General features: G+C 48.8%; 3 protein-coding genes and 2 long non-coding RNA genes across 5 annotated transcripts; 2 read left to right on the forward strand and 3 right to left on the reverse strand.

Annotated features, from left to right (window-relative positions):
* The first annotated feature begins 2,416 nt into the window (after nucleotides 1–2,416).
* LOC103627631 (formate dehydrogenase 2, mitochondrial) lies at nucleotides 2,417–4,602 on the forward strand. The gene is made up of 6 exons (XM_008647924.4): nucleotides 2,417–2,637; nucleotides 2,756–2,927; nucleotides 3,033–3,573; nucleotides 3,688–3,812; nucleotides 3,993–4,105; nucleotides 4,212–4,602. The coding sequence occupies exons 1-6, from the start codon at nucleotides 2,545–2,547 to the stop codon at nucleotides 4,323–4,325; spliced, it is 1,158 nt and encodes a 385-aa protein (XP_008646146.1). The 5' UTR covers nucleotides 2,417–2,544; the 3' UTR covers nucleotides 4,326–4,602.
* LOC100191987 (histidinol-phosphate aminotransferase) lies at nucleotides 4,477–7,532 on the reverse strand. The gene is made up of 9 exons (NM_001137411.1): nucleotides 7,289–7,532; nucleotides 7,065–7,148; nucleotides 6,652–6,806; nucleotides 6,462–6,559; nucleotides 6,202–6,310; nucleotides 5,949–6,106; nucleotides 5,465–5,607; nucleotides 5,231–5,371; nucleotides 4,477–5,056 (listed from the first exon to the last, which is right to left on the reverse strand). The coding sequence occupies exons 1-9, from the start codon at nucleotides 7,517–7,519 to the stop codon at nucleotides 4,922–4,924; spliced, it is 1,254 nt and encodes a 417-aa protein (NP_001130883.1). The 5' UTR covers nucleotides 7,520–7,532; the 3' UTR covers nucleotides 4,477–4,921.
* A 1,025-nt stretch (nucleotides 7,533–8,557) lies between these two features.
* On the forward strand, nucleotides 8,558–9,538 carry LOC103627632 (uncharacterized). Its single transcript, XR_553744.4, has 2 exons — nucleotides 8,558–8,829; nucleotides 9,166–9,538. It is a non-coding gene; the product is annotated as an uncharacterized lncRNA (long non-coding RNA).
* An 18,392-nt stretch (nucleotides 9,539–27,930) lies between these two features.
* Nucleotides 27,931–28,602, reverse strand: LOC109939875 (uncharacterized). The gene has a single exon (XM_020538248.2). The coding sequence runs from the start codon at nucleotides 28,535–28,537 to the stop codon at nucleotides 28,034–28,036; it is 504 nt and encodes a 167-aa protein (XP_020393837.1). The 5' UTR covers nucleotides 28,538–28,602; the 3' UTR covers nucleotides 27,931–28,033.
* Nucleotides 28,603–45,110: 16,508 nt separating this feature from the next.
* LOC118472101 (uncharacterized) lies at nucleotides 45,111–55,489 on the reverse strand. The gene is made up of 3 exons (XR_004849694.1): nucleotides 54,304–55,489; nucleotides 47,076–53,377; nucleotides 45,111–46,150 (listed from the first exon to the last, which is right to left on the reverse strand). It is a non-coding gene; the product is annotated as an uncharacterized lncRNA (long non-coding RNA).
* Nucleotides 55,490–71,378: the final 15,889 nt, after the last annotated feature.

The following is a 71,378-nucleotide window of genomic DNA, read 5'->3' on the forward strand; positions in this document are numbered from 1 at the left end:
CGTCCGACTGGGTAGTTTGGGTTCTGTGCCGTGTGTGGTGGCTCAGGCGCATATCTAGGTAACTCATTAAAAATAGGCCCGACTGTTGCTGGCCCGGACAGTCCGCGCTCACGTGCGGACGGTCCGGGCATGTGCAGATCGGCTGGTTTGCTGCCGATTTGCGGTTGCTTAGGGTATGTGTCCATCGGCATCCCATAAAGGGGTTGTGACTGGTCGTGACAACCTGTAGCCGATGTGTTACACGCGTTATCTCCTAACTCAACCTCGTGCGAAGGAAAATTTGCGGTACTAGATTTATCAAATGCACGTACTAGTCTCTTAAGATCGCTTTGCATAACCCCTATGATGTTCTGCATTTGTTCACGCTGATCTTCTACATAATTTCTAAGAGATTGCAGATCGTTGGTATTACTTACATTGGGGATATCTGGCGTGGGTTGGAGCGAAGCCGGATCCGTCGCCCGATGTCGGACGACCTTGTTGTTCCTGTCCACTTTGAAGTTGGCCAAGAACTTTGCTTTCGCCTCCTGGATCATCCGCTCCTTATGCTCCTCAAACTGGAGCTGCTCGTCAGCCGGCAAGGTCTCCCAAGTCGGCTCTATGATGTTGCTTGGAGAAATATCAGAGCTATCCCTTGAACCGGCCATTGAGGACAGATTTGATAAGCTTAGATATGTCTTCCCCAGCGGAGTCGCCAAAAAGTATGTTGACGCCTTTTCGGAGCGCCAAATACTCAAGAAGAACCGGCGGCGGTGCTCTCTGCACAGGGGCGGACGGTCCGCGCGCGGGGCCGGACGGTCCGCGGCCTGGTGCGCGGCTAGGGCTTCTCTGCCTGACGGCCGGACGGTCCGCGCCCTGGGGCCGGACGGTCCGCGCGTACGCAGAGGCGGCGGAAGATCGCCGACGGCGCCTGGATCTCGCTCCCGGGAGGGACCCCGTCAGGGAGGAGAGATCCTAGGTGGTGTCTAGGCTCGGGCCGGCCGACCTAGACTCCTCTAATCGACGTAGAGCCGAAGAGAGACGAAGAATTTGGGGATTGGGAGGCTAAACCTAAACTAGACTAGAACTACTCCTAGGATAAAATGCGAATAAAAGTTGTATTGATTCGATTATTGATGATTACAAATCGGCCGTAGACCTCTCTATTTATAGAGGAGGGGGGCTGGACCCTTTACACAACTGATTCCGAGCTAATCCCGCGAATATAGTTAACAACCGTAGCACAAAACTCGGAACCCTAATCTGTTCTGCGCACGCGCGGACCGTCCGGCCCACAGGCGCGGACCGTCCGGACCGCGGACCGTCCGGCCTCAGGGCCGGACCGTCCGCTTGCTCACTTTTTGGTTCGAACAAGTCCGCAGCAGCTTTTGGTGGCCAGAAGCTGTCAGAAGCCGAAACAAACAGACGCAATTCAGCTTTTTTCTGACCAGCTTTTCTGAGAATCTGGCTGTGGGGAGAATCTGAGTATCATTACGATTACGTGTGGAGGAAGATAAAGTTGTTCATAGGGCTCAGTATCTAGAAAGTGACGGATTCCTACTATTACAACGACTCAACCGATTATGTGTTTATGTTGATTTTGGATGGTTTTTGCCCCCAACAAATTTTATAGAAGCTAGCTGAAAAGCTGAGCGTTTGGCAGTCCGCAGCATCTTTTGGTGGCTAGAAGCTGCCAGAAGCCAAAACAAACAGACCTAAATATTTTTTTATTTGTTATATTTTTTTAATATATCTATTTAATATTATAAATATTTGTAGATGTGTCCGTATATATGTTTTGACTTTTTAACATGGTTAGAATAACTTATAATTTAAAATAAAAGTAGTAATAACTCAAGTCTTGATTTTTTTTTCAATCACGGGCATTAGACTTATGGAAAAAGACCGTGTATAACGTACTCTTGTAGTCTGCAGTAGGAGTATAAATTGTACTCTATAATTTACTCCTACCATTGATCAGTTGGGTTTATGGAGATAAGGGATTGATGTCTGTCCAACGGCTAAGGCACAAAGTTTATCGATTCAAAGTTTCTGTAACTACTGAAACCTCTGTAATTATCTCCAGAGGCGAATTTCTACAAACATTTGGAGCTTGTTCCATAATTCGTGATCCTTTAGAAAATACTGAAGTGACATAAAGCTGGTAAACGAAGAGCGCTGGCCGGCTGCCCGGCTGCGCCGCCGAGCTCGAGCACGCGGCTCCACAGAGACGTGACGTGACACCAGCACGAGAGGCGAGAGCTGCCTCTCCCAGTCTCCCCTCTCGTGCATCTATGCTGGACACGGTTCACCTTCCCCCAGTCTCTCTTTTCGCAGCCCAGATACACCTGTGACCTGCCGGCTGCGGCCTGCCACGCCGTGCGTGGTTAAGAAGGGTCGCTACGTCTCCTGCGCTATAAAATGCGAACCGGTTCAAAAGCTTTGCTCCCCAACAAGCACTCGCTGTCGCTGGCTGCAACACCGATCCAGAGGCCAGACCGCCAGAGCACACCAGCTGAGCTCGAGCGACCTCTAGTCGTTTTAGCACCGGCTCCGGTGTCACCCATGGCCATGAGGAGAGCGGCGCAGCAGGCGGCACGGTTCGCCATGGGACCACACGTCCCTCACGTTATTGCGCCCGCTGAGAGGAGCCTTCATGTGCGCCACGTTTGTTATTGTTACCCCATTTTACTGTTCGTAATAACATCTGGTCTGAGACTCTGAGTCAGGATGCCAAGCCACTTACCCCCTCCCCTTGTGTCGTTCTGTTTCGTAGGCGTCCGCCGCGAGCAAGAAGATCGTGGGCGTGTTATACAAGGGCGGCGAGTACGCCGACAGGAACCCCAGCTTCGTCGGCTGCGCCGAGCACGCCCTCGGCATCCGCGGCTGGCTCGAGTCGCAGGGCCACCAGTACGTCGTCACCGACGACAAGGACGGCCCCAACTGCGGTAAGCGTGCTGTACGTGCTCGTGCGCACGTCACTATCACTACCGAGCAGCAAGCAGTATGTAGAGTGGTGCTAACTCGCTGTCGCGCTGGCAACCCGCGCGCAGAGCTGGAGAAGCACATCGCGGACGCGCACGTGCTCATCACCACGCCGTTCCACCCGGCGTACGTGACCGCGGACCGCATCGCGCGGGCCAAGAACCTGGAGCTGCTCCTCACGGCGGGGATCGGCTCCGACCACGTGGACCTGGCCGCCGCCGCCGCCGCGGGGCTCACGGTCGCCGAGGTCACGGGCAGCAACACGGTGTCGGTGGCGGAGGACCAGCTCATGCGCGTCCTCGTCCTCACGCGCAACTTCCTGCCGGGCCACCGCCAGGCCGTCGGCGGGGGGTGGGACGTGGCCGCCGTCGCGCACCGGGCGTACGACCTGGAGGGGAAGACGGTGGGCACCGCCGGCGCCGGCCGGATCGGCCGCCTGCTGCTGCAGCGCCTCAAGCCCTTCAACTGCAGGCTGCTCTACCACGACAGGCTCCGCATCGACCCGGCGCTGGAGGCGGAGATCGGCGCCCAGTTCGAGGCGGACCTCGACGCCATGCTGCCCAAGTGCGACGTCGTCGTGATCAACATGCCGCTCACCGAGAAAACAAGGTGGTGAGACAGACAGACCTACGAGAACCGAACAATCAAACGCGCACGCGGCGTCAATGGCCACTGCCACCGTCTCTGTTTGCTTCTCATTAACCGCTTGCTGCCTTTGACCAGAGGCATGTTCGACAAGGAGAGGATCGCGAGGATGAAGAAAGGCGTGATCATCGTGAACAACGCTCGAGGCGCGATCATGGACACGCAAGCCGTGGCGGACGCTTGCGCCACCGGACACATCGCGGGTATGTACTGGCTGCTGCTGTGTCCTCCTCATTTTCAGCGGGTTAGCATCTGTTAGCACCATGGCGCCAAAACAGAAGCTTGAAGAGGCGGGTCGTGCAGAGGAAGAAGTGGCGAGATATAGAAAAACGCCATGCTCGCCAGACTCATACGTCTCAAACTGTTGTATGCGTGATGATCAGGATACGGCGGCGATGTGTGGCACCCTCAGCCTGCGCCCAAGGACCACCCGTGGCGCTACATGCCCAACAACGCCATGACCCCTCACATCTCCGGCACCACCATTGATGGCCAGGTCAGTGGACATCAGGGTATCATTCTTAGTAGTTAGTAGTGCAGGGCTGAGGACGACGACTATGACGCAGATGTACTAAGCATGTTTATGGCATGGGTTGGTGCAGTTGAGGTATGCGGCCGGGGTGAAGGACATGCTAGAGAGGTACTTCAAGGGCCAGGATTTCCCAGTGCAGAATTACATCGTCAAGGAAGGCAAGCTCGCGGGCCAGTACCAGTGAGCATTCATGAAGATGCAGCTGCATTGAGCGAAGCTTGCTGCATATGTCAATCACCTTTACTTCAAAAACAATGTCCCAATCACCATAAATAAAAGTCGCGACGTTTACACATTGTCGTCACGGCGGTTATGGATGAGAATCTGTTCCGTTTCCAAGCTTTCATTTCATCCCTTTATTTGGTCGAAATTTGCAACGACTGAATGACCTTTGATACAAGTACTAAGACAACAGCATTGCTATGTTGGCCTTTATTTATACCTACACAATGTTCAGTTCTCTCAAGTCTCAACCCAACATCAGAAACCACCTACCAGGAATTCAACTGCTACACTTGTTCTGAACAAGATAATCTTGTGAATAGCTGTTATGCCACTGAATAACAAAAACAGACTTCAACTTGCTAAACAAAAGGATAGTGAAACCCACATGACCCTTGTCTGTTTGGGCTTCACATGCGTTGGAGTGATGCAATCTCCTCTTATAGACTGCATCCAGCCTGACGGATATATATCCGCAAAGGAATACACTGTTTACATTGATGTGATGGTGTGCAAAAGCTTGATAGTGTGCAAAAGCTTGATCGTGTGCAAAAGCTCTCACAATCGAAGTGCATTCAGGCCCTTCATTAGTGCATCAGTGTGCTCGGGTTTCCCAACCGAGATACGAATATAGCCTTTCAGTTCCTTCTTGTCATAGTGGCGGATCATCACTCCCATCTTCGCAAGGTCTTCCTGAAATTTTTGTCAATAAAACATGTGAGTAATGCTGCAAATTGCATACTCTTCCAAACATTCCTGCATAAAAACAAGCACTAATATTTTCTGACCTTAAATCACAATAAAAGTGACTGATACCTCAAAGGAATAAGATGGAAATGCAAACATGCAGCAATAAATAAAACAAACCTTTATTTTCTTTGCATCCTTTCCTGACGTGACCTCGCAGAGAATGAAGTTAGAATGACTGGGAAATGGCTTCAGGAATGGTATTCCCTTGAGAAGATTAAACAACCTCTCCCTTTCTTTTACCAGTAAATTTTTCACATTCTTCCATTGTCCAGGTCCAAGGTTCAACAAAATCAAGTTAGGCAAAGCCAAACTGTGGAAAGAACTATTACAGTGATTTCATAAAAGTGATACCTCCAGATAAGTTGGATTCTGTAAAGCTGCACATGCTGAAACTTCTGCGGCCACAGAAACATTATAGGGCTGCTTGGCCCGCCACAAATACTCGATAATGCTCAGAGGAAATGCACCATAACCCACACGAAGACCAGCTAAACCTGCATTGTTAATAACTTTTAAGCTTGACCTTTCAGTTTGTAATTTTGTAGAAAATGTCTTTGATTTTTTTCAAGGCAAGTGATTTGAACAATAGATGATTGGCATATAGCAACTTACACGAGCTAACAAATAAATTACAATCAACAACTGGATCAACAGTTTCTTTATCATAGTCTAAAACCAACCAGGTGTCCAGGTGTTTACAAGGCAAGGCAGTGTCACGAGGAAATAATAACATTAAATTTGGGGTCTTCAAATACTAGTGAAGTGGTCAGTTTGTTTGGAATACATGTAGAGTTGCATGTTATCTATATAGAAATAGGACAGGAAAATGACAAACCTGCCCGTTTGCTAAATGTTCGGAGAACAATCAAATTATCATGCTTCTTAACCCATGCCATTCTTGACTGAAGGCTTGAAAACTCAATATAAGCTTCATCCAGCACTACAAGTATTGGGAGATCAAGTATCTTTAAAAGATCCTCATCATTGATTACACTGAACAAATAGAATCAAAGTAATTCAGTAAAATATGGTAATCTGGACAGCAGCGAATAGAATAGTTCCTGCACTTATGAATGACAGAGATATACCTGCCATCTGGATTATTTGGGGATGTCAGAAATATGCATTTTGGCATTTCCTGTTCAACCACTTCGACAATGAGATCAACATCTAGGGAAAAATCGGGCAGTCTTGGAACTACATAATAGAATGGTGAATGAAATATCATGCTGGGAAGACGCATACAGTGAAGAGAAAAATCAATTTGAGTGATGAGCTAAAATTAACCAAAGAATCATTAAAAGTTCAAGAAATATAAGCAAAATACAAGGAGGGACTAGCTACACACCCTTGATAACAAGTGCACCATTGACTGAAGCGTCGAACTCATACATTGTGAATGTTGGAGGGCAATCAACAATTTTGTCGCCTGGTTCAAGCACACATCTGCAATTCCGCCATTTATGAAATAGACGATAACTCAGCCTTTGGATGAAGATATCAGCAAAAAGTTGGAGTCTTGAGATACAGACACTAACCTCATAATTAAATCAATTAGTTCATCTGCGCCACATCCAGCAAGTATGTAATCAGATTCAAGTCCAGAATCTTCAGCAAGGGCAGCACGCAATTGGCGGCTTTCAGGATCAGGGTACACATAGGGGAACTTGAGACTACCTAGTGCTGCAGCGACCTGTAGATGGAATGGTATGCTTAATCTAAATAAGCACTGAAAAAGAAGGTATTATTTGTGTACCTGAATCAACAGTTAACTGCACGATTATAGAAATACCAGCATGGCTATGTGTACTATTGTTTGAATTAAATTTGTGAATCCTTATTAGAATTTGTCCATGCTCCCGTTGTCTAACTTCTGATTGTTAAGAATATATGCTTTCGAGTACTGGATTACAGGTGCAAACCGATCTTTATGTTGTAGACTAGAGCTCACCTCCGGGGGTGGACCATATGGATTCTCATTTGCATCCAACTTGATTATGTCCTCTGGTCTACGCCCAAGGCGAGCAGATAACACCTGTTAAGGGGTACCGTTTTCAGCGAGACAGCGAATGTTACCACTGGGGCATTTCGGCGAGCACCTCGCGTGCATAGCAAAAGTCGGTGTGCCTTTTCCCCATACAAGAGAATCTTAGCGGCGGGGCTCGTATTGTGTACCTCAAAGGGCAGGATGGGCTGATACGGGGCGAGGGTCCTGAGGTGGCGCCGGATGAAGGAGTCACCGGTCAGCCGCCCCTTCGCCTCGGCCGCCGCCGTCGGCTCCTCCACCGGGGCCGCCGACGCCATGGTCCGGAGAAATACCCTATCCGCTTGACTCCGCCTGTGGCCGGCAAAGTGGGACGCGGCCGGCGACGGGTTTCGGATGCGGAACCGGGTGGACCAATCCATCAACGAAGCGGCGCCGCCGAGCCGGGAGCTTTGGCCGGTTGGCGTCGCAAAGGGTCGGTAAAGTGAGCGTGAGGCTGCCACTCGTACTCCAAAGCCAGCTACAGTCACATTTTGCAGTTGGAAATTCTGTTTTTAAAAACCACATTTTAATGTATAACTATAATATATTTTACATCACCATCATCCAACGCATGTTTGAAGACAAAATATTTCAGCTAAAATGTAGGGAAAAGAAAGGTTGTAGCTGCGAGCTAAAAACTTTGGTTCGAACCAAAGTTTTTTTAACCCAAAAATATTATGGTATTGGTAAAACCATGGTTTAAAATACATAGCTTTTAGATGTGCTCCTAAACGTCTTTTGGTCTAAAATACTATGATAATCAAATATAATGGTATTATCTTAGAACTAAGAAAATATTGTGTTTCCAAACATGCCCTAAATATTGGTGCACTGGTATACTATGGAGGTGTTTGGTTTGATGAATGAGATAGTACATCATTTTCTCACTCTTTATTTTTTTATTTGGTTTGTGGAATGTTATGAATTGATCAATCATCGTTTCATTTCTCATAAGCTAGAAAATAGTAATAATATGAGGGAGTTCATTCCACCAAATTTATGGAATAAACTCATAATACACTATCTTATATAGAATAGATTGATTCTTCAAACCAAACACACATATATATCTGCTACGACATCCTCCAATAGGCCCTCCTATAACCTAAATGTGGAGTCCATGTTGTTTGACGCTATCACACACACTCTCTTCCACGGTGCCTCATCCGAGACAAAGCAAAGCAGGTGGATGGTGCGTCTCGCAGTGGATGTGTTTGATATATATTAATAAAAAATGTGATAGTTTGTATAGAGTTGAGATATAGAGTAGTTGTGGATGCGATACATTTTAAAATATTAATTACTAGAACGAAATATTTTTAGAGTAAAAATTTAGAGTAGCATAAGTGTGAATAGACTGACTACTGAAACGAGAGGGGCCAAAGAGCCAGGGCGGTAGAGCCCAGGGGCACCTTGCTCTTGTCACTCTTGCGCACGTGACTATGTGCTGCCCCGCTTGTTGGACCCGATTATTCAGTCCATTGCGTGGGGAGGAGAGTAGAGGATGGGAGGTAGGCAGGTGGGGCACAGGGCCAGATGGGCGCATCCGCCGAGTCACCGTTGCCAACCGCTCGACGCGGAGGTGGAGGCGAGGCGCAACCTCTGCTCTCCAACTAGCGCTGGCGGCTAGGAGCTAGGAAGGGAGGGAAGTGCGAGTGCCGGGTCGCCTGGCTGCTGCTGAAACTCTAAGGTTCGTTTTCCTTTGGTTAGTCTCTCAGAATAAAATTCTTAAGATAACCTTACCAAACGCAGAGAGCTAGGGAATGTCTCTTGTCTGTTTTGTTCTGAAGAAGAGTCGGTTCATCATCTTCTTTTTTATTGTGCATTAGCTAATCAGATTTGGGAGTATGTGTCGGATAGTTTGCATATTCAGCAGAACCATAGTTTTCTTTCAATAGGAAATATGTGGTTAAGTAATAAAAATTCCTAGTGCATAACATGGTGTGTCCTGCTCCTGCAACCTTGTGAGAGTTGTGGAAGTTGAGAAATGCACTTTGTTTTCATAATTCAATCCGGAGGAATCTAGGGTTGCTGCTATGGAAAGTGGCGAGTACTGCAGAGAACTGGAAAATTCTCTGCCCATCTGGAGCACGAGCGAATCTGGAGAATGATGTGAAGATGTTAAAGTCTTCGGCAAGGGCACCAAACAGATTGCGCTGGAAATGATCTTTTGTTTGGAAGAGAGTTGGGGAATGGCTGGAGTAACAATGTTTTTGCTGCCCGGTTTTATTTTCTGTTGGTCTTGGAAGCGCTGCTAGGATATTAGCTGGCTGGGGGGTCTAAATTTTGATGTAATAAAAGGATTTATGTAACTTGGATGCTATCTGCCTTGCCACTGGTATCAGGCTTGTTGGCCTTGATGCTTGGGAATGAAAGCCCTTAGAGCATTTACAACCCAATTAATTGAGGGGTCTCTTCATAGGTCTCTAATTAAATGTAAAAAAAATCAAAAGACTGATTCTTCACAAAGAGTACGTCTCTTCATGACTTTCTATACATAATGTATCTTAGCTATATTAATGTGCTAGGAGCTAAGGCATATACGATGTAGTTCTATAGCCGTCTCTTATACTTGTAAAACTGAACAAGGAGCTTTAGTTTGTACATGCCCTTAAACTCTAAAAAAATCTAGGGTTTGTTTCCGAGTGGGCTGGCTAGGCCTTACTTATCAACTATATGGGTGTTTGTCTGTTTGAAACTGCTCCAGTTCTATAAAATTTAGTAGAGTCGGTGAAGCATATCATTAGATATTTTAGAAAATCGTGAAGCTAGAGTCATTTATCTTTAAAAGACGTTTAAACAAATCATTTTATTTATTATTTAGATTAAAAATAATTTTTAAAACTAACTAAATTTAAATTATAAACTACAACTCTATAAACTCGACTGCGGGGGTTAAGACCAACTCATGACATTATAACAAGAAGAAGACCTTCTCATAGGTCGAGAAAACTTCCGAACCCGTGACACACTCATAAACATCGACACCGTAGCCCATGTGAGAACGACCGTGACCGGGCCTTAGACATATGCTTTGGCATGGGACAGACGGAGCGTTTTTTTAACCACAGCCTGAAAATTCGCTACCACAGAGAGTCGAATCCAAGACCTGAGAAATGCTAATCAGAGCACCTAACTAACTCGGCTAGAGACCCTTTCGTTATAGCTCTATAAACTATAACAGGTGCTTAGGTGCTTCAGAAACTTGTGGAGCTAACACGGACAATCCCGCACACCAGTTTTCCGCGCGCAGAAAAAAAATCAAACCGTGGCTGCCTAGGGATCGAACCTTGGATCTATTGTGCAGAATGCCTAGCCTTCCACCCTCTAGCCAACATGACTCATGTTGAATTGTGTACAACTTCAACTAAAACGTCTTTTGTGTTTAATCCACCGTCCACTCTGTATGCTCACTGAGTCTAGAAAAATATTTATAGCTTGGCCCCTGATCTTTCTGGAATTTGAGACGCAGTCCAGGAAATAAAGAAAATAGGGAAAAGGAGTTTAGAAATTGATTTTTAGTTCAAAAATAATTGCAGAAACCCATTTAATTCATGGAAATTTCATATTAAATCCAAATGAGTTCATTCCAATTTCTATAATTCTATAATATTATTTTTATCACATAATACCTCTGTTTTGTCATGAAAACAACAATAAAATTGATTTCCTAATTAATCCTATATCAAATACATAGAAACTTTGGAAATTCGTAACTTCCTCATTTTAATTCCAAATTGAATTGTTCCAGTTGTGTTAGTCTCGTATGAATATTTACTACGCAGTAACAACATTGATTATACCATGTTTCATACTTTTATAATTAGATATTTATTTATCCTATGTTAATTGGGTTAATCTATGTCTATTGGATTAATTTATTTAATATATTAATATAGTATTCTAACTTTGTGGTTATACGATGTTTGACCATTAGTCTTGCAAACACACACTTACCTTTTTGTTTAAGCAAAAGCGTATGGTGGTACGTGTCCAATGACTAACGATGTACGAGAGAATTTCTTCCGGTATGTGTGAAACGTGCTCTCCAATAATGAGACCATACAAATCGTGATATATATCAAAGTTTGCATGATACTGATGGTTGCAATGTAGTGGTGAAACAGATAGATTATAAATAACAAAATTTATGTATGGCCAGAATCACAAATTGATTATGAAACATTTTCTCATAACGGTATAACACATATTTTGTATATAAGTTATCGTAGTATACTGGTATTATTTATTCTCGTTGCAACGCACGAGCATTCAGCTATCATGTATAGAAGTCTGCCCGGTACTGTTGGTTGCAATGTAGTAATGAAATAGTTAGATTGAAATAACAAAATTTATGTATGGCTAGGATCACAAATTAATTACGAAACATTTTCACATAATAGTATAACACACATTTGTTCATAAGTTATCATGATATTAAATGTTTCTGTTGCAACGCACGGGCACTCACCTATATGTGTTTATGTCTACATCTATGACAGGAAACACATCTACTACATCTCTGTCGGGGACCATAATTAGGGGTACCCTCAAGACGCCTAATTCTCAGCTGGTAACCCCCATTAGCATAAAGCTGCAAAGGCCTGATGGGTACGATTAAGTCAGGGATCAGTCCACACGAGTGACTCGATCACGCTTCACCCGAGCCTAGCCTCGGCCAAGGGCAGCCGACCTCGAGAGACTTCTGTCTCGCCCGAGGCCCCCTTTTTATGGCGGACACATCACCGGCTCGCCCGAGGCCTTGGCTTCGCTCAGAAGCAACCTTGACTAAATCGCCACACCGACTGACCAAATTGCAGGGGCATTTAACGCAAAGGTGGCCTGACACCTTCATCCTGACACGCGCCCCCGGCAGAGCCGAAGTGACCGTCGTCACTCCGCCGCTCCACTGGCCAGTCTGACAGAAGGACAGCGCCGCCTACGCCACTCCGACTGCAGTGCCACTCGACAGAGTGAGTCCGACAGGCAGTCAGGCCTTGCCAAAGGCACCACGGCGAACTCCGCCCCGCCCGACCCCAGGGCTCGGACTCGGGCTAAGACCCGGAAGACGGCGAACTCCGCTCCGCCCGACCCCAGGGCTCAGACTCGGGCTAAGACCCGGAAGACGGCGAACTCCGCTCCGCCCGACCCCAGGGCTCGGACTCGGGCTAAGACCCGGAAGACGGCGAACTCCGCTCTGCCCGACCCCGGGGCTCGGACTCGGGCTAAGACCCGGAAGACGGCGAACTCCGCTCCGCCCGACCCCAGGGCTCGGACTCGGGCTAAGACCCGGAAGACGGCGAACTTCGCTCCGCCCGACCCCAGGGCTCGGACTCGGGCTAAGACCCGGAAGACGACGAAACTCCGCTCCGCCCGACCCCAGGGCTCGGACTCGGGCTAAGACCCGGAAGACGACGAAACTCCGCCTCGCCCGACCCCAGGGCTCGGACTCCGCCCTGGCCTCGGCCGAACGACTTCCGCCTCGCCCGACCCCACGGCTCGGGCTCGGCCACGGCAACGGAAGGCAGACTCAACCTCGGCTTCGGAGGAACCCCCACGTCGCCCTGCCCAGGGCACAGACCGCCACGTCAACAGGAAGCGCCATCATCATCCTACCCCGAATCGACTCGGGTCACGGAGAACAAGACCGGCGTCCCATCCGGCCAGCTCCGCCGGAGGGGCAATGATGGCGCTCCACAAGCTCTATGACGACGGCGGCCCCCAGCTCTCTTACGGAAGCATGACGACGTCAGCAGGGACTCGACCGCTCCAACAGCTGTCCCTCCGCCAGGCTCCGCCGCACCTCCGACAGCCACGACATCACGCCAGCAGGGTGCCCAGATCTCTCCGGCTGCCACATGGCATGTACCTAGGGCGCTAGCTCTCCCTCCGCTAGACACGTAGCACTCTGCTACACCCCCCATTGTACACCTGGATCCTCTCCTTACGACTATAAAAGGGAGGACCAGGGCCTTCTTAGAGAAGGTTGGCCGCGCGGGACCGAGGACGGGACAGGCGCTCTCTTGGGGCCGCTCGCTTCCCTCACCCGCGTGGACGCTTGTAACCCCCCTACTGCAAGCGCACCTGATCTGGGCGCGGGACGAACACGAAGGCCGCGGGACTTCCACCTCTCTCACGCTCGACTCCGGCCACCTCGCCTCTCCCCCCTTCGCGCTCGCCCACGCGCTCGACCCATCTGGGCTGGGGCACGCAGCACACTCACTCGTCGGCTTAGGGACCCCCCTGTCTCGAAACGCCGACAGTTGGCGCGCTAGGTAGGGGCCTGCTGCGTGCTGACGAACAGCTCCCCGTCAAGCTCCAGATGGGCAGTCTCCAGCAACCTCTCCGGCCCGGGACGGTGCTTCGTTTCGGGACTCTTGAGTTCATGTCCTTCGACGGCAGCTACGACATGATACTTCTTCCACCGCCGCGCGACTACGACAATGGCGGCCGACAACCCGCCCGCCGGCGACGGAATCGACGACGTCTTCCCCGCGTGGTGGAAGGGCAACATTCGGGCTCGCTCCGTTCTCTCCCCCGCCAACGGAGGAGGAGGCGGGGCCGTCAAGGCCAGGTGGGAGGCCGCGCTTCGTCGGCCGTCGAGCGAATCGACGCCCCCGACGCCCCGACGGAAGGCACGCCGGACGTCGACCTCGCGTTCAAGACGGAGGCAAGCGCCGTCCCCCCGCGGCACGCTGACCCCGAGCAAGAAGACGGCGCCGGCGCGCTCGCGGAAAGCCTGCAGGACGTCACCCTCGAACCAGAGTTGACGGTGCAACCAGTCCCCGATGTGACTACGTCGCTCCTCGTCGACAAAAAGGTACCGACTAACTCCCATCTTGCGTCATTTCGACTCGGCCTCAACCCTCCAAACGACCTCGTTTTGGCGGGCGCTCTCATTGAGGCGAGTGCAACCCCACTGAGGTTTCGTATGCGGTCGCCTTGGGACCGACTGACGGACGTCTCGACCTACGGGCCCTCTGGGTCCGAGGAAGATGACGATCCCAGCATCGCTTGGGATTTCTCCGGACTTGGCAACCCCAGTGCCGTGCGGGACTTCATGACCGCATGTGACTACTGCCTATCCGACTGTTCCGATGGAAGCCGCAGCCTTGGCGACGAGAGCTGCGGTCCAAGCCGCGAATGTTTCCACATCGAGCTAGGGGATCCCTCCGAAGGCAACCATCTTGGCATGCCGGAGGACGGTGATCTCCCTAGGCCGGTGCCTCGCGCCGACATCCCACGGGAGCTAGTTGTGGTCCCCGCTCCGGCGGGGGGTTACGACCCACAACTCGAGCAAGTCCGCGAGGCGCAGGCCAGGCTCAACGAGGGAACAGGAGCGCTTGAGCCGATCCGTCGGGACGTCGGACAGGCGTGGGCGGGCCAACCCCTGGCCGGAGAAATACGTCACTTGCCCCAAGGTCTCCAGCACCGCGTCGCCAACGATGTCAGGATCAGGCCGCCGCCCGCATCCAGCGGGGTTGGTCAGAACCTGGCAACCGCAGCAATGCTCATCCGCGCGATGCCGGAGCCGTCAACCACCGAGGGTCGGCGAATCCAGGGAGAACTCAAGAATCTCCTGGAAGGCGCTGCGGCCCGGCGGGCCGAGAGCACTGCCTCCCGAAGGCAAGGTTATCCCTCGGAACCTCATGCCGCGACTTCCCGATTCATGCGGGAAGCCTCGGTCTACACCGGGCGCACGCACAACACCGCGCCTGCGGCCCCGGGCCACCTCGGCAACGAGCACCATCGACGCGACCGTCGGGCTCACCTCGACGAAAGGGTGCGCCGAGGCTACCACCCCAGGCGTGGGGGGCGCTACGACAGCGGGGAGGATCGGAGTCCCTCGCCCGAACCACCCGGTCCGCAGGCCTTCAGTCGGGCCATCCGACGGGCGCCATTCCCGACCCGGTTCCGACCCCCGACTACTATCACGAAGTACTCGGGGGAAACGAGACCGGAACTGTGGCTCGCGGACTACCGCCTTGCCTGCCAACTGGGTGGAACGGACGACGACAACCTCATCATCCGTAACCTCCCCCTGTTCCTCTCCGACACTGCTCGCGCCTGGTTGGAGCACCTGCCTCCGGGGCAGATCTCCAACTGGGACGACTTGGTCCAAGCCTTCGCTGGCAATTTCCAGGGCACATACGTGTGCCCCGGGAATTCTTGGGACCTTCGAAGCTGCCGGCAACAGCCGGGGGAGCCGCTTCGGGACTACATCCGGCGATTCTCGAAGCAGCGCACCGAGCTGCCCAACATCACCGACTCGGATGTCATCGACGCGTTCCTCGCCGGCACCACTTGCCGCGACCTGGTGAGCAAGCTGGGTCGCAAAACCCCCACCAGGGCGAGCGAGCTGATGGACATCGCCACCAAGTTTGCCTCTGGCCAGGAGGCGGTCGAGGCTATCTTCCGAAAGGACAAGCAGCCCCAGGGCCGCCCATCGGAAGAAGCTCCCGAGGCGTCTGCTCCGCGCGGCGCCAAGAAGAAAGGCAAGAAGAAGTCGCAATCGAAACGCGACGCCGCTGACGCGGACCTTGTCGCTGCCGCCGAGTATAAGAACCCTCGGAAGCCCCCCGGAGGTGCAAACCTCTTCGACAAGATGCTCAAGGAGCCGTGCCCCTACCATCAGGGGCCCGTCAAGCACACCCTCGAGGAGTGCGTTATGCTTCGGCGTCACTTCCACAGGGCCGGGCCACCCGCCGAGGGTGGCAGGACCCGCGACGACGACAAGAACGAAGATCACCTAGCAGGAGAATTCCCCGAGGTCCGCGACTGCTTCATGATCTATGGAGGGCATGCGGCGAATACCTCGGCTCGGCACCGCAAGCAAGAGCGCCGGGAGGTCCGCTCGGTGAAGGTGGCGGCGCCAGTCTACCTAGACTGGTCCGACAAGCCCATCACTTTCGACCAGGCCGACCACCCCGATCATGTGCCGAGCCCGGGGAAATACCCGCTCGTCGTCGACCCCGTTGTCGGCGATGTCAGGCTCACCAAGGTCCTGATGGATGGGGGCAGCTGCCTCAACATCATCTACGCCGAGACCCTCAAGCTCCTGCGCGTCGATCTGTCCTCCGTCCGAGCAGGCGCTGCGCCCTTCCACGGGATCATCCCTGGGAAGCGCGTCCAGCCCCTCGGGCGACTCGACCTCCCCGTCTGCTTCAGGACACCCTCCAACTTCCGAAGGGAGACCCTGACGTTCGAGGTGGTCGGGTTCCGAGGAACCTACCACGCCGTGCTAGGGAGGCCATGCTACGCGAAGTTCATGGCCGTCCCCAACTACACCTACCTGAAGCTCAAGATGCCGGGCCCCAACGGGGTCATCACCGTCGGCCCCACGTACAAACACGCGTTCGAATGCGACGTGGAGTGCGTGGAGTACGCCGAGGCCCTCGCCGAGTCCGAGGCCCTCATCGCCGACCTGAAGAACCTCTCCAAGGAGGTGCCAGACGTGAAGCGCCACGCCGGCAACTTCGAGCCAGCGGAGACGGTCAAGGCCGTCCCTCTCGACCCCAGTGGCGACACCACCAAGCAGGTCCGGATCGGTTCCGGGCTCGACCCCAAATAGGAAGCAGTGCTCGTCGACTTTCTCCGCGCGAACGCCGACGTCTTTGCGTGGAGTCCCTCGGACATGCCCGGCATACCGAGGGATGTCGCCGAGCACTCGCTGGATATTCGGGCCGGAGCCCGACCCGTCAGGCAGCCTCTGCGCCGATTCGACGAGGAGAAGCGCAGAGTGATTGGCGAAGAGATCCACAAGCTAATGGCAGCAGGGTTCATCAAAGAGGTATTCCATCCCGAATGGCTTGCCAACCCTGTGCTTGTGAGGAAGAAAGGGGGGAAATGGCGGATGTGTGTAGACTACACTGGTCTCAACAAAGCATGTCCGAAGGTTCCCTACCCTCTGCCTCGCATCGACCAAATCGTGGATTCCACCGCTGGGTGCGAAACCCTGTCCTTCCTCGATGCCTACTCAGGGTATCACCAGATCCGGATGAAAGAGTCCGACCAGCTCGCGACTTCTTTCATCACGCCGTTCGGCATGTACTGCTATGTCACCATGCCGTTCGGTTTGAGGAATGCGGGCGCGACGTACCAGCGGTGCATGAACCATGTGTTCGGCGAACACATCGGTCGCACAGTCGAGGCCTACGTCGATGACATCGTAGTCAAGACAAGGAAGGCTTCCGACCTCCTCTCCGACCTTGAAGTGACATTCCGGTGTCTCAAGGCGAAAGGAGTCAAGCTTAATCCTGAGAAGTGTGTCTTCGGGGTGCCCCGAGGCATGCTCCTAGGGTTCATCGTCTCCGAGCGAGGCATCGAAGCCAACCCGGAGAAGATCGCGGCCATCACCAGCATGGGACCCATCAAGGACTTAAAAGGGGTACAGAGGGTCATGGGATGCCTCGCGGCCCTGAGCCGCTTCATCTCACGCCTCGGCGAAAGAGGTCTGCCTCTGTACCGCCTCTTAAGGAAGGCCGAGTGTTTCGCTTGGACCCCCGAGGCCGAGGAAGCCCTCGGCAACCTGAAGGCGCTCCTTACAAAGGCGCCTGTCTTGGTGCCCCCGGCGGACGGAGAAGCCCTCTTGGTCTACGTCGCTGCGACCACTCAGGTGGTTAGCGCCGCGACTGTGGTCGAAAGGCTAGAGGAAGGGCATGCATTGCCCGTTCAGAGGCCGGTCTACTTCATCAGCGAAGTGCTATCCGAGACTAAGATCCGCTACCCGCAAGTTCAAAAGCTGCTGTATGCTGTGATCCTGACAAGGCGGAAGCTGCGGCACTACTTCGAGTCTCATCCGGTAACTGTGGTGTCATCCTTCCCCCTGGGGGAGATCATCCAGTGCCGAGAGGCCTCGGGCAGGATCGCAAAGTGGGCGGTGGAAATCATGGGCGAAACGATCTCGTTCGCCCCTCGGAAGGCCATCAAGTCCCAGGTGTTGGCGGATTTCGTGGCCGAATGGGTCGACACCCAGCTGCCAACGACTCCGATCCAACCGGAGCTCTGGACCATGTTTTTCGACGGGTCGCTGATGAAGACGGGGGCCGGCGCAGGCCTGCTCTTCATCTCGCCCCTCGGAAAGCACTTGCGCTACGTGCTGCGCCTCCATTTCCCGGCGTCCAACAATGTGGCCGAGTACGAAGCTCTGGTCAACGGATTGCGGATCGCCATCGAGCTAGGGGTCAGACGCCTCGACGCCCGCGGTGATTCGCAGCTCGTCATCGACCAAGTCATGAAGAACTCCCACTGCCGCGACCCAAAGATGGAGGCCTACTACGACGAGGTTCGGCGCCTGGAAGACAAGTTCTTTGGGCTCGAGCTCAACCACATCGCTCGGCGCTACAACGAAACCGCAGACGAGCTGGCTAAGATAGCCTCGGGGCGAACGACAGTCCCCCCAGACGTCTTCTCCCGGGATCTGCATCAACCCTCCGTCAAGCTCGACGACGCGCCCGAGCCCGAGGTACCCTCGGCTCAGCCCGAGGTACCCTCGGCACAGCCCGAGGTACCCTCGGCACAGCCCAAGGTACCCTCGGCCTCCGAGGGTGAGGCACTAAACGTCGAGGAAGGGCAGAGCGGGGCCACGCCAGATCAAGATTGGTAGGCCCCGTACCTGCAATATCTCCGTCGAGGAGAGCTACCCCTCGACCAAGTCGAGGCTCGGCGGGTAGCGCGACGCGCCAAGTCATTCGTCTTGCTGGGCGACGAAGAGGAGCTCTACCATCGCAGCCCCTCGGGCATCCTCCAGCGATGCATCTCCATCGCCGAAGGTCGGGAACTGCTGCAAGAAATACACTCGGGGGCTTGCGGCCACCACGCAGCGCCCCGAGCCCTTGTCGGAAATGCTTTCCGGCAAGGCTTCTACTGGCCAACGGCGGTGGCTGACGCCACTAGAATTGTCCGCACCTGCGAAGGGTGCCAATTCTATGCGAAGCGGACGCACCTGCCCGCTCAGGCTCTGCAGACAATACCCGTCACTTGGCCCTTCGCTGTATGGGGTCTGGACCTCGTCGGTCCCTTGCAGAAGGCGCCCGGGGGCTACATGCACCTGCTGGTCGCCATCGACAAATTCTCCAAGTGGATCGAGGTCCGACCTCTGAACAGCATCAGGTCCGAGCAGGCGGTGGCGTTCTTCACCAACATCATCCATCGCTTCGGGGTCCCGAACTCCATCATCACCGACAACGGCACCCAGTTCACCGGCAAAAAATTCTTGGATTTTTGCGAGGATCACCATATCCGGGTGGACTGGGCCGCCGTGGCTCATCCCATGTCGAATGGGCAAGTAGAGCGTGCCAACGGCATGATTCTACAAGGGCTCAAGCCTCGGATCTACAACGACCTCAACAAATTCGGCAAGCGATGGATGAAGGAACTCCCCTCGGTGGTCTGGAGCCTAAGGACGACGCCGAGTCGTGCCACGGGCTTCACGCCGTTTTTCCTGGTCTACGGGGCTGAAGCTATCTTGCCCACTGACCTGGAATACGGCTCCCCGAGGGCGAGGGCCTACACCGAACAAAGCAACCAAGCTAGCCGAGAGGAATCGCTGGACCAGCTGGAGGAAGCTCGGGACAGGGCCTTACTACACTCGGCGCGGTACCAACAGTCCCTGCGACGCTACCACGCCCGAGGGGTCCGGTCCCGAGAACTCCAGGTGGGCGATCTGGTGCTTCGGCTGCGGCAAGACGCCCGAGGGAGGCACAAGCTCACGCCCCCCTGGGAAGGGCCATTCGTCATCACCAAAGTTCTGAAGCCCGGAACATACAAGCTGGCCAACAATCAAGGCGAAATCTACGGCAACGCTTGGAACATCAAACAGCTACGTCGCTTCTACCCTTAAGATGTTTTCAAGTTGTTCATATACCTCGCACCTACACAAAGTTTAGTCGTCAAGGAAGGGTCGGCTTAGCCTCGGCAAAGCCCGACCCTCCCTCGGGGGCTAAAAGGGGGGAGACCCCCTCTGCGTCGAATTTTTCCTCGAAAAAGGATCTCTTTTTAGCAGGATTTCTTTCGTGCTTCTTGACTACTTCGGAAAGCGGATCCTGGAAACGACGGAGTACACGTAAGCAGCCAAGGCTGACCGAGCCGAGGGACTCCTACGCCTCCGGGATACGGATACCTCACTCATCACCTTCTGCGATAAGTAACTTGCGCTCGGATAAAGCGACTCCGTGGACCGAACAAGTCTTCACGTTCGGAAGCTCTCCTGCCGAAGCAGTCCTTCAAGCTTTCTCGACTAAGTCGGGGACAGGGCCTCATGGACGGGTGAAAGTACGCGTAAGCGGCAAGACCGACCGAGCCGAGGGATTCCCACGCCTCTGGGATACGGATACCTCACTCGTCCCTTCCGCGAAAAGCAACTCTCGCTCACACAAACATCCCTGTTACCGACAGAGTCCAGATGCTCGAAACAAGAGGAAAAAAGGCGCAGCTTCGCAAGCGTGGCGAGGGTGTGTTTTTTCTGGCCTCGGCGGCCGCAGAAAGCACACGCTACAAGATGATCTGATCCTGCAGGCTCGGGTCTTCACGCTGAAGGGAGCCGTAGCACCCTCGGCATCGACGACGTCTTCAGCAAAGCCCGACCCAGCCTCGGGCGGCGACGCGGCCCAGGGACTCCTCCGGGAATCCGGCCCGAGCAGGCGGCTCGACCGGTTACCCCTGGGGCCTCGGTCAACCGGCTTCCAAGGGCGCCAGCCCGACCCGAGGTCTCGACTGATCGACTTCGGCGCCGGCTCCGCTGACGGACAACACGGCTAGGCTCCGGCCAACCAGGTTCCCATTCTCGAGCCAACTCTGCCTCTGTTCATACTGATATCGCTACCCCTGGCCTCGGTCCACCGAAGGGCGGCCGAGGGGTCTCTTTAACTAAGCTAGAGGAACCCCAGACAACAAGGCCGAACGGGCCGAGGGATTCCTACGCCTCCGAGATACGGATACCTCACCCGTCACCTTGACACGGGGCGACTCATGCTTGGTAAAGCGGTTCAGATAATCAACAGGCGAGACTTAGTGCTCGAAAATGAGGAAAAAACACGGCTCCGTGCCGAAATTACATACATGTTCAGGCCCCGACAGCCGCAATGAACAAAAAACACTGGCATTCGAAGTGCCATTACGAACGGAACTCCGGTTCCCCCTCCGCAGGCACGAACGACCCCACTCCGAGGGGGAAGGCCTGCGGAGCAACTGAAGGCCGACGAATGGTGCGCCGTCACCTGCTCCAGCAGCGGCGACGACGACGCCTTCTGCTCCGAGGGACCAAGCAGCGGCAACGCCGACCTCAGGCTAGATGCCGCTGCCAGGAGGCCCCCGCCCATGCCAAAACTCGTAAGGCAAGGACAGGCAGAAGGCCGTAGAGTTGGAGGTCTGCCCGTGGCCGGCCCCGGCTATCTCGCCGGCAGCAGAACCTCTTCAAGCTGCCGTGGCGGATGCCGGCACCGCGAGCGGCTCCGAAGCCACCCGCGCCTGAAAGCCAGGCACGCTGTAGCTGCCAGCGCCACGGACGACGACCGCCTTTCCCTCCGATCACTGAGTGAAGGAGCGGGCCGCCGCCCACGCGGGGGCCGACCTCAACTCGGCGCACCCCCCTCCCCAGCCCTGGTGATGAAAATCCTTGAGGCTGAGGGAGGGGAAGAGGCCGCAGCCCGGCTCGCTTTCCCCCACCATCAAGCCGGAGGTCGCCATCTCAGGTGACCGCCGGCGGAGGGGAGCAGCCGGGCAGCATGATGAAAATCCTTGAAGCCGAACGATGGCTGAGAGGTACCAACTCCCATGGAGTTGCGTTCCTCCAACGAGGAGGCGGAGAGGCGGCGGATACCCCCCATCCGGGGGCTTGAAAGATGGGAAGACACGGCGCTTAAGGGAGGAAGAAGACATGGTTGCCTCCCGAAAGGAGTCTCCCTCCTTTTAAAGGCAACTCTCCCTACGTGCGCCCCCAGGCGCCACGGGCTGAGTCTTCTCCAACACGCTCCAAGGCCCTCCCCTGCGACTCGGGGGCTGGGTCCCGCATGTCATGCAAGCCGGCTCAGGGCAGAAGAAGCCGAACCGCCGCGCGTGGTGCGCACGACCGTCCAGCGGTTACAAGCGACCCCCCATTTCCGCCCAGACCAACGGGCAGAAGGGGTGGGCAGCCATGCAGGCGGCATGCAACCGCGCCAGATGGACGCGCTTCTCCAACTTCTGACACGCCAGCTTGGGAACCCAGGCCCACGCGTCGAGCAACCGGCGCGCCAGTTGCTGCATGCAAGCAACCGCACCGCCACTTGTGCCACCATCGCGCCTCTTCGGTTGCGGAGCCAATGCCGCGACTCGAGGCGACCCAACAGCGCCAGCCTGGCGCGTCGGTCAAAGCGACCGAAAGAGGGCCGGCAGTAATAGCGGTGGCAGGCGGGCGGGCGCAGCAGTCACGTCGTCAGCCAGGCTCACGTCCCATCCTGGGACAGCAAGAGAGCCTCCTCTCGCGGCGTGGAGACGGTGCACCCGTGACCCGTTCCTCGAATGGATCGCACGCGCGCAACAGCCGCCCCGCCAACCACTTGCCCCGTCGCATTAACTCCGCGGCGGGACACGCGGCGCCTCTGGCAGGAGGAGCGCGCGACGCTTCACCTTCGCCGTAATAATCGCGTTAGAAAAGGTACGCCACGTCGTCCGATTTCGTATCCTTTTCCGTTTTCCTCTTTCTCTATCTCTTGCAACAGGGACCGGGAAAGGGGGATACCCCGAAAGGGATCCTTCTCCGCGAAGGAACCGGGCTCCGAGCCCCCCACTACTGATCAGGGGTTCGAAGGCTGGCCCTCCGAAGGGTTCAACAGCCGCCTCAGATCGCGTGGGCCCGACACCCACTACTGGTCAGGGGTTCGAAGGCCAGCCCCCCGAAGGGTTCCATGGCCGCCTCAGGCTACTCGGGCTCCGCGCCCATTACTGATCAGGGGTTTGAAGGCTGGCCCCCGAAGGGTTCACAGTCGCCTCAGACACCGAGCGAGGGATGACCAGGGGTACGTTCGATACATAACCAAGGCTCGGGCTGCGCTCCCGAGGTACCCTAGGACATTTCCGAGACCAGCGGGAAACGATCTTGTAACGGAATCCCATCGGAGGGAGGCATCGAGCCCTCGGACCCCGTCGCCAGGGGATCGGGTCCGGCAAATCACCCGCAGGTACTTTTGGGCGTGCCTCTGGGCCCCTAGCCGACCCCCAACGAACGGGGCACGGACGTCCACTCGGATTACCCGCTTGCAGCTCACCGGAGACACCATGTTCGGTGCCCATCGAGGGTAGCATGGCGCACTCCCCCCCTCCTCCTTGCGGAAAGGCGACGTAGGAGCGTATGTAAAAGGTCGAGTCTGTCCCTGATCGCCCTCTCGCCCTGTGCAGAGGCTCGGGGGCTGCTCTCGCAAAAACCGGCTCCGGCCAAATCGTTGACAGCGTCAACATACCAGCCCGAGAGCTTGGACCCCGACCGTGCACCCGGGCTACGGCCAGTTCGCATGAGGGAACGACCAGACCAGCCGAAGCATTGCGCGAGGTATTAAGACCTCGAAGGAGTGTAACCACTCCTCCGAGGCCTCGGGGGCTACACCCGGCGGGTGCGCTCGCGCGCACCCACCGGAACGAAATGCAACCGAGAAAGGCTGGTCCCCTTGCAAAAAAGTGCGACAAAAGCCTCCAAGCGAGTGCTAACACTCCCTTCGAGGCTCGGGGGCTACTGTCGGGGACCATAATTAGGGGTACCCTCAAGACGCCTAATTCTCAGCTGGTAACCCCCATCAGCATAAAGCTGCAAAGGCCTGATGGGTACGATTAAGTCAGGGATCAGTCCACACGAGTGACTCGATCACGCTTCAACCGAGCCTAGCCTCGGCCAAGGGCAGCCGACCTCGAGAGACTTCCGTCTCGCCCGAGGCCCCCTTTTTATGGCGGACACATCACCGGCTCGCCCGAGGCCTTGGCTTCGCTCAGAAGCAACCTTGACTAAATCGCCACACCGACTGACCAAATTGCAGGGGCATTTAACGCAAAGGTGGCCTGACACCTTCATCCTGACACGCGCCCCCGGCAGAGCCGAAGTGACCGCCGTCACTCCGCCGCTCCACTGGCCAGTCTGACAGAAGGACAGCGCCGCCTGCGCCACTCCGACTGCAGTGCCACTCGACAGAGTGAGTCCGACAGGCAGTCAGGCCTTGCCAAAGGCACCACGGCGAACTCCGCCCCGCCCGACCCAGGGCTCGGACTCGGGCTAAGACCCGGAAGACGGCGAACTCCGCTCCGCCCGACCCCAGGGCTCGGACTCGGGCTAAGACCGGAAGACGGCGAACTCCGCTCCGCCCGACCCCAGGGCTCGGACTCGGGCTAAGACCCGGAAGACGGCGAACTCCGCTCCGCCCGACCCCAGGGCTCGGACTCGGGCTAAGACCCGGAAGACGGCGAACTCCGCTCCGCCCGACCCCAGGGCTCGGACTCGGGCTAAGACCCGGAAGACGGCGAACTTCGCTCCGCCCGACCCCAGGGCTCGGACTCGGTCTAAGACCCGGAAGACGACGAAACTCCGCTCCGCCCGACCCCAGGGCTCGGACTCGGGCTAAGACCCGGAAGACGACGAAACTCCGCCTCGCCCGACCCCAGGGCTCGGACTCCGCCCTGGCCTCGGCCGAACGACTTCCGCCTCGCCCGACCCCACGGCTCGGGCTCGGCCACGGCAACGGAAGGCAGACTCAACCTCGGCTTCGGAGGAACCCCCACGTCGCCCTGCCCAGGGCACAGACCGCCACGTCAACAGGAAGCGCCATCATCATCCTACCCCGAATCGACTCGGGTCACGGAGAACAAGACCGGCGTCCCATCCGGCCAGCTCCGCCGGAGGGGCAATGATGGCGCTCCACAAGCTCTATGACGACGGCGGCCCCCAGCTCTCTTACGGAAGCAGGACGACGTCAGCAGGGACTCGACCGCTCCAACAGCTGTCCCTCCGCCAGGCTCCGCCGCACCTCCGACAGCCACGACATCACGCCAGCAGGGTGCCCAGATCTCTCCGGCTGCCACATTGGCATGTACCTAGGGCGCTAGCTCTCCCTCCGCTAGACACGTAGCACTCTGCTACACCCCCCATTGTACACCTGGATCCTCTCCTTACGACTATAAAAGGGAGGACCAGGGCCTTCTTAGAGAAGGTTGGCCGCGCGGGACCGAGGACGGGACAGGCGCTCTCTTGGGGCTGCTCGCTTCCCTCACCCGCGTGGATGCTTGTAACCCCCCTACTGCAAGCGCACCTGACCTGGGCGCGGGACGAACACGAAGGCCGCGGGACTTCCACCTCTCTCACGCTCGACTCCGGCCACCTCGCCTCTGCCCCCTTCGCGCTCGCCCACGCGCTCGACCCATCTGGGCTGGGGCACGCAGCACACTCACTCGTCGGCTTAGGGACCCCCCTGTCTCGAAACGCCGACAATCTCTCTTCAAGCTCACTTGCTACCATTGCACAATGCGTAGTAGTAGATAAGTATCACCGATGTTCTTGAATTATATTTTTAGATGGAGGTAATATTATTTAAAGAAGAGCTTTGCATGCTATTTCTTTTGTTTGAATAATGCATTATACTTAAATTCCCTTTTTTGCATGTGTGAAATTTTTTCTTCGTAATATTTTTTTTCATGGATCAGACTTGTGAGTCATTTTCATAAACCAATGCCAAGCATGAATCCATGTTTCCTACTTCAAACCCCGAACAAACTCCTTAAGCAGGAGGCATTCGCGTTGTCGTCGCTCATCGATGACGAGAAGAAGCTTGGCGACTGTCAGTTCGACCTCTAAAAGCAGTCTTACGTGGCCGCATGCGTCGCTGTGTACGACAAGCTCCCGTGAAGCCGCCGCTTGGACGCGGTCCAGAGCAGCTGCACCGCGCTGTCCATCGTTAAGCAGAGGGCCTCATGGTTGTCGCCAACGTCGACGACTCTCGGGTTGTTCTGGACACCGCATCCGACGACGACGCCATCACGCCGTCCAGCTCATCGTCCACCTGAAGCCCAACCTGTCACGTAAGTCGCTACTGACCGGACATGAATTCTTGTGCGCTGGGACGATGGACGTTGCTGACGTTGTGTGAGTGTCCTCAAACATGATGTATGTAGTGGAATAGCGCATCCGGTGGTGCAACGGCCAGGGGTACTACCTCGCTGATGAGCCCGGGGTGCACTTCGTTTGGCAGCCCAACCAAGAGTCATCGGTACTCGTCATGTCGCGTGCGTTCGACGATATAATCGAGGATTGTGGCGTCATCTTGGCGCCGGAGGTGACAAAGAGGAGGATCGACAACAGTGACCAGTTCGTCATCCTCGCCACCGTCAGGGTAGCTTTGTGTCGGCCTGCCTTTAATTCTCTTCGCAAACACATACACACTTACCTTTTTGTTTAAGCAAGAGCATATGGTGGTGCGTGTCTGATGACTAACGATGTACGAAGGAATTTTTCCGGTATGTGTGGAACGTGCTCATGCTCTCCAATGATGAGACCATACAAATCATGGCATATATCGAAGTCTGCATGATACTAATGGTTGCAATGTATTGGTGAAATAACTAGATTAAAATAACAAAATTTATGTATGGCTAGGATCACAAATTGATTATGAAACATTTTCTCATAACAATATAACACAGATTTTGTATATAAGTTATCGTAGTATACTGGTATTATATATTCCCGTTGCAACGCACGGGCATCCAGCTATAATAATATAAATCTGCATAGCGGATTTTATATCATATTTATTCACAATCAAAGAAAAAAGCCAAAAAATTGATCTCTCGTTATCATCTCAAACAGTGAAAAATAGTGTTTAAGACGGCCGTACACACGAGCAGGAGGTGAATCCATCTCAGTTCTGCTTCGATCATCCGGCCCAATAGCACGAATCGCTCATCGACGACGAGAAGAAGTTTGGCAACTGCCAGTTCGACCTCTGGAAGCAGTACTACGTGGCCGCATGCGTCGATGTGTTCGGCAAGCTCCAGCGCAGCGGCTGCACCGCGCTGTCCATCTTCAAACAGGGAGACCTCATGGTCGTCGCCAACGCCGACGACTCTCGAGTTGTTCTGGGCACCGCATCCGACAACGACGCCGTCACGCCGTCCAGCTCATCATCCACCTGAAGCTGAACCTACCACATAAGTCACTACTGACCGGCCATGAATTCTTGTGCGCTGGGACGATGGTCGTTGCTGACGTTGTGTGAGTGTCCTCGAACAAGATGTATGTAGAGGAGTAGCACATCCGGTGGTGCAACGGCTAGGTGTACTACCTCGCTGATGAGCCCGGGGTGCATTTCGTTTGGTAGCTCAGCCAAGAGTCATCGGTATTCGTCATGTCGTGCGCGTTCGACGACTACTATATCAAGGACTATGACGTCATCTTGGCGCCAGAGGTGATGCAGAGGAGGACTGACAGCAATGACCACTCGCCATCGTCGGGGTAGCTTTTGTGTCGGTCTGCCTTTAAATCTCTTCGCAAACACATACATTTGTCTTTTTTGTTTAAGCAAGCGTGTATGGTGGTGCGTACCTGATGACTGACAATGTACGAGGGAACTTCTGCCGGCAGGTGTGGCACGTGCTCTTCAATGATGAGACCATACAAATCGTGGCATATATCGAAGTCTACATGATACTGATGGTTACAATGTAGTGGTGAAACAACTAAATTAAAATAACAAAATTTATGTATGGCTAGGATTACAAATGGATTATGAAACATTTTTTATAACAATATAAGACACATTTTGTATATAAGTTATTATGTTATTATATGTTTCCGTTGCAACGGACAGGCACTCGCCTAGTCCCCAGAACACTGGTGATATTGCTCGGCCTGCCGTGAACATACATTTACTGGCATTTCGACGTTACGTACATGCATTTGACCGCTCTAACGCCACAGGCAGCCTGAAGCTTCCACCCATCCGATCCTCGCCTTCAGGAGCCGACCGCTCCTGCTCCCGCTGGCCCCAAAAGCTCCCGAACCAGAAGAGCCCTTCTTGCTCAATGATCGCCTCCCACACGCCGTCGTCTCTGACGACAGCGAAACACCACCTCCCTTTCCAATCGTTGGCGCTGTCGTCGCCGTCGCCGTCGCCGCCGCCGCCGCCGCCGACGTCCTCCTCTCCGACCCCAAACGCGGCTCCAAAGCCGTCGTCATCCAGGTCCAGCAGGTCGTCCATCTTCAGCCCGGCGGCCGCGTTTGATGGCGCCGGCGGCCTCCTCCTGTGCCGTCTCCTCAGGATGATCCTCTTGGTCTTCACGACCACCTTCCTGGGTAGCCGGACGAGGAGGAAGACGGTGACCTGCAACACCAGGCACGGACAGCAGCACCACACCACCAGGCCGGTCTCGCCGGCGCACGACGACATCGCTGCTGGACAGAAACGCAGAAGCAACAACGGTGGTGAGAGAGCACAGGAGAGATGGCGAGCGAGGGCATGGAAAGGGCGGCGCGGCAGCAGCAGCAGCAGCTGGGAGCTTAGGATAACTGCATTGGTTGCTTGGAAGAGTGAGCCGGAGTTTAAGGTTGATTGAGCGGTGGCTACGGGGATCCATTTTGTTGATCCTTTCAAGCCAACTCGCCCCGAAGTCCCGAACTGTCGCAAGGGGCTACGTGGTCCTTGTTCTCAAGCTTTGGCCTACGCATTACAGAGGGGGACGAAAGGGCAAGCACTCCTGTTCTGTGTATCTGCATTTTGGCGCCTTTTTTCTTGGGACACACAACAACTTAAACATAAACAACAAGAAACAGGAGGCATGAGTGGCGTGGATGATGATTGTCGATTGCTGTGTTTAGCATAGGTCATAGGAATGGCAAATTAATATGTAAACCAGAAACCCTCGGAAATGTACCCACACACAACACAAAATTTGGTTTATTTTTTTATTTTACGTAAAAATAATTAAGGTACAGTAGTAATTATTTTAAATAAGTAATTTAGCGAATAATCCATGAAATATTTTGTTATTACTCAACATAAGAAAGCTTAAATTTCATAGATATAAATTAATTATTGTTGTACTCCTAAGCCTCAATCATCATTCGCCCCCTCTGCCTCTCTTGACCATGACCAATTGTGACCACACTCTCTTGATTAGACCCAGACTCAATTTCTTCTTCCTCATTAATTGGTTCTTCTGGTTTAGATTGGGCATCCCCTTCAATCTCTCTTGGCTAAGCCAACGTTGCACTCCTATACAGTTGTGTGACCTGCTTATCCCCATATGTCTCTGTAATTTATTTCCATGTCAGACTCGTAACAGCCTCAACATTAGAGCTATCTAAAAGGAACGTGTACACTTAAGAATAGGGTGAATTAGGATAAGTATTTTTTTCACTAATCTAGACCTCTATTTTTACTTCTTAAACAAAACTTATACGTATAACCAAACAAGCTAGTGCAACTAAAATTTTGTTTTAAGTATTTCTCTCTACCTACCGCAAAACGGAATTATGCAATCAAGGTTTCGTTCCTACCAACTAGCCTATAACTAGGTTAAGAAAGGTATACCATGCAATCAAAAGTAACAGTATAAATGCAGAAGCAAAAATAAGATAGAGATATAAATTCTGATTGATGCACCGATATTTTTACTAAGTATTAAAATCTTGTAAGGTTCTTACTAGTTCTCATTAGAGTTTGTGCGCAGAGGGTAGGTCACACGAGAGCCAAGCTCTCCTTTTAGTAAACTTCGAAGAGAACTGAGTCTTCTTCACACTCTGATTTGGTGACCCGGGATCCCGGGAGGATTGGAGGGGATTGAAGGGAAAATTAGTTTATTTCACCCTCAATCCCTCCAATCCTCCCGTGATCTCCTTGTCACCAAATACGTGGGCCAAGCTTCCGTCGAGGAAATAACCGTGAGTCTTCTTCGACATTGAGAAAAAGCGGGTTGAGTGGACTCCTTTTTTACTCATGCCCACGTCCTATGTGGCGATCAACGCCTACGTGGCAGGTTAAAACCAAATTCACGTCTACGAAAACAGACTCAACCATGCCTAGATGCTAAAACCTAACGGTTTTGAGAGTTGAGGTTGATGGACCAAAAGATTTTATAGTTGAGGATCAACTAAAAGGAAATGGTAGTTGAGGCTTGAGGGACAAAAAGTACACTTAATCCTCATATTTATGAGCACAAATCGACCAAATTATTATGAAAATGCATTTTTAAATTAAGCTAATGGTACTTATTTATATAATGTTATAAATACTGATACTTCTTATTTATAACCGATCAAACTTATAAGACGCTAAAATATGACATTGTTAAAATTGCAAGTGACGCTGTGTTAAAATCGCACTCTATGGTAAAAGAAGGAATATACACCAAACAAGTATCATTAAAACAATTATGAAATACATTGTTTTAGTAAACTTATTTAGAGATAGATGGTAAATATTTTTTACTGCTTTCTATAAACCTGATTTGTGATGAAAGGGACCTTGATTTATGATGTAACGAGTTACAGGGTACCGCGCCACACTACCCTCCAATGCAGTTAAGTCTGACAACCGGCACAAGCTCTTGTGGCATTCTAATTTATTGTATATAAATAGTTTCAATAAGCGAACAAACATTTAGACCATCGGCGGACTAAAATAATTCCTCTAACGATAGACGACAAACTTCGCAACATTGGTAATGTCAACTAAAGGTCCGTTTGGAAACTTTGTTTCTCAAGACCAGTTTATAATACCACGATTTAATATATGCTATAATATAACTATGATATATTTTACATTAGTCTAATTCAACACCTGTTTAGAGACATAGTATTTTAGTTGTAATATAAATGAAGACTGTAGCTATGCACAGCCAAGTTTTTTTGACCCCAAAAATACAATGGTATTAACAAAACTATGGTTTAATACAAAGTTCTTACGTGTGCTCTCAAATGTCTTTTAGTCTAAAATACTATGATATCTCAAACGTCTTTTAGTCTAAAATACTATGATATGCTCAAACAGGCCCTAAGTAACCCGAACCGGCGAACAAGGAACAGTAACAAACCAAACTGCTGGTGTGACAGGGCATATCATTATCGCCATTGCACATCTCATCGTTTAAGTGCCATCAAGCTGTCTACTGCAAATATATTTCAATTACACGGGATAGAAGCATAATTAAGTTCCAACAATGGGGTATCATGAATCGAAAGCACAAAAGCTAGAAACGATCTATTCAGAGGCATCTTCAGCCGTCATGTAGTGAAGAATGACCATAGCTTCTTGCTGATTGATTGACTTCGCCTCTCTGAATCATCATCGTCCTGCTCTGCTCCAAGTTCACTTCCAGAAGGCGTCATCATTAGCACATCAGGCAGTGCAACTTGGCCATCCACGATATCACCATCTTCCTCACCAGCACCCTGGGCATGGGCATCACCAACTTCAGACTAAAACAAAACGATAGGGTTACATTTAGATCTGGGCTCTGGTGATCATACGTGCTATACGCTTATACCCATACAAGCACAAATGGCCCAAATGACCTATGTATCGAAATACTGAAAATCAATTCAAAGATTGCCTGAAAGGAATGTGTAGCTACAGCATTGGCAGTACACGTGAGCAGTACAGAACACTGCAGCAAAGGGTATTATTACCTGCGAAAACTGGTGCAACTGGGATGCGCCATATTCTGCAGATTCAGAGGCTCTCTTGCTCTCTGGGGCAGGTTCCTCGTCAACCTTTGATGTTCCTTCTGTGCCATCAGCAGTAGCTTCTAATGTATGCTTATTTCCTGCCTTCGCAGTTTTCTTTTTGTCAGCTTGAGCTGTTACAGTGGCAGCATTTGCGCTTTGGAACAATGCAACACAAAAGTATTAGTTTGTGTTAGAATTATAGGTATTTTCCGTATTATTTTAATTCCATAAATTAACATTATAATGATGACATATAACAAATAATTAACCATAGAAATCGTGATTTCAAATTGATCCATACCAATATGGATCAAGAGAACATAGAACATATGAATCATATAAATATAATAAGTATATAAACATGGTTCATGAATTATTACGAACAACTAAAAATAAGTAGATTGCAATATAAACAGCATGACTGTAAAACTAAAACAAACGGATATAACATATTATAAAATGACAGAACAGAAAAGATAAATACATGACTACATATAAAACAACAGAGGTGAATATATGAAACATATGTAATCTGCAGAACGCAAAACAGTAGGAAATAAACTGATCATACCCTCCCATACGTTCTGATGATCCAGATCCTTGTCCAGCTTCCCTTGTCATGTCGCCAGGAAGAAGACGTTTTGGGCAGTCGCGTAGACGCTCCCCAAAAACCTAATTGCCGATCCCCCGTGCAAGGTCTCGAACGGCAAGGGCTCCGGAGGCACCTGCCCTCTCGCTTCTCTGTGCGCGCAGAGTCACGAGATGAGAACACTCTCACTTGCGGCTGGGTTGTGACTCTGAAGAATGGTTCTATTGGCGTGTACCTATTTAACCTCTCGCAGAGGGAAGCTGAAGGAGAAGGGTCTGCACGCCAAGGGACAGGCAGCTGAAGGACAAGAGTCTCGCATGCAGCTGACGAAGAGACAGGCAACTGAAAGGTTTACGCGGTTAGTGAGTGCTAAAAATTAACACAACCACACGCCCGCCCGCCCGCCCGCCCGCCTGCCTGCCTGCCACGCCTCGCCACTCCACGCCCGGCCCGAGCCCGGCCCGGCCGGCGGCGGCGCGCGCGCGCGTGTGGCACGCCCTTGTCCGTTTCTTGACTTCTCAAGTTAGATGGAATAATTTCCACCATATAAGTCAAGACAAAAGACCCTTAGACTTCCAATATGGTACTATTGGTGTTCTCCACCACTACACACCATAGAGTTTATTCAATAAATGGGCCAGGCCCATAAAAGATCCAACAATCCCCACCAAACTCTAGGGTTTGTAATGATGAAGTATCAGAATCACAATCCTTTGATATACCAGTGTTTCGATGGAGACTGTTAAGTTGAACATCCATCTAGAATAAGAGTTTCACCCATTTACAACTGAACAATGGACTAAGCCTTGAATTGACAGTTTTGTGCGAAGTGAGATTTACTCAAATCCTTTGCTAATACAAGGCTGCAAAAGTGTATTCCCGCTGTTTAGAAGCATATAAGTCACACTTCAGTGCCTTTCATGAGTATTTAGGGACTACCCAAGTCCCATAGACTGTGACCAGCAGTCTGACTCATATAGGTGTATTCCTCAAAAGATGTTCTGTAGGACAACATCTCACCTTTATAAGACTCTTAGAATACATTAAGGTAAAAACCATCCTGCCTTACAGATAGGAAAGATGTGCATCAGAAATGAGTTAAAGAAGGGATCTTTCCTCACAATCTACTCCTAGCTTGTTTCACCACTCTACTTCACGGGATCTCCGATCACATAGAGTAGGTTACCACTAGAGTAGATCTCACATGGGTCTCATACCCATTTCTCTCGATGCACTTTCTATCACATTGCGTGACAGACCCTTAGTGAATTGATCTGCCAGATTATTCGATGTGTGGACATAATCCACAGTTATAACTCCGGAGTTTTTCAACTTTCTGACATATTTCAATCTCCTCTTAACATGCCTTGTAGACTTCATGTTATTCCTAGAACTGTTAACCTTTGTAATCACAGTTTGATTGTCACAGTTCATGGAAATAGCCGGTATCGGTTTTTCAACTACCGGTAAGTCCAATAGGAAATCACAAAGCCACTCGGCCTCAGCCCCAGCAGTGTCTAATGCTGCGAGTTCTGCTTCCATTGTAGACTTTGTTAAGATAGTCTGCTTGCAAGACTTCCAGGAAACAGCGCCACCTCCAAACAGAAACACATATCCGCTTGTGGCATAACGCTCATCAGCATCAGAAATCCAGTTGGCATCACAATAGCCTTCCAGCACTTTTGGGTTTCTAGTATAATGAATAACGTATGTCATAGTACCTTTCAAATACCGCAACACTCTCTCAAGAGCACGCCAGTGATCATCTCCTGGTTTCGACACAAACCGACTTAGCTTACTCACAGCATAAGAGATGTCTGGCCTTGTTGCACTTGCAAGGTACATGAGCGAGCCAATGATCTGGGAGTATGTCAATTGATCTCTTGCTATTCTCCGATTCTTTCTTAATAGCACACTGGGGTCATAGGGTGTTGGAGCAGGATCACAGTCACTAAAACCAAAGCGACTCAATACCTTTTCCACATAATGGGATTGTAACAAAGTTACCCCACCATCAGCTTCTCTAACAAGCTTGATGTTTAGAATGACATCAGCTTCTCCCAAATCTTTCATTTCGAAATTGCTCGATAGAAGATTTTTAAATTCCTCCATCACATTGAGATTTGATCCAAAGATCAAGATGTCATCAACATAAAGGCACAACATAACAGACTCACCCCCACCATACCGATAATACACACATGTGTCAGATTCATTTACAACAAAGCCAGCTGCTGTAAGAGTATTATCAAACTTTTCATGCCATTGCTTAGGTGCTTGTTTTAGGCCATACAATGATTTTATCAACCTGCACACCTTGTTCTCTTGACCATCCGCGATGAACCCTTCTGGCTGATCCATATAGATCTCCTCATCCAACTCTCCATTAAGGAAAGCTGTCTTAACATCCATCTGATGAATGATAAGACCATAAGAGGCTGCCACGGCTATTAATGTGCAGATTGTAGTCAGTCGAGCCACTGGTGAGTAGGTATCAAAGAAATCTTCACCCTCCTTTTGGGTATATCCTTTGGCCACAAGCCTTGCCTTGTACCTCTCGATTGTACCATCAGGTCTAAGCTTTTTCTTGAAGATCCATTTGCAGCCTATAGGTTGACAACCATAAGGACGGTCAACGACCTCCCAAGTTCCATTAGACATAATAGATTCCATCTCACTCCTTACTGCTTCCTTCCATAAGTCAGCATCAGGAGAGGAATATGCCTCACTAATGGTAGTTGGTGTGTCTTCCATAAGGTACACTATAAAGTCATTACCAAAGGATTTTGCAACCCTCTGTCTCTTGCTCTTTCGAGTGACTATAGTGTCATCCTCCTCAGGGATGTGCACGTGAGAATCCTCAGCATGATCTATAGGAATCGTCAGTTCGTGCTCATGGGGAATTATAGTCTCATGACTTGTATCACTAGGTGTATTCTTCATGGGAAACTCATTCTCAAAAAATGTTGCGTCTCTTGATTCCATGATAGTATCAACATACATATCAGACACATCAGATTTTATAATTAAGAACCTATACCCAGTGCTATGAAAAGAGTACCCAAGGAATTTACAGTCAACTGTTTTAGGCCCAAGTTTACGCTTTCTGTTGATTGGCACATTCACTTTAGCCAAGCAACCCCAAGTGCGTAAATATGAGAGATTTAATCTTCTCTTTTCCCATTCCTCAAATGGTGTGATCTCTTTGTTCTTTGTTGGAACTCTATTCAGGACATGACATGCCGTCAAAATCGCCTCACCCCACCATGCCTTGGATAATCCCGCTGTACTCAACATGGCATTCACCAAATCTGTTAGAGTGCGGTTTTTCCTTTCAGCAATCCCATTGGATTGTGGTGAGAATGGCGGTGTCCTCTCATGAATAATACCATGTTCCACGCAGAACTCATCGAACACATTAGAGAAATATTCTCCACCTCGGTCGGACCTTAAATGTTTTATTTTCCTCTCAAGTTGGTTCTCAACTTCAACTTTATAGGCCTTAAAATAATTGAACGCTTCATCTTTTGTTTTTAAGAGATACACATAACAAAATCTAGTGGAGTCATCTATAAAAGTGAGAAAGTATCTTTTACCACCTTTGGTCAAAATTCCATTCATCTCGCATAGATCAGAATGAACAAGTTCTAGAGGTGCCAAACTCCTCGCCTCAGCAGCCTTGTGAGGCTTGCGGGGTTGTTTTGATTCAACACACACATGGCACTTAGACTTTTTGACCAAGTTAAATTTAGGAATTAAATTTATATTTGCTAACCGCATAAGACAACCAAAGCTTGCATGACAAAAACGTGAATGCCATAAATCTGACTCATCAGAAAAATCAACAGAATTCACCATTTTATTACACACATCATGCAGTGATAAGCGGAACAAGCCTCCGCAGTCATATCCTTTACCAACAAAAATACCATGTTTCGACACAACACAATTATTAGACTCAAGAACAACTTTGTATCCATCTCGACATAGCATCGAAGCACTAACGAGATTTTTCTTGATAGAGGGCACATGTTGCACGCTCTTCAATGGCACCGTCTTTCCCGAAGTAAACTTCAGAATGACCGTACCAACACCAAGAACATGAGCACGCGACTCATTTCCCATTAACAAGGCGCCAGACCTCCCGTCCTGATAGGAAGTGAACATAGAGACATCAGCACACACATGAATGTTTGCACCACTGTCCATCCACCACTCAGGTGAATTACAGACTGAAAGAACAAATAGTAAAGAATTACCATACCCAGATGTTCCACCTTCAGTTTCAGTGGTTACAACATTAGCTGATTTCTTGTCTTGAGTGAACTTGCGATTAGGGCACTCTCTTGCCCAATGTTGATCACTGCCACAGACAAAGCATCCTCCCTTTCCCTTGTTATTGTTGTTCTTCTTTTTAAACTGTGCTGTTTGAACAGGTTTATTTGCGTTCTCTGGTTTGTTCTGGTTTTTCTTCTTGTTAAACTTGCGGAAGTTTCTCTTCTGCACCACATTAGCAGTAGAGGTCTCAACACCTTTTCCACTGTCCTTTGTTCTAGCCCTTTCCTCAACATCAAGAGTACCAATGAGCTCTTCCACATTGAACTCTTGTCTCTTATGTTTGAGAGAGGTAGCAAAGTCCTTCCAAGAAGGTGGCAACTTGGCGATTATACCTCCAGCCACAAACTTGTCAGGCAAAGGACAAGGAAAGAGTTCGAGTTCCTTAGCTAGTGCCTGAAACTCATGAGCCTGTTCCACTACAGATCAGTTCTCAACCATCTTGTAGTCATACAACTGCTCCATGAGATACAGCTCGCTACCAGCGTCAGTTACTCCAAACTTTCCAACAAGTGGATCCCACAGCTCTTTCCCTGTAGGAAGGATGATATAGCTTTTCTGGAATTTAGTATCCAGTGCGCTAATTACTGCTCCTCGAAAGAGGTTGTCTTCAGCCTTAAACTTAGCCTCATCCTCAGGAGGTAAGTTGACAGGCTTGCCCTCAGCGGCATGAAAACAAGACATTGCAGTAAGCCACAATTCCATCTTAGCTTTCCATATCAAGAAGTTTTTACCATCAAAAGGATCAGGCTTTAGCACAACAGCAAAACCTCTGACAGAAAAATGCCTAACATCAGGTTTTTGGTTTGTTAGAATTATAGACATTTTCCGTATTATTTTAATTCCATAAATTAACATTATGATGATGACATATAACAAATAATTAACCATAGAAATCGTGATTTCAAATTGATCCATACCAATATGGATCAAGAGAACATAGAACATATGAATCATATAAATATAATAAGTATATAAACATGGTTCATGAATTATTACGGAACAACTAAAAATAAGTAGATAGCAATATAAACAGCATGACTGTAAAACTAAAACAAACGGATATAACATATTATAAAATGACATAACAGAAGAGATAAATACATGACTACATATAAAATAGCAGAGGTGAATATATGAAACATATGTAATTTGCAGAACGCAAAACATTAGGGAAATAAACTGATCATACCCTCCCATACGCTCTGATGATCCAGATCCTTGTCCAGCTTCCCTTGTCATATCGCCAGGAAGAAGACGTTTTGGGCAGTCGCGTAGACGCTCCCCAGAAACCTAATTGCCGATCCCCCGTGCAAGGTCTCGAACGGCAAGGGCTCCGGAGGCACCTGCCCTCTCGCTTCTCTGTGCGCGCAGAGTCACGAGATGGGAACACTCTCACTTGCGGCTGGGTTGTGACTCTGAAGAATGGTTCTATTCGCGTGTACCTATTTAACCTCTCGCAGAGGGAAGCTGAAGGAGAAGGGTCTGCACGCCAAGGGACAGGCAGCTGAAGGACAAGAGTCTCGCATCCAGCTGACGAAGAGACAGGCAACTGAAAGGTTTACGCGGTTAGTGAGTGCTAAAAATTAACACAACCACACCACGCCCGCTCGCCTGCCTGCCTGCCTGCGCCTGCCTGTCTGCCTCGCCACACCACGCCACTCCACTCCACTCCACTCCACGCCCGGCCCGAGCCTGGCCCGGCCGGTGGCGGCGCGCGCGCGTGCGTGTGGCACGCCCTTGTCCGTTTCTTGACTTCTCAAGTTAGGTGGAATAATTCCCACCATATAAGTCAAGACAAAAGACCCTTGGACTTCCAATATGGTACTATTGGTGTTCTCCACCACTACACACCATAGAGTTTATTCAATAAATGGGTCAGGCCCATAAAAGATCCAACAGTTTGACACATCGAATCAGGACCAAAACAAAGTCAACCCAACGCCAAGTAGATATAAATTTTTAGGGACCAATAAAGATACTTACGCTCTACTGTGTCTCAAATTGTAACGTCTTTCCCCTAGGGCCTCTGTCACTACCCCTGCAGTATGTCGCCTCTTGCGGCGCTACCCTCCAAGCGAAACACTTCCTGAATGTGCTTCGCTGCCTTCTTCATCTTGCTCACTTAAAGCGCCGCTTTAGGGCTAGTTTGGATACTCATATCCCCTTCGGGATTGAAGGAGATTGGAGAGGAAATTAGTTTATTTTCACCTCAATCCCCTCCAATCTCGAAGGGGATTTGAGGTTCGGGATTGGAGGTTCCCAAAGTAGCCCAAGTGTAGCACCCATCGTGATTTTATCTCCCTGATCATCATTCTTCTCCTCAAAGGTCTCGTCAAGTATCATTTTAGCATCTTCAACTACATCACGAACGGTCCGTGTCCTTTTCACACCACCTTTTCCTCTGCCTCTCCGGTTTTGTTGGCGCCGACCTTGCTTTGATGTTGAGAGCACCTAGAGGGGGGTGAATAGGTGATCCTGTGAAACTTAAACTTATAGCCACAAAAACTTGTTAAGTGTTAGCACAATAATTGCCAAGTGGCTAGAGAGGAGTCTCAACAAAACACAATACCACAAGAGATCAAACACAGAGATGACACAGTGGTTTATCCCGTGGTTCGGCCAAGACCAACGCTTGCCTACTCCACGTTGTGGCGTCCCAACGGACGAGGGTTGCAATCAACCCCTCTCAAGCGGTCCAAAGACCAACTTGAATACCACGGTGTTTTGCTTTGCCTTTCAATATCCCGTTTGCGAGGAATCTCCACAACTTGGAGCCTCTCGCCCTTACACTTGAGATTCACAAAGAAATACAGAGTAAAGGAGGAACTAGCAACACACACAAGACTCAAAATCAGAGCAACAGCACGCACACAAGTCGCAACAAGAGCTCGCAACACAACTCAATGAGTTCACAACTCAACAAGAGCTCTAGATGCTATCACAATGAACCAAATGCGCGGAATCGATATCTTGGTGCTTAGGAATGTTGTAGGAATGCTTGGTGTCATCCTCCATGCGCCTAGGGGTCCCTTTTATAGCCCCAAGGCAGCTAGGAGCCGTTGAGAGCAATCTGGGAAGGCAATTCTTGCCTTCTGCCGTCTGGCGCACCGGACAGTCCGGTGCACACCGGACACTGTCCGGTGCCAGATTTCTTTCCTTAAATGGCACAGTCGACCGTTGGCAGACTTGGAGCCGTTGGCGCACCGGACATGTCCGGTGCACACCGGACAGTCCGGTGCCCCCTTCTAGCCGTTGGCTTGGCCACGTGTCCCGCGCAGATCGCGCGGCCGACCGTTGGCCCGGCCGACCGTTGGCTCACCGGACAGTCCGGTGCACACCGGACAGTCCGGTGAATTATAGCCGTACGTCGCCGGTGAAATTCCCAAGAGCGGCTAGTTCGCTCGAGACAGCCTGGCGCACCGGACACTGTCCGCTGCACCACCGCACAGTCCGGTGCTCCAGACCGAACAGCCTTTTGGCTGTACACAGCCAACTTTTCTCTGACTCGATTTCTCCTATTTCAAGCACTTAGACACAATACATTAGTCTTCAAAACAATGTACTAAGGCTTAGAAACATACCTTTACTCTTGATTTGCACTTTGTCCATCCATGGGTATAGATTCACATTTAAGCACTTGTTGTTGGCACTCAATCACCAAAATACTTAGAAATGACCCAAGGGCACATTTCCCTTTCAATCTCCCCCTTTTTGGTGATTTATGCCAACACAACATAAAGCAACTAGACCAAGTGCAATATCACTTCAAATAAAAACTCAAATTTATTTTGATTCAATTTTGGCATATATGGATCATCCTTTGCCACCACTTGGTTTGTTTTTGCAAATCAAACTCAAACCTCTATCTCTAAGTCAAACACACATGTTGAAGCATAAAGAGAGTCATTCCAAAAGAGATTAATCAAAGATTTCAAAAACTCCCCCTATTTCCCATAATCAACACTTCTCCCCACAAGAAGCCAACTTTTACAAAAGAGACAATAAAAGAGTTTTGACAAACCAAAAGCTCTACTCTACTATTTTCAAATCTCTTAAGTGGTAGCTGATCCATTTTTCACTTTGGCCTTTATTTTCTCCCCCTTTGGCATCAAGCACCAAAACGGGATCAATCTTGGCCCTTTAACCCCATTGCCTCACCAAAATCTTCAATTAAGAGCAAATGGCAATAAGAGTTCATGAGATGAACTTGGAATAAGTTACCCTCTCATCGGAGTGCAGTGGAAGTCTTTCATGGTCCAAGTCCACCTTTTCCCTTTCAAACCACCCTTTGAGACTGGAACAAGCAAACTCAAGCACATGGTTAGTCTCAAGGGTTCAAGTTGTAGCACAGCTCCCCCTAAATATGTGCATCATTTTGCAATGGACTTGTGAGGTCCGGGGAGTGTTTGTACAACTTGATCACCATAAATAAGCAACAAAATGCATAAGGAACATGATCAAAGGCATATACACATGTATGCTACAATTCAATCCAAGTTCCGCGAATCTAAGACATTTAGCTCACTACGCAGCCTGCAAAAGGTCTTCTCATCTAGAGGTTTGGTAAAGATATCGGCTAGCTGGATCTCGGTGCTAACATGAAACACTTCGATATCTCCCTTTTGCTGGTGGTCTCTCAAAAAGTGATGCCGGATGTCTATGTGCTTTGTGCGGCTGTGCTCAACAGGATTTTCCGCCATGCAGATAGCACTCTCATTATCACATAGGAGTGGGACTTTGCTCAGATTGTAGCCAAAGTCCCTGAGGGTTTGCCTCATCCAAAGTAGTTGCGCGCAACACTGACCTGCGGCAACATACTCGGCCTCAGCGGTGGATAGGGCAACAGAGGTTTGTTTCTTAGAATTCCATGACACCAGGGACCTTCCTAAGAATTGGCACGTCCCTGATGTACTCTTCCTATCGATCTTACATCCAGCATAGTCGGAGTCTGAATATCCAATTAAGTCAAAGGTAGACCCCTTTGGATACCAGAGCCCAAAGCAAGGCGTAGCAATTAAATATCTAAGGATTCGCTTCACTGCCACTAAGTGACACTCCTTAGGATCGGATTGAAATCTAGCACACATGCATACGCTAAGCATAATATCCGGTCTACTAGCACATAAATAAAGTAAAGACCCTATTATTGACCGGTATGCTTTTTGATCAACGGACTTACCTCCTTTGTTGAGGTCGGTGTGTCCGTCGGTCCCCATCGGAGTCTTTGCGGGCTTGGCGTCCTTCATCCCAAACCGCTTTAGCAGATCTTGCGTGTACTTCGTTTGGGAGATGAAGGTGCCGTCCTTGAGTTGCTTCACTTGGAACCCAAGGAAATAGTTCAACTCGCCCATCATTGACATCTCGAATTTCTGCATCATCACCCTGCTAAACTCTTCACAAGACTTTTTATTAGTAGAACCAAATATTATGTCATCTACATAAATTTGGCACACAAAAAGATCACTGTCACAAGTCTTAGTGAAAAGAGTCGGATCGGCTTTCCCAACATTGAAAGCATTAGCAATTAAGAAATCTCTAAGGCATTCATACCATGCTCTTGGGGCTTGCTTAAGTCCATAGAGCGCCTTAGAGAGCTTACACACATGGTCGGGGTACCGTTCATCCTCGAAACCAGGGGGTTGCTCCACGTACACCTCCTCCTTTATTGGCCCGTTGAGGAAAGCACTCTTCACATCCATTTGAAACAACCTGAAAGAATGGTGAGCGGCATATGCTAGCAAGATACGAATTGATTCTAGCCTAGCTACAGTAGCAAACGTCTCCTCAAAGTCCAAACCTGCGACTTGGGAATAACCTTTTGCCACAAGTCGAGCCTTGTTCCTCGTCACCACCCCGTGCTCGTCCTGTTTGTTGCGGAACACCCACTTGGTTCCCACAACATTTTGCTTGGGACGAGGCACCAGTGTCCAAACTTCATTGCGCTTGAAGTTGTTGAGTTCCTCCTGCATGGCCAATACCCAATCCGGATCTAGCAAGGCCTCTTCTACCCTGAAGGGCTCAATGGAAGAGACAAAGGAGTAATGTTCACAAAAATTAACCAATCGAGACCGAGTAGTTACTCCCTTGCTAATATCACCCAGAATTTGGTCGACGGGATGATCCCTTTGGATCGTCGCTCGAACTTGGGTTGGAGGTGCCTGAGGTGCTTCTTCCTCTTCAACTTGAACATCTTGTGCTCCCCCTTGATCATGCGCCTCCATTTGAGGTACCTGTTCGTCATTTTGGGTTGGGGGATGCACCATAGTTGAGGAAGAAGGTTGATCTCGTTCATCTTGTTCCTGTGGCCGCACTTCTCCAATCGCCATGGTTCGTATAGCGGCTGTCGGAACATCTTCTTCATCTACATCATCACAATCAACAACTTGCTCTCTTGGAGAGCCATTAGTCTCATCAAATACAACATCGCTAGAGACTTCAACCAAACCCGATGATTTGTTGAAGACTCTATACGCCTTTGTATTTGAGTCATAACCTAACAAAAACCCTTCTACAGCTTTGGGAGCAAACTTAGAATTTCTACCCTTCTTCACTAGAATGTAGCACTTGCTCCCAAATACACGAAAGTAAGATACATTGGGTTTGTTACCGGTTAGAAGCTCATACGAAGTCTTCTTGAGGAGGCGATGAAGGTAGACCCTGTTGATGGCGTGGCAAGCCGTGTTCACAGCTTCCGACCAAAACCGCTCGAGGGTCTTGTATTCTCCAAGCATCGTCCTTGCCATATCGATTAGCGTCCTGTTCTTCCTCTCTACCACACCATTTTGCTGTGGTGTGTAGGGAGCGGAGAACTCGTGCTTGATCCCTTCCTCCTCAAGGAACTCCTCCACTTGAAGGTTCTTGAACTCGGACCCGTTGTCGCTCCTTATCTTCTTCACCTTGAGCTCAAACTCATTTTGAGCTCTCCTGAGGAAACGCTTCAGGGTCCCTTGGGTTTCAGACTTATCCTGCAAAAAGAACACCCAAGTGAAGCGGGAAAAGTCATCAACAATAACTAAACCATACTTACTTCCTCCTATGCTCAGATAGGCGACGGGTCCGAAGAGGTCCATATGTAGCAACTCCAGCGGTCTTGAGGTGGTCATCACATTCTTGCTGTGATGTGCTCCTCCCACTTGTTTACCTGCTTGACAAGCTGCACAAGGTCTATCTTTTTCGAATTGCACGTTGGTCAAACCTATCACGTGTTCTCCCTTTAGTAGCTTGTGAAGGTTCTTCATCCCCACATGTGCTAAGCGGCGATGCCACAGCCAGCCCATGCTAGTCTTAGCTATTAAGCATGCATCTAGACCGGCCTCTTCTTTTGCAAAATCAACTAAATAAAGTTTGCCGTCTAATACACCCTTAAAAGCTAGTGAACCATCACTTCTTCTGAAGACAGACACATCTACATTTGTAAATAGACAGTTATATCCCATATTGCATAATTGACTAACCGATAGCAAATTATATCCAAGAGACTCTACTAAAAACACATTAGAGATAGAGTGCTCATTAGAAATTGCAATTTTACCTAACCCTTTTACCTTGCCTTGATTCCCATCACCGAATATAATTGAATCTTGGGAGTCCTTATTCTTGACGTAGGAGGTGAACATCTTCTTCTCCCCCGTCATATGGTTTGTGCATCCGCTGTCGATAATCCAGCTTGAACCCCCGGATGCATAAACCTGCAAGGCAAATTTAGGCTTGGGTCTTAGGTACCCAACTCATGTTGGGTCCTACAAGGTTAGTGCAAATATCCTTAGGGACCCAAATGCAAGTTTTGTCTCCCTTGCATTTTGCCCCTAACTTCCTAGCAACTATTTTCCTATCCTTTCTACAAATAGCAAAGGAAGCATTTAACGTACAATAAATTGTAGAAGGTTCATTCACTACTTTCCTAGGAGCATGAATAATATTCTTTCTAGGCACATGATGAATAGCATTTCTCCTAGACATATTTCTACCATGCATATAGGAAGAACTAGAAGCAAACATGGCATGAGAGTTAAAATCATCATAAGCATTATAATTCCTATAAGCATTTCTAGTTTGTCTCTTATCATGGTACATAAACGCATGGTTCTTTTGCACACTACTAGCCATAGGGGCCTTTTGTCACACCCGGTTTTAAAGGACAAAGCCGGGTGCATCTCATACATGCGCCAAAGAAGACAACATATATAATCACAGAGTGTATAGAGATAAATGTCACAATAATCAGAGTATTTATTACATAGCGGAAGTCTTACAAAATAAGAGATAAATATCGCAGGATCTAACATCCATCCTTAGCGCCAGAAAGCTGACTGGGAGACGCCACCTAGATCGAATCGAACTCCTCATTACTTGACTCCACTTGAACCACCTGTTCTTCTCCTGTGGGGGGGTGTGAGACAGCAAGAGTGAGCTCACATACGTTCATAGCTCAACAAGTCGTGGGGAATAATGTGCATGAACTCACCAAAGGTGGGAGTTCATGAAGTGTAAGGCTGATCAATGAAATAGAGGCTGAGGCTGAGCATTGCTTTTATAAGTTGGTCAAAATTTTATTAGCAATTACTAGGTGTAAGTAAATACCAAACCTTAATAATAATAAAGAAAGTAATAATAAAATAATCCCAAATGCGATGCAAATGTCCAATTAAATTTAAGTTCCATAAATTAATCATGTGAGGGTCCGAGCCGCTCATGACCGTGAGCACGGCTAGTATACTAGTTTTACACTCTGCAGAGGTTGTGCATCTTTACCCACAAGTCATGTTACCCATCTGCCAAGAGATGACCAATCCCATACACCTCTACCGAGGAGGCGAGGCAGGGTAACACTACGAGGCCTTTACAAAGTTCCACTAGCTTCAGAAATCCCGCTACAGTTTATAGGAAGCTCCAATGCAGGGTTCTTGCCTGACCGCCATCGCAGCAAAATCAACCCAAGGACCTCCCTACACTGACCACTCCCCTACTGCCCTTGCCCCTTTCGGGTAAGGAAGACCTCCACTAGCTTTTCTAGTTAATCAGCCAAGGGCGTCCCATTATACCCTTGTGGTAGCACTGTTTTCCCGGGTGGTCGCTCCATGTTCCCATTAACATAATGATCTTAACATGAACAGTAATAATAAAAGAGAATAAAAGAGTAATTATGAATAAAGTATCTTCATACCCAAATCCACATAAAGCAATAGCAGGTACTACCCAAAGAAATATTTCAGTGGTAAACAAGGTATAAAGATAGCCAAAACTAGGGTAACCTATTAGGTCCCATCAAAATTAACCTATGCAGATCATTATAATTAATAAGAACATGGCTGGGAAAAGTAAGTGATCAAGGGCACAACTTGCCTTCTACGAGCTCCTGCTCAGCTACCTCTACTTGCTGAACCTCAGTTTCCACAGTGGCTTGCTCGTCTACTCGCATCAACACAATACATACATAGTATAGCAAAAATTAACATTGCACTAAACATGTAAATAAAATACACAGTAAAAATCTACACATTAAAATGAAATCATAGGAACTGGAATCACTAAATTTGGAGTTATAGAATTCAAGTTATGAATTTCTTAAGGTTTAATGTGCTTGAAATAGGATTAAATGATAAATTAATTTTCTTACTGCTTTCATGTCAAAACAGAGGCACTAAATGATAGAGAATATTATTACAAAATTTTAGAAATTGGGATGGTTCAATTTGGAGCAAAAATGGAATTTCTATGAATTTTACAAGTTTCTAGATTTGTTTTTGTATTAAAAATGAATTTCTATAAATATTTCTCTGTTTTTAAACATCTCTGGACTGGGCCTCGAATTCCAGAAAGCTCAGGGGCTACGATATAAATTTTTCCTAGACACAGCTTAACCCACTGATGCATGGCGAGCTGAATATGAAGCACCCCGAGGACTCTTACGCAAGATGCGCTGGCTGAAGGGGTACGGTGCAGATCTAGCCGCCCGATTAGAAATGGAGGGCTCAGATTAGATCTAGGTTTCGCATGAACCGGTATGAAGCAGCTACCACCAGATCAGGAATCAACGGCCGCAAATCGACCACGCTACCAGATACTGCCTGCCATCAGATCGATAACATACGACACTGATTTAATCTCGCGAATGGATACGCTCTCTTCTAATCGCACCCGTCCGAATTGGATCGGACGGTAACCATACCTTCTCCTTTCACTAGCCAGCCCGAGGCGGCGCCAGGAGCTCTCCACGGCGGAGACTCACCGGCGCACCGCCAAATTCGCCTGTTCTGGCGACATCGTTCTCATCGTGGTGCGCAAAAAAAAAAACGAAATTGAAGCAAGTTCAATTACAAAGGGGGTGCCTCACCGGAGGGTTAAGCGATGGCCGAGCGGGTTCACGACGGAGGGTAACTTGGTGTAGTTTCACACCTCCGGCGAGCAATCTCCACTACTCCCACGGCGCCCCGCGTGCGCGAGTCCCTTCACCAGCACCCATCTCGGCCACCCTCCCAGTCACCAAGGTCCCGCTCGATGTGGCCGGCCACGCCTTCGCGGCGGCGCTTTCCCCACTACTCTCTGTTTAGCGGTGGCGAGTCCATGGACGCGGAGCTCTCGGGGACTGGTTCAAAGGAAGGTAGGGGCACGGTCACAAGCGATTAAAGGCTTATAGCGGAGGAAGGACGGGCTTGCGGGGTTGGCCGCAACGGCCACAGCGAGCTCCAAGGCGGCAACTGCGGCATGCAACCGGATGCCCGAGGATACGGTTGACCCCCAACAACCGCAACGACGGGACCGCAGGGAAATCGCGGCTCATGCGGACGCCAAAGTGCGGCACCGAGTCCCTTACCAAGACAGCGGGAGAAGAAGAGGGAGATGATAGACTCGACCGGTGGGTCCCATCCCGAAGCCTTCCTGCGCGCGGCGAGTGGCACCAGGTAGCGACTAAGACGGACGATCTGCGCGCCTGCTTGACCGGATAAGAAGGGAGGTGGAGGATCTGACTAGTGGATCCCAGTAGCCAGCAGGGTGCTTCCTCAACAGACCATGCCGAATCCCGCGGGCGCGCGCGGCATGCGCGGCGGAGTTCAGTCCTTGCGGCATGGTGAAGGAGACGCACCTGACTGCGATACCCCACCAGCCGGTGAGAGTGATACGAGCACGCGCGTCAGAAGAGCCTGACCAGTGGGCCATCGGGCAAAGATCGTGTGTACGTGAGGGAGCTGGGCTGCACCGTATTTGGCGTATGAGTCTGGTACAGCCGTGAACTAGAAGATTTTGGTGAATTCAGACCCATACGCAGCGACCAAGACCCATACGCAGCTCGTTCGTGAGGACTTCTGGTGGCTTGCATGCTGAGCTCATCATGATGAAAGGGGTGACGCAAGCTCCGGCAAGGAGAATAAAGAATTGGTAAAAAAAAAACTACATGTGATGGCACTCGATCATGGAGTGGGCTGCACGAAGGGCTGGGCCGCCAACTGCATTATGGTAAGCTTCTCTTGTTTTTTTTATTTTGTTTTTTCTTTCTTTTTCTAATATTTATTTATTTTTATTTTTTTCAACTCAAATTCAATTTTAAGTATAAGTTTTACGACTGTAAAATTATATGCACAAGCAATAAAACTTCAGCATGATGCATAGCTTATTGATGTGTTTTTATCTAATTTGTTTTTACTTTAAACATGACTATTCTTATGATATAATGAGTAGATGGCCAAACAAGTAACGAGATCAACTCCTTTCTTATGTTCTACAATTTGGGTATTACAAATCCTACCCCCCTTAAAACAAATCTCGTCCTCGAGATTTAGGAAGAACTAGGGAAAAGATGGGGGAAATCTATGTGAAGCTCTTTTTCTCTCTCTCAAGTAGCTTCATCTTCTCCATAATGACTCCATTGTACTTGGCACACCTTTATCACCTTATTTCTTGTAACTCGAGTCAAGGTGTCAAGAACCTTAATAGGGTATTCTGTACAAGTCAAATCACCCTGAACACTTAGCTCTTCCATTGGTAACTGTTCCTCGGGGACACGGAGACACTTCTTAAGTTGAGACACATGGAATTCATTATGCACATCAAATAGATTATCAGGTAGCTCGAGTTGATAGGCCATCTCTCCAACTTGCCTAAAAACTCAGAGTGGTCCATTATAGCGAGGGGACAATTTGCCCTTGACTTTGAATCTCCTCATTCCACAAAGTGGTGATACCTTGAGGTACACTTGATCACCTTCCTCAAACTCCAGTGGTCTTCTATTATCTGCGTAGCTCTTTTACCGGGTCTGAGCTACCCTCAAATTCTCTCGAATTATACGAACTTGTTCTTCTGCCTCTTGAATAAGTTTAGGTCCAAAGATCTGTTTCCCTCTAATCTGGTCCAAAATAGAGGAGTACTGCACTTCCTGCCATATATAGCCTCGAACGGTGACATCTTCAGATTGGCCTAGTAACTATTATTATGTGAGAACTCAGCATAAGGTAGACTCTTGTCCCAACTACTACCATGCTGAAGGGCACAAGCTCTCAACACGTCCTCTAAAACTTGATTAGTTCTTTCAGTCAATCCATCAGTTTGAGGATGGTAGGTCAAACTAAAATTCAACTTTGCATCCATATTCTCATGAAAACTTATCCAAAATCTGGGGGTAAACTGTGATCCTTTATCCAAAATGATCTTCTTCGGTACACCGTGTAAACACACAATCCGAGTCATGTATATACTCCGTCAATTGAGATCACTTATAAGTAGTCTTGACCGGAATGAAATTAGCCACTTGGGTCAGTCTATCCACAATAACCCATATAGAATCCTATTCTTTCGAGGTGCGAGGCAATCCAGTAATGAAATCCATACCAATCTCTTCCCACTTCCATTCAGGTATCTTTAATGGATGCAGTAGTCCGGCTGGCCTCTGGTGTTCAGCCTTAACTCTTTGGCACACATCGCACATAGCCACATCTCTCTTTAGTCCATACCACCAATACTTTTGCTTCAAATCCTGATACATCTTAGTACTTCCAGGGTGGATAGAATAAACTGAATCATGTGCCTCCTTCAATATGGTTTCCCGAAGACTATCAATATCGGGAACACAGATCCGATTCTTGAACCATATCGTGCCTTGCTCATCCTCTGTGAATTCCGGGCCTCTACCTTCTGTTATCAGATCCTTGATCTCTTGGATTTTAGCATCACCAACCTGACCTTTACGAATTTCATGCTCCAAGGTAGGTTCCAATTCAATAGTAACTCCTTCCGTATGTGTAACAATTCCCAGGTTGAGCCTCTCAAAATCTTTTGCTAATTCATCAGGTAGCTGGACAACGAAAGCAGAGTTAACATGCTCCTTTCGACTCAAGGCATCTGCAACCAAATTTGCCTTGCCTGGGTGGTAATGAATCTCCAAGTCATAATCCTTAATAAGCTCCAACCAACGGCGTTGCCTAAGGTTGAGATCCTTCTGAGTGAATATGTACTTCAATCTCTTATGATCTGTGTATACTTGGCACTTAGTTCCCATAACGTAGTGTCTCCAAATCTTAAGTGCATGCACAACTGCAGCCAATTCCAAGTCATGAGTGGGGTAGTTCAATTCATGCTTCCGCAACTAACGAGATGCATAGGCGATCACATGTCCTTCTTGCATGAGCACACATCCCAAGCCTTGGCCACATGCATCACAATAAATGTCAAATCCTTTCTGCAGATCTGGCATAACCAATTCTGGTGGCGACATCAATCTCTTCGTTAATTGGTCAAAGCTTTCTTGGCACTTCTCGTCCCACTTAAATTCTCTTCCTTTCTCCAGAAGCGATGTCATAGGCTTGGCAATCTTAGAGAATCCTTCAATAAATCTCTGATAATATCCTACAAGTCCCAAGAAACTTCGGATATCCGTAACTGTAGTGGGTATGCTCCACACCACTATCTCCTTGACTTTAGCAGGATCCACTTATATTCCTCCATTAGAAATGATATGTCCAAGAAAAAGGGCACCTCGCCAACCCAAAAATCGCATTTGCTAAACTTGGCGTAGAGTTGATTATCTCGTAGCTTCTGTAGCACCAATCTCAGATGTTCCTCATGATCATTATCACTCTTGGAATAAATAAGAATATCGTCGATGAAAACCACGACGAATTTGTCCAAATCATGAACACCTTATTCTTCAGATCCATAAAATAGGCTGGTGTATTGGTTAGTCCAAATGACATAACGGTAAACTCATATAAACCATATCGGGTCGAGAAATTCGTCTTGGGAATATCCGATGGCCTAAACTTCATTTGATGGTAACCGGATCGGAGATCAATCTTCGAGAATACTCTAGCACCTCTCATCTGATCAAATAAATCCTCAATACGGGGCAACAGATACTTGTTCTTCACCGTAACATCATTAAGAGATCTATAATCCACACACGTCCGCTGCGATCCATCCTTCTTTTGTACAAATAACACCGGTGCTCCCCAAGGTGAGGAACTCGGACGAATGTACCCTGCCTCTTGTAACTCTGTTAGCTGCTTCTTAAGTTCCTTTAACTCTTCTACAAGCATTCTGTATGGTCGTTTAGAAATAGGGGCAGTTCCAGGTAAAAGATCAATGACAAACTCAACTTCCATATCTGGTGGCATCCCTAATAACTCCTCTGGAAAGACATCCCAAAAATCTCTAACTGCACGAATATTGTTACCCACAAACTTCTCATCTATTAAGAACGCTGCTAGTCTGATGGTGGTAGTTACTGCAACTTCAACTTCAAATCTTTATCCTTTGAAACTGATGAGTTCTACGGTTCCCTTAGCACAGTGTATATACTGCCTTTGCCTTTCTTAACCATGACATACCAAGGATCACGTCTATAGTGCTCTCTTCTAACACTATAGGGGTCGCCCATCTGGGTTAGAAACACAGGGTAAGAAAGGAAGAATTGTAGACAAGGCGAGTAGTTACGAGGAATGTTACTACGGGGGATTTGTTAGCTAAGTAGATTAGTGTGTTATCCACTAAAGCTAATACATTACCTTATGGTGGTACATGCTAAGATGCCCAACTATAATGTTTCAATCAATCAAAGAAGCAAATCAGACATTTATCATCAGAACAATCAACCAACATTTTTAATAGAGAAAATAGTTTTAAATTTTTTTTAGGTCTCCTATCCCTTAAGAAGGTCATAATGGTAGGGATTCCAAGGTATAAAATCCATCTTGTCTCAGAGTAGAAAAGGTAAGAATGGTCAGAGTCGAACAGTAGAAGGTGAGACAGTATCAAGATAAGTATAGAAAGAATCAGAGTAAGGTAAGTAGGTAAGGGTTTTGTCCATTTCTATCTAGGTTTCGTCCTACAGTCAACATTCCTCTGATACCACTTCTGTCACACCCGGTTTTAAAGGACAAAGCCGGGTGCATCTCATACATGCGCCAAAGAAGACAACATATATAATCACAGAGTGTATAGAGATAAATGTCACAATAATCAGAGTATTTATTACATAGCGGAAGTCTTACAAAATAAGAGATAAATATCGCAGGATCTAACATCCATCCTTAGCGCCAGAAAGCTGACTGGGAGACGCCACCTAGATCGAATCGAACTCCTCATTACTTGACTCCACTTGAACCACCTGTTCTTCTCCTGTGGGGGGGTGTGAGACAGCAAGAGTGAGCTCACATACGTTCATAGCTCAACAAGTCGTGGGGAATAATGTGCATGAACTCACCAAAGGTGGGAGTTCATGAAGTGTAAGGCTGATCAATGAAATAGAGGCTGAGGCTGAGCATTGCTTTTATAAGTTGGTCAAAATTTTATTAGCAATTACTAGGTGTAAGTAAATACCAAACCTTAATAATAATAAAGAAAGTAATAATAAAATAATCCCAAATGCGATGCAAATGTCCAATTAAATTTAAGTTCCATAAATTAATCATGTGAGGGTCCGAGCCGCTCATGACCGTGAGCACGGCTAGTATACTAGTTTTACACTCTGCAGAGGTTGTGCATCTTTACCCACAAGTCATGTTACCCATCTGCCAAGAGATGACCAATCCCATACACCTCTACCGAGGAGGCGAGGCAGGGTAACACTACGAGGCCTTTACAAAGTTCCACTAGCTTCAGAAATCCCGCTACAGTTTATAGGAAGCTCCAATGCAGGGTTCTTGCCTGACCGCCATCGCAGCAAAATCAACCCAAGGACCTCCCTACACTGACCACTCCCCTACTGCCCTTGCCCCTTTCGGGTAAGGAAGACCTCCACTAGCTTTTCTAGTTAATCAGCCAAGGGCGTCCCATTATACCCTTGTGGTAGCACTGTTTTCCCGGGTGGTCGCTCCATGTTCCCATTAACATAATGATCTTAACATGAACAGTAATAATAAAAGAGAATAAAAGAGTAATTATGAATAAAGTATCTTCATACCCAAATCCACATAAAGCAATAGCAGGTACTACCCAAAGAAATATTTCAGTGGTAAACAAGGTATAAAGATAGCCAAAACTAGGGTAACCTATTAGGTCCCATCAAAATTAACCTATGCAGATCATTATAATTAATAAGAACATGGCTGGGAAAAGTAAGTGATCAAGGGCACAACTTGCCTTCTACGAGCTCCTGCTCAGCTACCTCTACTTGCTGAACCTCAGTTTCCACAGTGGCTTGCTCGTCTACTCGCATCAACACAATACATACATAGTATAGCAAAAATTAACATTGCACTAAACATGTAAATAAAATACACAGTAAAAATCTACACATTAAAATGAAATCATAGGAACTGGAATCACTAAATTTGGAGTTATAGAATTCAAGTTATGAATTTCTTAAGGTTTAATGTGCTTGAAATAGGATTAAATGATAAATTAATTTTCTTACTGCTTTCATGTCAAAACAGAGGCACTAAATGATAGAGAATATTATTACAAAATTTTAGAAATTGGGATGGTTCAATTTGGAGCAAAAATGGAATTTCTATGAATTTTACAAGTTTCTAGATTTGTTTTTGTATTAAAAATGAATTTCTATAAATATTTCTCTGTTTTTAAACATCTCTGGACTGGGCCTCGAATTCCAGAAAGCTCAGGGGCTACGATATAAATTTTTCCTAGACACAGCTTAACCCACTGATGCATGGCGAGCTGAATATGAAGCACCCCGAGGACTCTTACGCAAGATGCGCTGGCTGAAGGGGTACGGTGCAGATCTAGCCGCCCGATTAGAAATGGAGGGCTCAGATTAGATCTAGGTTTCGCATGAACCGGTATGAAGCAGCTACCACCAGATCAGGAATCAACGGCCGCAAATCGACCACGCTACCAGATACTGCCTGCCATCAGATCGATAACATACGGCACTGATTTAATCTCGCGAATGGATACGCTCTCTTCTAATCGCACCCGTCCGAATTGGATCGGACGGTAACCGTACCTTCTCCTTTCACTAGCCAGCCCGAGGCGGCGCCAGGAGCTCTCCACGGCGGAGACTCACCGGCGCACCGCCAAATTCGCCTGTTCTGGCGACATCGTTCTCATCGTGGTGCGCAAAAAAAAAAAACGAAATTGAAGCAAGTTCAATTACAAAGGGGGTGCCTCACCGGAGGGTTAAGCGATGGCCGAGCGGGTTCACGACGGAGGGTAACTTGGCGTAGTTTCACACCTCCGGCGAGCAATCTCCACTACTCCCACGGCGCCCCGCGTGCGCGAGTCCCTTCACCAGCACCCATCTCGGCCACCCTCCCAGTCACCAAGGTCCCGCTCGATGTGGCCGGCCACGCCTTCGCGGCGGCGCTTTCCCCACTACTCTCTGTTTAGCGGTGGCGAGTCCATGGACGCGGAGCTCTCGGGGACTGGTTCAAAGGAAGGTAGGGGCACGGTCACAAGCGATTAGAGGCTTATAGCGGAGGAAGGACGGGCTTGCGGGGTTGGCCGCAACGGCCACAGCGAGCTCCAAGGCGGCAACTGCGGCATGCAACCGGATGCCCGAGGATACGGTTGACCCCCAACAACCGCAACGACGGGACCGCAGGGAAATCGTGGCTCATGCGGACGCCAAAGTGCGGCACCGAGTCCCTTACCAAGACAGCGGGAGAAGAAGAGGGAGATGATAGACTCGACCGGTGGGTCCCATCCCGAAGCCTTCCTGCGCGCGGCGAGTGGCACCAGGTAGCGACTAAGACGGACGATCTGCGCGCCTGCTTGACCGGATAAGAAGGGAGGTGGAGGATCTGACTAGTGGATCCCAGTAGCCAGCAGGGTGCTTCCTCAACAGACCATGCCGAATCCCGCGGGCGCGCGCAGCATGCGCGGCGGAGTTCAGTCCTTGCGGCATGGTGAAGGAGACGCACCTGACTGCGATACCCCACCAGCCGGTGAGAGTGATACGAGCACGCGCGTCAGAAGAGCCTGACCAGTGGGCCATCGGGCAAAGATCGTGTGTACGTGAGGGAGCTGGGCTGCACCGTATTTGGCGTATGAGTCTGGTACAGCCGTGAACTAGAAGATTTTGGTGAATTCAGACCCATACGCAGCGACCAAGACCCATACGCAGCTCGTTCGTGAGGACTTCTGGTGGCTTGCATGCTGAGCTCATCATGATGAAAGGGGTGATGCAAGCTCCGGCAAGGAGAATAAAGAATTGGTAAAAAAAAACTACATGTGATGGCACTCGATCATGGAGTGGGCTGCACGAAGGGCTGGGCCGCCAACTGCATTATGGTAAGCTTCTCTTGTTTTTTTTATTTTGTTTTTTCTTTCTTTTTCTAATATTTATTTATTTTTATTTTTTTCAACTCAAATTCAATTTCAAGTATAAGTTTTACGACTGTAAAATTATATGCACAAGCAATAAAACTTCAGCATGATGCATAGCTTATTGATGTGTTTTTATCTAATTTGTTTTTACTTTAAACATGACTATTCTTATGATATAATGAGTAGATGGCCAAACAAGTAACGAGATCAACTCCTTTCTTATGTTCTACAATTTGGGTATTACACCTTCCCTTTCTCTTTGGCGGAGATGGGAGCCTTATGGCTTGTTAAGTTCTTGGCTTCCCTCTTGAAGCCAAGTCCATCCTTAATTGAGGGGTGTCTACCAATCGTGTAGGCATCCCTTGCAAATTTTAGCTTATCGAAATCATTCTTGCTAGTCTTAAGTTGAGCATTAAGACTAGCCAACTCATCATTAAGCTTGGAAATTGAAACTAGGTGTTCACTACAAGCATCAATGTCAAAATCTTTACACCTAGTACAAATTACAACATGTTCTACACAATAATTAGATTTATTTGCTACTTCTAATTTAGCATTTAAATCATTGTTGACACCTTTTAAAGTAGAAATGGTTTCATGACAAGTAGATAGTTCAAAAGAAAGCATTTCATTTCTCTTAATCTCTAATGCAAGTGATTTTTGTGCTTCTACAAATTTGTCATGTTCTTCATACAACAAATCCTCTTGCTTTTCTAAAAGCCTATTCTTATCATTCAAGGCATCAATCAATTCATTAATTTTATCTATCTTAGATCTATCTAAGCCCTTGAATAAGCATGAATAATCTATGTCATCATCATCACTAGACTCATTATCACTAGAAGAAGCATAAGTGGAGTCTCGAGTACTCACCTTCTTCTCCCTTGCCATAAGGCATGTGTGACGCTCGTTGGGGAAGAGGGATGACTTGTTGAAGGCGGTGGTGGCGAGTCCTTCATTGTCGGAGTCGGAAGAGGAGCAGTCCGAGTCCCACTCCTTGCCTAGATGCGCCTCGCCCTTTGCCTTCTTATAGTTCTTCTTCTTCTCCCTCTTGTTCCCTTGATCCTGATCACTATCATTGTCGGGACAGTTAGCAATAAAATGACCAAGCTTACCACATTTGAAGCATGAGTGTTTCCCCTTTGTCTTGGTCTTGCTTGGTTGCCCCTTGCGGCCTTTTAGTGCCGTCTTGAATCTCTTGATGATGAGAGCCATCTCTTCATCATTAAGTCCGGCCGCCTCAATTTGTGCCACCTTGCTAGGTAGCGTTTCCTTGCTTCTTGTTGCTTTGAGAGCAAGAGGTTGAGGCTCATTGATTGGACCGTTTAGAGCGTCGTCGACGTATCTCGCCTCCTTGATCATCATCCGCCCGCTTACGAATTTTCCGAGTACCTCCTCGGGCGTCATCATCGTGTACCTGGGATTCTCACGAATATTGTTTACAAGATGAGGATCAAGAACGGTAAAGGACCTTAGCATTAGGCGAACGACGTCGTGGTCCGTCCATCGAGTGCTTCCGTAGCTCCTTATTTTGTTGATAAGGGTCTTGAGCCGGTTGTAAGTTTGGGTTGGCTCCTCCCCCCTTATCATTGCGAATCGTCCAAGCTCGCCCTCCACCAACTCCATTTTAGTGAGCATGGTGATGTCGTTCCCCTCGTGAGAGATTTTGAGGGTGTCCCATATCTGCTTGGCGTTGTCCAAGCCGCTCACCTTACTGTACTCTTCCCTGCACAAAGATGCTAATAGAACAGTAGTAGCTTGTGCATTTCTATGGATTTGTTCATTTATAAGCATAGGGCTATCCGAGCTATCAAATTTCATTCCATTCTCTACAATCTCCCATATGCTTGGATGGAGAGAGAATAAGTGACTACGCATTTTGTGACTCCAAAATCCGTAGTCTTCCCCATCGAAGTGTGGAGGTTTGCCGAGAGGAATGGAAAGCAAATGCGAATTCGAGCTATGTGGAATACGAGAATAATCAAATGAAAAGTTCGAATTGACCGTCTTCCTGTAGTCGTTGTCGTCGTCCTTTTGGGAAGAAGTAGACTCATCGCTATCGTCGTAGTAGACGATCTCCTTGATGCGCCTTGTCTTCTTCTTCTTCCCATCTTTGCGCTTGTGGCCCGAGCCCGAGTCAGTAGGCTTGTCATCCTTCGGCTCGTTGACGAACGACTCCTTCTCCTTGTCGTTGATCACGATTCCCTTCCCCTTAGGATCCATCTCTTCGGGCGATTAGTCCCTTTTTGAAGAGAACGGCTCCGATACCAATTGAGAGCACCTAGAGGGGGGGTGAATAGGTGATCCTGTGAAACTTAAACTTATAGCCACAAAAACTTGTTAAGTGTTAGCACAATAATTGCCAAGTGGCTAGAGAGGAGTCTCAACAAAACACAATACCACAAGAGATCAAACACAAAGATGACACAGTGGTTTATCCCGTGGTTCGGCCAAGACCAACGCTTGCCTACTCCACGTTGTGGCGTCCCAACGGACGAGGGTTGCAATCAACCCCTCTCAAGCGGTCCAAAGACCAACTTGAATACCACGGTGTTTTGCTTTGCCTTTCAATATCCCGTTTGCGAGGAATCTCCACAACTTGGAGCCTCTCGCCCTTACACTTGAGATTCACAAAGAAATACAGAGTAAAGGAGGAACTAGCAACGCACACAAGACTCAAAATCAGAGCAGCAACACGCACACAAGTCGCAACAAGAGCTCGCAACACAACTCAATGAGTTCACAACTCAACAAGAGCTCTAGATGCTATCACAATGAACCAAATGTGCGGAATCGATGTCTTGGTGCTTAGGAATGTTGTAGGAATGCTTGGTGTCATCCTCCATGTGCCTAGGGGTCCCTTTTATAGCCCCAAGGCAGCTAGGAGCCGTTGAGAGCAATCTGGGAAGGCAATTCTTGCCTTCTGCCGTCTGGCGCACCGGACAGTCCGGTGCACACCGGACACTGTCCGGTGCCAGATTTCTTTCCTTAAATGGCACAGTCGACCGTTGGCAGACTTGGAGCCGTTGGCGCACCGGACATGTCCGGTGCCCCCTTCTAGCCATTGGCTTGGCCACGTGTCCCGCGCAGATCGCGCGGCCGACCGTTGGCCCGGCCGACCATTGGCTCACCGGACAGTCCGGTGCACACCGGACAGTCCGGTGAATTATAGCCGTACGTCGCCGGTGAAATTCCCGAGAGCGGCTAGTTCGCTCGAGACAACCTGGCGCACCGGACACTGTCCGGTGCACCACCGGACAGTCCGGTGCTCCAGACCGAACAACCTTTTGGCTGTACACAGCCAACTTTTCTCTGACTCGATTTCTCCTGTTTCAAGCACTTAGACACAATACATTAGTCTTCAAAACAATGTACTAAGGCTTAGAAACATACCTTTACTCTTGATTTGCACTTTGTCCATCCATGGGTATAGATTCACATTTAAGCACTTGTTGTTGGCACTCAATCACCAAAATACTTAGAAATGACCCAAGGGCACATTTCCCTTTCAGATGTTTTAGGCTGCTTCAGAAGGGTCTGCAGAATCCTTGACATTTTGATCAACAGAGGCAATAGTTGCTTGAACCGCCATGTCATTAGTTCCATCAAACGACTGAGTACCGTGAATATACACACTGTTATCTGCTACACCAACAGAAGACTCCAAATGAGCATCATCGTCATGCCTTTCATACTCTTCGTTCTCCCTAATTCCACCGTCAGAAGGGAGCACATCCTCTGCATCAAAACAATCATGGGCTATCTCATAGACCGGAGTTGGCTCATAATCTCCATCGCTCTGTGTTGCTTCCTCAAGTCTTGCGCCAAAAGGTATATTCTTTTCTGCTGGTACTTCTGATGACTGATCACCTTTTTTTCTACGAGAGAACTTGAAAAGCCTTGAGCACTTCTGTAACAAGGAAAAATGACCGCCTGAATTAACAAGGGTTCCTGTATCTGGACCTGATGTATCGGTGGTCAGATAATTCTGCTCTTCTGATATTCTATGCTTTTCAGCTTCGAATGCTGATCTGACCCTTTCAAGCCCCAATGTTGTATGTCTCCAATTCGTCTCTTTCATGATCCAGTTGTTGCTTTTCTTCCAGTAACCTTTTCTCATCCTTTTTCAATGATTCATCCCACCTCTTCAGAGCCTTGGATTATGGTATTTATGGAGTCTTTAAGTATTCCAAATACATAATCACCAATCACAAATTTGCAATGCTTGGAAAGTCTTTGTGACTTAGAGCATTCAGGTCAAATATGGTACAATCGAACTAATGAATTCTTCCTTCCGAAGGGATACACGAAGAATGGTATGTTCAGTGTAAATATATGCAACATATTTTAAACATACATTACTTATCGACGGAATTCAAGATAGAGAATATGAATTGTAAGAGATTTCAATTCAAAGTAATTTGTCTTGAGTATCTTGGATACAAAGTTGTCTATATCCAACATATATTGAAGAAATTCAGTATAATGGAATCATGGTTATTGGATTCTCTCGGGTCATGAAATGTGCTATTGTATCTTGCAATTGCATCCAATCGGATATTGCTTTGCGATGATTTGCTAGCTAACAGCACATGAGATCGAATTATATTCTCCAAGTGTACTCATGATCTGCTTAGTTTGGATATACTGATCTTGGATATCTATAGAAGATCCCCAGGTACAAGATCAATGACATACTTCTGGTAAGTTGGAACTACTGTTTGATAAATGTTGATCAACAGAGATTATTGGTCACTTAAACTAATCATTCTGTAGCACACTTCGTGGGATTGTACAGAATGATATACTACATACTGAGGGTATGTGGTGGTCATGATTTTTATATCATTGACCATATTATCTATGAAGATAATATTACTTTGTGTTGTTTAGATGAAAAAACAAGTTACGAACTAAGTCTCTACCTTACTCCACATTTTAAATGTGTTTGATACAGGTATGGCATGACTTAGTGATTTGCAAAGATCAGGGGGAGTTTTCCTCTTGATCAAAAGAACTTGTTTCTACATTGTCGGTGTTTCGGACCCGCGAGGACCGTCAACCGACCAGTAAATTTGTTGCTGCGTGTCCCTGCCTAGATGGGTTGATGCAAGATGGAACACAAGAGGGAAATGAGGCTTATGTTACCTCGCACCGGGGTGCTCGTAGTAGGGGTTACAAGTGTCGCGAGAGAGCGAGGGCGAGAGCGAGAGAGAGAGAGAGTCTCTGCGTGCTGCCTGTCTCGTCTGCCCTGCGTCCCTGCATTCCCCCTATGTCCACGTCCTGCATCAACGTGAATGTATCTCAGCGTGAACCTGAACATGAACCCCCTCAACGTGCCTTAGGAAGGCCCTGGACATCCCCTTTTATAGATACAAGTAGATGCCTAGGTGTACAATGGGGTGTAGCTATGTGCTAACGTGGCTGGCGGAGAAGCGCCTTGATCCCTATACACGAGCTAACGTGGCCGTCGGAGAAGTGCCTCGAGCCCTGTAGAAGCACAGCTGTCGGTGCGACATGGATCCTGCTGACGTTGTCTTGCTTCCGTAGAGGTTGAGAGTAATCCGACGTCATGGGCGCACGCGGGGAACCATCATTACATGTTACCGGAGTAACCTTAGATGGGACACCGGTCTTGTTCCTTCGTAGCCTGAGGCAGCTAGCTAGGAGTAGGGTAATGATGTATCCCCTGTAGCGTAGTCGGTCTGAGGCCCGGGTCGGGCGAGGCAGAGACCTTCTCCCGAGGCCGAGGCTGAGGTCGAGTCCTGAGGTCGGGCGAGGCGGAGACCTTCTCTCGAGGCCGAGGCTGAGGCCGAGGTCTGAGGTCGGGCGAGGCGGAGCTCCCTGTTGCGCCCAAGGCCGAACTCGTGGGAAATCGTGACTCAGTTTTACCCTAGTGGTTGGCACAGTAGCCAGAGCGGGGTGAACAACGCTGTTTTCCTGTCAGATCGGTCAGTAAAGGGGCGAAGTGACTACGGTCACTTCGACCTTGCCGACTGAGGCACGCGTGTCAGGATAAGGTGTCAGGCGATCCCCGCATTAAATGCACATGTGATACGGTCGGCTGGTAAGGCGATTTGGTCAAGGTCGCTGCACGACAAAGTCTGCCCGAGCTGGGCTTCGGGCGAGCTGAGGGTGCATCTGCTGACTGAGGGGACCCTCGGGCGAGGCGTGAATCCGTCCAGGACTACTGTTCCCGCCCGAGGCTGGGCTCGGATGAGGTCGTGTCCCTCGGTAGACGTGGCCTTGACTTGAACCGCGTTTTATCAGCCGGGTATGGTTTGTTCTGAAGATGTTTTCCAGTCGGATTAAGGAGCATTGGGGGTACCCCTAATTACGGTACCCGACAGTAGCCCCCGAGCCTCAAAGGGAGTGCGGGCACTCGCTTGTTCCGGTGGGTGCGCGCGAGCGCACCCGCCGGGTGTAGCCCCTGAGGCCTCGGAGGAGTGGTTTGACTCCTCTGAGGTCTTAATTTTTTGTGATGCCTCGGTCAGCCTTGTTGTTTCCTCATGCGGCCTGGCTGTAGCCCGGGTGCACAGTTAGGCTCCGAGTTTTCACGCTGGTTTGTTGACGTGGTCAACGGTTCGACCGTAGCCTGGTGCGAGAGCAGCCCCCGAGCCTCTGCACGGAGCGAGAGGACGATCAAGGACCGTCTCGACTTTTATTGTATGCCCCTTCGTCGCCTTTCCGCAAGGAGGAATGGGGGGAAAGCGTCATGTTACCCTCGGGGGCACCGAACATGGTGTCTCCAGTGAGTTGCTAGCGGGTGATCCGAGTGGACGCTCGATCCCCATTCGATAAGGGTCGGCTAGTGGCCTAGAGGCGCGCTCCAAAAGTACCTGCAGGTGATTTGCCAGACCCGGACCCATTCGATAGGGTCTGAGGGCTCGATGCCTCCCTTCGGTGGGATTCCGTTACAAAATCGTTCCCGCTGGTCTCGGAAATGTCCTAGGGTACCTCGGGAGCATAGCCCGAGCCCCGGCCATGTAACGGACGTAACCAGGGTCATCCCTGACTCTGCGTGCTCTGGGGCGGCTATCGAACCCTTTCAAGGGGCCAGCCTTCGAACCCCTGATCAGTAAAGGGCACGAAGCTCGAGTGCTCTGGGGCGGTTGCCGATCCCCGGAGGGCGCAACCTTCGAACCCCTGATCAGTAGGAGGGCTCGGCGCCCGTTTCCTTCGCTGGGAAGGATCCTTTTCGGAATATCTCCTTTCCCGGTCCCTATGGCAAGAGAGAGAGAGGAAAAGGAAAAGGACATGAATTTAAATAAGGTGGCGCACCTTTTTTGATGCGGTCATTATGACGGAGGCAAAACGGCGCCCGCTTCTCCTGCCAGAGGTGTCGCTTGCCCTGCCAAGGAGTTAATGCGACAGGACGGGCGATTCGCGGGGCGTCTGTTGCGCGTGCGCGAGCCGTTCAAGGAACAGAACACAGGTGCGTCGTCTTTACTCCGTGGGAGAGGATGTGGTCATTACTGCCGGTCCGCCTCTATTCATATCAACCGTCGTGCCTATCTCAAAGGGAAATGTGCCCTTGGGCCATTTCTAAGTGTTTTGGTGATTTAGTGTCCAACACAAGTGCTTAAGTGTTAATGTATGCAAGGTGGTGGACAAAGTGCAAATCAAGTCAAAAGGTATGTTTCTCAGACTTAGTACATTGTTTTAAAGACTAATGTATTGTGTCTAAGTGCTGGAAACAGGAGAAAACGAATTGTAGAGAGATAGCTTTGTTTCAGCCAAAGCCAGCTCTGTCTGGGTGCACCGGACAGTGTCCGGTGCGCCAGGCTGGCTCAGGCGAACTTGCCGCTCTCGGGAAGAAATTAACGGCGTACGACTATAATTCACCGGACTGTCCGGTGTGCACCGGACTGTCCGGTGAGCCAACGGTCGGCCGGGCCAACGGTCGGCTGCGATCCGCGCGAGACACGTGGCCAAGCCAACGGTCGGGAGGGGGCACCGGACTATCCGGTGTGCACCGGACAGTGTCCGGTGCGCCAACGGCTCCAAGGCGCCAACAGTCGGCTTCGACAGAGAAGGAAAGAAATCCGCACCGGACAGTGTCCGGTGGTGCACCGGACTGTCCGGTGCGCCAGGCGACAGAAGACAAGAATTGCCTTCCCGGTTTGCTCTCAACGGCTCCTAGCTGCCTTGGGGCTATAAAAGGGATCCCTAGGCGCATGGAGGAGAACACCAAGCATTCCTTGAGCACTCTTGATCACTCACACTCCATTCTTGCGCACTTGTTCGACATTCTAGTGATTTGAGCTCTGTTCTAGTGTGCTAGTCTTTTGAGCTTAAGTCTGGGTCTTGTGTGTGCGTATTCGCTGTGATCTTTGTGTCTTGTGTGAGTTGCTAATCCCTCCCTTACTCCGTGCTTCTTTGTGAACATCTTTGTAAGGGCGAGAGACTCCAAGTTGTGGAGATTCCTCGCGAACGGGATATAGAAAAGAAAAGCAAACACCGTGGTATTCAAGTGAGTCTTTGGACCGCTTGAGAGGGGTTGATTGCAACCCTCGTCCGTTGGGACGCCACAACGTGGAAGTAGGCAAGTGTTGTACTTGGCCGAACCACGGGATAAACCACTGTGTCTACCTGTGTTGATTCTCTTGTGGTTATTGTGTTTTGCTAAGACTCTTCTCTAGCCACTTGGCAATACTGTGCTAACACTTAACCAAGTTTTTGTGGCATTAAGTTCAAGTTTTACAGGATCACCTATTCACCCCCCTCTAGGTGCTCTCAATTGGTATCAGAGCCGTTCTCTTCAAGAAAGGGACTAACCGCCCGAAGAGATGGATCCTAAGGGGAAGGGAATCGTGATCAATGATAAGGAGAAGGAGTCCTTCGTCAACGAGCCGAAGGATGACAAGCCTACCGACTCGGGCTCGGGCCACAAACGAAAGGATGGGAAGAAGAAGAAGACAAGGCGCATCAAGGAGATCGTCTACTACAACGACAGCGACGAGTCCACTTCTTCCCAAAAGGACAATGACGACAACGACTACGAGAGAAGGAAACCGGTTAATTCGAACTTTTCTTTTGACTACTCTCGTATTCCGCAAAGTACAAATGCTCATTTGCTCTCCATTCCACTTGGCAAACCTCCTCACTTTGATGGAGAGGACTACGGATTTTGGAGCCACAAAATGCGTAGTCACCTATTCTCTCTCCATCCGAGCATATGGGAGATTGTGGAAAGTGGAATGAAATTTGATAGCTCGGATAGTCCTATGTTTATCAATGAACAGATTCATAGAAATGCACAAGCTACTACTGTGTTGTTAGCCTCTTTATGCAGGGACGAGTATCATAAGGTGAGCGGCTTGGACAATGCCAAGCAGATCTGGGACACCCTCAGAATCTCACATGAGGGGAACGACGTCACCTTACTCACCAAAATGGAGTTGGTGGAGGGCGAGGTTGGAAGATTTGACGCTTTGAATGATAAGAATAGAACCGGCTCAAGACCCTCATCAACAAGATAAGGGGAGAGGAGCCAACCCAAACATACAACCGGCTCAAGACCCTCATCAACAAGATAAGGAGCTACGGAAGCACATGATGGACGGACCACGACGTCGTTCGTCTAATGCTAAGGTCTTTTACTGTACTTGATCCACATTTGGTGAACAATATCCATGAAAATCCTAGGTACACCAAGATGTCGCCCGAAGAAGTTCTTAGGAAATTTGTAAGCGGGCGAATGATGATCAAGGAGGCGAGATATGTCGACGACGCGTTGAACGGTCCAATCCATGAGCCTCAACCCATTGCTCTCAAGGCAACGAGGAGCAGGGAGGCACTACCTAGCAAGGTGGCGCAAGTTGAGGCGGCCGGGCTAAATGATGAAGAGATGGCCCTCATCATCAAGCGCTTCAAGACGGCGCTAAAGGGTCGCAAGGGGCAGCCAAGCAAGACCAAGACAAAGGGGAAGCACTCATGCTTCAAATGTGGTAAGGTTGGTCATTTTATTGCTAACTGTCCCGACAATGATAGTGACCATGAACAAGGGAACAAGAGGGAGAAGAAGAAGAACTATAAGAAGGCAAAAGGCGAGGCACATCTTGGCAAGGAGTGGGACTCGGATTGTACGTCGTCCGACTCCGACAACGAAGGACTCGCCGCCATTGCCTTCAACAAGTCATCCCTCTTCCCCAACGAGCATCACACTTGCCTCATGGCAAGGGAAAAGAAGGTAAGCGCTCGTAACACTAGTACTTATGATTCTTCAAGTGATGATGATGAAATAGATTATTCATGTTTATTCAAGGGTCTAGATAGAACCAAGGTGGATAAAATAAATGAATTGATTGACGCTTTGAATGATAAGAATAGACTGCTAGAAAAGCAAGAGGATCTCTTATATGATGAACATGATAAGTTTGTAGAAGCTCAAAAATCCCTTGCTTTAGAAATTAAGAGAAATGAAATGCTTTCTTGTGAACTATCTTCCTGCCATGAGACAATTTCTAGCTTAAGGAGCATAAATGATGATTTGAATGCTAAGCTAGAGATAGCTAGTAAATCTAACTCTTGTGTAGAACATGTTACGATTTGCAATAGGTGTAAAGATTTTGACATTGATGCTTGTAGTGAACACCTTGTTACAATTTCTAAATTGAATGATGAAGTAGCTAGTCTTAATGCCCAACTTAAGACTAGCAAAAGCGAATTTGATAAGTTAAAATTTGCAAGGGATGCCTACACGATTGGTAGACACCCCTCAATTAAGGATGGACTTGGTTTCAAGAGGAAAGCCAAGGACTTAACAAGCCATAAGGCTCCCATCCCCGCCAAGGAGAAAGGGAAGGCCCCTATGGCTAGTAGTGCTAAAAAGAACCATGCTTTTATGTATCATGATAGGAGACATGCTAGAAATGCAAATAGAAGTTATGACGCTTTTGATTCACATGTTTATGATTCATATGCTATGTTTGCTTCTAGTTCTTCCTATATGCATGGTAGAAATGTAGCTAGGAGAAATGCTATTAATCACATGCCTAGGAGAAATGGTCCTAGGAAAACTAATGAACCTTCTACAATATATCATGCTTACAATGCTTTATTTGCCATTTGTAGAAAGGATAGGAAGGTAATTGCTAGGAAACTAGGGGCAAAATGCAAGGGAGATAAAACTTGCATTTGGGTCCCTAAAACCATTGTGACTAACCTTGTAGGACCCAACAAGAGTTGGGTACCTAAAACCCAAGCCTAAATTTGCCTTGCAGGTTTATGCATCCGGGGGTTCAAGCTGGATTATCGACAGCGGATGCACAAACCATATGACGGGGGAGAAGAAGATGTTCACCTCCTACGTCAAAAACAAGGATTCCCAAGATTCAATAATATTCAGTGATGGGAATCAAGGCAAGGTAAAAGGGTTAGGTAAAATTGCTATTTCATCCGAGCACTCTATATCTAATGTGTTTTTAGTTGAGTCTCTTGGATATAATTTGTTATCAGTTAGTCAATTATGCAATATGGGATATAATTGTCTATTCACAAATGTAGATGTGTCTGTCTTTAGAAGAAGTGATGGTTCACTAGCTTTTAAGGGTGTATTAGACGACAAACTTTACTTAGTTGATTTTGCAAAAGAGGAGGCCGGTCTAGATGCATGCTTAATTGCTAAGACTAGCATGGGCTGGCTGTGGCATCGCCGCTTAGCACATGTGGGGATGAAGAACCTTCACAAGCTTCTAAAGGGAGAACACGTGATAGGTTTAACTAATGTGCAATTCGAAAAAGATAGACCTTGTGCAGCTTGTCAAGCAGGCAAACAGGTGGGAAGCTCTCATCACACCAAAAATGTGATGACCACATCAAGACCTTTGGAGATGCTTCACATGGACCTCTTCGGACCCGTCGCCTATCTAAGTATAGGAGGAAGTAAGTATGGTCTTGTTATAGTTGATGACTTTTCCCGCTTCACTTGGGTATTCTTTTTGCAGGATAAATCTGAAACCCAAGGGACCCTCAAGCGCTTCCTAAGGAGAGCTCAAAACGAGTTTGAGCTCAAGGTGAAAAAGATAAGGAGCGACAATGGGTCCGAGTTCAAGAACCTTCAAGTAGAGGAGTACCTTGAGGAGGAAGGGATCAAGCACGAGTTCTCCGCTTCCTACACACCACAGCAAAATGATGTGGTAGAAAGGAAGAACAGGACGCTTATAGACATGGCGAGGACGATGCTTGGAGAGTTCAAGACCCCCGAGCGCTTTTGGTCGGAAGCCGTGAACACGGCTTGCCACGCCATCAACAAGGTCTACCTTCATCGCCTCCTCAAGAAGACGTCGTATGAGCTACTAACCGGTAACAAACCCAATGTTTCGTATTTTCGAGTTTTTGGGAGTAAATGCTACATTCTAGTGAAGAAGGGTAGGAATTCTAAATTTGCTCCCAAAGTCGTAGAAGGGGTTTTGTTAGGTTATGACTCAAATACAAAGGCGTATAGAGTCTTCAACAAATCATTGGGTTTGGTTGAAGTCTCTAGCGACGTTGTATTTGATGAGACTAATGGCTCTCCAAGAGAGCAAGTTGTTGATTTTGATGATGTAGATGAAGAAGAAGTTCCAACGACCGCAATACACACCATGGCGATTGGAGATGTGCGGCCACAGGAACAAGATGAGAAAGATCAACCTTCTTCCTCAACAATGGTGAAACCCCCAACTCAAGATGATGAACAGGAGGCGTGTGATCAAGGGGGAGCACAAGATGATCATGTAATGGAGGAAGAAGCACAACCGGCACCTCCAACCCAAGTTCGAGCAATGATTCAAAGGGATCATCCCGTCGACCAAATTTTGGGTGATATTAGCAAGGGAGTAACTACTCGATCTCGATTAGTTAATTTCTGTGAGCATTACTCCTTTGTCTCCTCTATTGAGCCTTTCAGGGTAGAAGAGGCCTTGCTAGATCCGGACTGGGTGTTGGCCATGCAGGAGGAGCTCAACAACTTCAAAAGAAATGAAGTTTGGACACTGGTGCCTCGTCCCAAGCAAAATGTTGTGGGAACCAAGTGGGTGTTCCGCAACAAACAAGACGAGCACGGGGTGGTGACAAGGAACAAGGCACAACTTGTGGCAAAAGGTTATGCCCAAGTCGCAGGTTTGGACTTTGAGGAGACTTTTGCTCCTGTGGCTAGGCTAGAGTCCATTCGTATTTTGCTAGCATATGCCGCTCACCATTCCTTCAGGTTGTTCCAAATGGATGTGAAGAGCGCTTTCCTCAACGGGCCAATCAAGGAGAAGGTGTACGTGGAGCAACCCCCTGGCTTCGAGGATGAACGGTACCCCAACCACGTGTGTAAGCTCTCTAAGGCGCTCTATGGACTTAAGCAAGCCCCAAGAGCATGGTATGAATGCCTTAGAGACTTTTTAATTGCTAATGCTTTCAAGGTTGGGAAAGCCGATCCAACTTTTTTTACTAAGACTTGTGATGGTGATCTTTTTGTGTGCCAAATTTATGTCGATGACATAATATTTGGTTCTACTAACCAAAAGTCTTGTGAAAAGTTTAGCAGGGTGATGACTCAAAAATTCGAGATGTCGATGATGGGCGAGTTAAGCTACTTCCTTGGGTTTCAAGTGAGGCAACTCAAGGATGGAACCTTCATCTCCCAAACGAAGTACACACAAGATTTGATCAAGAGGTTTGGGATGAAGGACGCCAAGCCCGCAAAGACTCCGATGGGAACCAACGGACACACCGACCTCAACAAAGGAGGTAAGTTCGTTGATCAAAAATCATACCGGTCTATGATAGGGTCTTTACTTTATTTATGTGCTAGTAGACCGGATATTATGCTTAGTGTATGCATGTGTGCTAGATTTCAATCCGATCCTAAGGAGTGTCACTTAGTGGCTGTGAAGCGAATTCTTAGATATTTAGTCGCTACGCCTTGTTTCGGGATCTGGTATCCAAAGGGGTCTACCTTTGACTTGATTGGATATTCAGACTCTGACTATGCTGGATGTAAGGTCGATAGGAAGAGTACATCAGGGACGTGCCAATTCTTAGGAAGGTCCCTGGTGTCATGGAGTTCTAAGAAACAAACTTTCGTTGCCCTATCCACCGCTGAGGCCGAGTACGTTGCCGCAGGACATTGTTGCGCGCAACTACTTTGGATGAGGCAAACCCTCAGGGACTTTGGCTACAATTTGAGCAAAGTCCCACTCCTATGTGATAATGAGAGTGCTATCCGCATGGCGGATAATCCTGTTGAACACACCCGCACAAAGCACATTGACATCCGGCATCACTTTTTGAGAGACCACCAGCAAAAGGGAGATATCGAAGTGTTTCATGTTAGCTCCGAGAACCAGCTAGCCGATATCTTTACCAAGCCTTTAGATGAGCAGACCTTTTGCAAGTTGCGTAGTGAGCTAAATGTCTTAGATTCGCGGAACCTGGATTGAATTATAGCATACTTGTGTTTATGCCTTTGATCATGTTCCTTATGCATTTTGTTGCTTATTTATGGTGCTCAAGTTGTACTAACACTCCCCGGACCTCACAAGTCCGTTGCAAAGTGATGCACATATTTAGGGGGAGATGTGTTACAACTTGACCCTTTGAGACTAACCATGTGCTTGAGTTTGCTTGATTTAGTCTCGAAGGAGGATTGAAAGGGAAAAGGTGAACTTGGACCATGCAAGTCTTCCACTGCACTCCGATGAAAGAGTAATTTATTCCAAGTTCATCTTTGTACTCTTATTGCCTTTTTACTCTTAGTTGAAGATTTTGGTGAGGCAATGGGGTTCAAGGGCCAAAATTGATCCTGTTTTGGTGCTTGATGCCAAAGGGGGAGAAAATAAGGCCAAAGCAATAAATGGATCAGCTACCACTTGTGAATTTTGAAAATAGTAGAGTTAGAGTTTTTGTTTGTCAAAATACTCTTATTGTCAAAAGTTGGTCTCTTGTGGGGAGAAGGTTTAATTATGGCAAAAAGGGGGAGTTTTTGAAATCATTGATCAATTTCTCTTGGAACAACTCTTGCTATGTCTCAACAAGTGTTTTTGATTTAGAGATAGGAATTTGAGGTTGATTTGCAAAAACAAACCAAGTGGTGGCAAAGAACGATCCATATATGCCAGATTTGATTCAAAACAAATTTGAGTTCTTATTTGAATTAATTTTGCACTTGATCTACTTGCTTTATGTTGTGTTGGCATAAATCACCAAAAAGGGGGAGATTGAAAGGGAAATGTGCCCTTGGGCCATTTCTAAGTGTTTTGGTGATTTAGTGTCCAACACAAGTGCTTAAGTGTTAATGTATGCAAGGTTGTGGACAAAGTGCAAATCAAGTCAAAAGGTATGTTTCTCAGACTTAGTACATTGTTTTAAAGACTAATGTATTGTGTCTAAGTGATGGAAACAGGAGAAAATGAATTGTAGAGAGATAGCTTTGTTTCAGCCAAAGCCAGCTCTATCTGGGTGCACCGGACTGTCCGGTGGTGCACCAGTGTCCGGTGCGCCAGGCTGGCTCAGGCGAACTTGCCGCTCTCGGGAAGAAATTAACGGCGTACGGCTATAATTCACCGGACTGTCCGGTGAGCCAACGGTCGGCCGATCCAAAGGTCGGCTGCGCGATCCGCGCGAGACACGTGGCCAAGCCAATGGTCGGGAGGGGGCACCGGACTGTCCGGTGTGCACCGGACAGTGTCCGGTGCGCCAACGGCTCCAAGGCGCCAACGGTCGGCTTCGACAGAGAAGGAAAGAAATCCGCACCGGACAGTGTCCGGTGGTGCACTGGACTGTCCGGTGCGCCAGGCGACAGAAGGCAAGAATTGCCTTCCCGGATTGCTCTCAACGGCTCCTAGCTGCCTTGGGGCTATAAAAGGGATCCCTAGGCGCATGGAGCAGAACACCAAGCATTCCTTGAGCACTCTTGATCACTCACACTCCATTCTTGCGCACTTGT

This window comes from Zea mays, chromosome 5 (assembly GCF_902167145.1).
Source record: "Zea mays cultivar B73 chromosome 5, Zm-B73-REFERENCE-NAM-5.0, whole genome shotgun sequence".
Taxonomy (NCBI): Eukaryota; Viridiplantae; Streptophyta; class Magnoliopsida; order Poales; family Poaceae; genus Zea; species Zea mays.

Coding starts and splice junctions, on each gene's coding strand:
- LOC100191987 (NM_001137411.1), bottom strand. CDS start 7,519: ATGGATTGGTCCACCCGGTTCCGCATCCGAAACCCGTCGCCGGCCGCG. Junction 6,807..7,064: donor CATATGGTCCACCCCCGGAG/GTGAGCTCTAGT, acceptor TTCCATCTACAG/GTCGCTGCAGCACTAGGTAG. Junction 6,311..6,461: donor TGGTGCACTTGTTATCAAGG/GTGTGTAGCTAG, acceptor TCTATTATGTAG/TTCCAAGACTGCCCGATTTT.
- LOC103627631 (XM_008647924.4), top strand. CDS start 2,545: ATGGCCATGAGGAGAGCGGCGCAGCAGGCGGCACGGTTCGCCATGGGA. Junction 2,638..2,755: donor CCGCTGAGAGGAGCCTTCAT/GTGCGCCACGTT, acceptor TCTGTTTCGTAG/GCGTCCGCCGCGAGCAAGAA. Junction 3,574..3,687: donor CCGCTCACCGAGAAAACAAG/GTGGTGAGACAG, acceptor GCCTTTGACCAG/AGGCATGTTCGACAAGGAGA.
- LOC109939875 (XM_020538248.2), bottom strand. CDS start 28,537: ATGTCGTCGTGCGCCGGCGAGACCGGCCTGGTGGTGTGGTGCTGCTGT.